Source organism: Dendrobates tinctorius, unplaced genomic scaffold (genome assembly GCF_039654945.1).
Source record: "Dendrobates tinctorius isolate UK_male_01 unplaced genomic scaffold, ASM3965494v1 ptg000127l, whole genome shotgun sequence".
Taxonomy (NCBI): Eukaryota; Metazoa; Chordata; class Amphibia; order Anura; family Dendrobatidae; genus Dendrobates; species Dendrobates tinctorius.
Window position 1 is genome coordinate 21,723,886 of NW_027361795.1, and position 72,089 is coordinate 21,795,974.

At 44.8% G+C, this 72,089-nt stretch overlaps 1 protein-coding gene across 1 annotated transcript; it reads right to left on the reverse strand.

The window, feature by feature from the left end:
- Positions 1 to 7,259: 7,259 nt before the first annotated feature.
- LOC141047480 (uromodulin-like) lies at positions 7,260 to 53,346 on the reverse strand. Its single transcript, XM_073542590.1, has 11 exons — positions 53,295 to 53,346; positions 42,187 to 42,207; positions 31,126 to 31,308; positions 29,612 to 29,719; positions 26,554 to 26,768; positions 16,074 to 16,231; positions 15,714 to 15,962; positions 14,218 to 14,377; positions 14,036 to 14,102; positions 9,463 to 9,492; positions 7,260 to 7,324 (listed from the first exon to the last, which is right to left on the reverse strand). The coding sequence occupies exons 1-11, from the start codon at positions 53,344 to 53,346 to the stop codon at positions 7,260 to 7,262; spliced, it is 1,308 nt and encodes a 435-aa protein (XP_073398691.1).
- Positions 53,347 to 72,089: the final 18,743 nt, after the last annotated feature.

Genomic DNA, 72,089 nt, shown 5'->3' on the forward strand with positions numbered 1-72,089 from the left:
ATATGCAGCACATGTCCCCATTAGGCAGGACAGGTCCCCATTAGGCAGGACAGGTCCCCATTAGGCAGGACAGGTCCCCAATATGCAGCCAGCACATGTCCCCATTAGGCAGCACAGCAGGTCCCCATTAGGCAGCAGCAGCACATACTGACCTGACACAGCAGCACCGGTGTGACCAGTCCAGGATGATGAAGATGGCAGGCCGGGCCCGGGGTGACTAGGAAGGCAGGCCGCAGACCACGCGCAGCTCACACTGGGTAGCGGCGCACGGTTCGTCCTGGTTAGTGCGCGGGGGCCGCTGGGGTTCGGCGGGGTGTGCTCAGTCCCTGCGGCTGGCCGGCTGCACGTATCAGTGCGCGGTATCCGGCGCGGAGGGCGGGACTAGGAAGCAGAGCAAGAGTCCTCCTCTGCTCCTGCTCCTTGTCGGCTGCTGCAGGAACATCAAAGTACCGGATCGCGGCTGTGAATCTCCCCGGTTCGGGGAACTGGCAGCTTTTTTAACAACCGGTTCCACCGAACCGGGGAGAACCCGCTGAATCCCACCCCTGGGTGAGCCCCCATTTAATAGGGACATCAGAGTGAAAACCAAACAGTTCAAATCAGCTTTCTTCACAGAAAGTGTGATGCAATGACATATCCACTTCTATTACCATATGGGGACAGTGGATGGACAATAAATTTGACAACTCCAATTGCCCTAAGTGTGCAACATCAAGGAATTGGTGACATTTATCTACCATCCATACCAGTGGATCAAGATCGACAAGAAAAAAATCACCCTGTTGCAGTGTTGTTTTCCAGGGGAAAGAAAAGCCAACAAATAAAGATCAAAATATTTGAGACCCAGAAGCAAGGTAAAATTATTCCTAACATTGCCAAATGGTTTACTGTCAATTGTGCGTACAAAGATGTCTCTTATTAAGATTTTTAACATTTGTAAAAGCCCCAAAATTTTGTACACAAAAGCTGTCATGTGGACCCATCCTGTGTGACATGACCCGCAGGCCAGTAACTAAAACAACAAGACATGGGGGAAGGGGAAACAGTTACAATGGTGGGCCCTGCGATAGGGATGGGGACGTGGAGACCTGCTGCACTCCCCTGAGTCAGTGTCCCTCACACCCCTAACGTTCCCTATACAGGCTCCTCACCTGTCGCAGAGCCGGAACCTGTCACCCTAGCACACCCTATACCTATCCCTTGCTAGGGAGCTGTGTGGTGCAGGCACTGGCCCCACCGCTGTACTAATACACACCAGGGAAAAATACAAACAGGGAAACACCACTTAGCTTTGCTCTGTTGCTCTTGCTCCCAGCAACAGAGTCCACCACCAGAATGCAGCTTTCCTCCTGAATAGTTGCCACCAAGCTCTGTCAGAGCTGCAAGGAAATCCCCTCTGTGACTCCTTCCACACCAGGACTCTGACTGTGCTGCAATGAACTCTCTCTAGCTCCTTCCTCCACCAAGGATGGTTGGAAATGACCACTATCACCAACAGTGATTGCAACATCTGACACTCTTTTATCGCAGAGCCAGAGCAATCACACCTGCTTTATAATCACATGCACTAAACTAAAGAAACCAGAGTGCAATGACCCTAACAGCCACCGGGGGGCAAAACTAGAACTGAAGACACCACAGTGCAATGACCCTAATGGCCACCGGGGGCAAAACTATCTTTAAGCACCACAGCTTAAGGAAAAAAAAAAGGTTACTAGTGCATTTTATCTGTCATGATCCAGCATGGATCATGACAGTACACTTCCCTTAATGAGGGTCCTCTGGACCCTCAAGACCGCTCCTCATCAGGGAACCACCTACAGCAGGGATGCCCAGGTCCAGAGTTCACCCCAGCAACTACCTGCACTTCAGGCTTATGAGAAACGAGCACTGCTGGTATTGGCAATGTATGTTCTGGAGGCACCACCCATCTCCAAAGCGCCGATCTGGGAAACGAGAGGTGTATGGGCAAGTATGTGGGTAACTCCAGCTGGTAAGTCTCCGGGCCCTGGATAGCCGACACCAGATACGGCCCTATCACCTGAGAATTCCAGAGCCCCGCAACACACTTCCACTGGATGTTTTTGGTGGCCACCCATACATGCTCGTTCACACACATGTCCGGACCTGAACATTTATTGCCACACATTCGTTTGTCACAATACGGTGAACTCTTCTGGAACTGACAACAGAGGCGTCCCCCTGTGTCACCACACTCACACCCCTGCAATTCACCAAGGGAAACACCACCCTCCAACCCCTCCTACTACGAGGTCTGTGCCTCTCAGGGTTGACTAATGGTGAGGGTTGAGCCTTGCCGCTACTCTCCTGCAGCACCTCAGCTGCTACCACTGGGGAGGAAGGGAATGTTCGTAGAGAGACGGCAGAGACAGTAGCCTCTAGGCAGCAGCCCTCACACGACTGCTCCCAGCTGACTACTTTCCTAGTCCGACAATCTAAAACCGGGTTGTGTTTTTTAGACCAAGGGGGGCCCACAACGATAGGTGCTGGATTTCCCTCCAAGACGTAGTATGACTGGGACTCATCATGATGTTCAATATACAGCACAATGTCTTCTGTGACTTGGTTTAACCCCCCCTGGCTCAGTGGGACAGAGTTAATGATCTGGACACTTATGGGTTTGTCCGGCGTCTCACCACTCAGACCATGAGTCTGGACAAACTGAGCATCCACCAGACTGACTTCTGCTCCACTGTTAACAAGCACCGGTATGCCCTGAAGTACCTCGCCAACCATCACCTCTGCTGACATAGCACCTTCTGAGGGCGAGGAGGAAATATACACTCCCAGGTCGTCTTCCTCCACACGACCAAGGGGGCATGGCTTCTCTGATAATACAGAAATTTCGACGTCAGTGCCAAGGACTAAATCATTAGTCTGCTCACTACAGGGATGTACCCCTTCACCTTGGAGAACACCAGGCAGCACCATGGGGACACCGACTCCACCCACCTGGCTGGGTACATCCGCCTGTCTAAGCAAGTCCTGCTCCCCAGCAGGAACTCCATGGCACATCCTCGCCAAAGCCGTATATGGACCCTCTAGTTGAGGCAGAGGATAGGCCTCAGACCCATAATTCCGCTGCAGGTGCTGCTGAAACACATCATTCAGCTCCTCATTAACCTCAGTGAGGGCCAGCAGCAACTGCTCACCGGTCTGCACTTGGCCCATGGCTCAACAGAGAAAAATGTTATGGTTGGTGATAATGGTCACGTGGACCAGTCCTGTGTAACATGACCCGCAGGCCGGTAACTAAAACAACAAGACATGGGGGAAGGGCAAACAGTTACAACGGTGGGCCCTGCGATAGGGAATGGGGATGTGGAGACCTCCTGCACTCCCCTGAGTCATAGTGTCCCTCACACTCCTAACGTTCCCTATACAGGCTCCTCACCTGTCACAGAGCCGGAACCTGTCACCGTAGCACACCCTATACTTATCCCTTCCTAGGGAGCTGGGTGGTGCAGGCACTGGCCTCACCGCTGTACTAATACACACCAAGGAAAAATACAAACAGGGAAACACCACTTAGCTTTGCTCTGTTGCTCTTGTTCCCGGCAACAGAGTCCACCACCAGATTGCAGCTTTCCTCCTGAATAGCTGCCACCAAGCTCTGTCAGAGCTAAAAGGAAATCCCCTCTGTGACTCCTTCCACACCAGGACTCTGACTGTGCTGCAAGGAACTCTCTCTAGCTCCTTCCTCCACCAAGGATGGTTGGAAATTACCACTATCACCAACAGTGATTGCAACATCTGACACTCTTTTATCGCAGAACCAGAGCAATCACACCTGCTTTATAATCACATGCACTAAACTAAAGAAACCAGAGTGTAATGACCCTAACGGCCACCGGAGGCAAAACTAGAACTGAAACCACCACAGTGCAATGACCCTAATGGCCACCGGGGGCAAAACTATCTTTAAGCACCACAGCTTAAGGAAAAAAAAAAAGGTTACTAGTGCATTTTATCTGTCATGATCCAGCATGGATCATGACAAAAGCGGGACCAACTCCTAACCGTGGTCTACGGACCAAACATTGGGCATGGGCAGGGCCTTGGGGGCAAATCCCAAGTGCGTTCAGCCATGCGAAATAGCTTACGCTCAGGAATATTGAGGGATGACGCTATCAGATAGCTCTACCCGTTCATTTACTTTAGGAATAAAGCTATGGGATAGCTCTACCCGTGCACTTTCTTCATGGATAGCGCTATCGAATAGCTCTATCCGAACAGTATTAACATCAGAGCTTTTTCATGCACAAGGTAGGAGTGGCAGGAGCGGTACACCAGGTATTTATGTTTGCTGTTAGTCTGCACATACGCCAGTCTGCGGCGTGGTTACACCCCATTGTGTGGTCAGTCTGATGCGTGGTTACACCCCATTGCGTGGTTCGTAATCGCAGCGCGCGTCCAGCGAGCGCAATCACTCGTTTTATTACTAAATAAATATTTGAATGAAAAAAATCTAAAGGGGTTAACGAGTGGGACAGTTTTATAGGTCGGGTCATTGCGGACGCGGCGATACCAAATATGTGTACTTTTATTGTTTAGATTTTTTTCCCATTCAAATATTTATGTAGTGACGGAATATATATTGATTTTTTATTATTTTTGATTTTTTTTGTTTAAATATTTTTACAATTATTTAAAGAAATTTTTTTTACTTTTTCCTAACTTTTAAGCAGCATCTGCATGTCATATAAGCTGTCAGCGCTGCACTCACAGGCAGACTTGCTGATCATGCACTGCGCATGATTAAAAATTTTTCTTAACTGTGGGGACCCTGATGTCACCATGACGACATCCGCTCACCATGGCAACAATCGGGACCGCACGTCACTCTGCGGGGTCTCCGATCCAAAGGCAGAGGGGCTGTCAGCCCTGCGCCGGCTCCTGCAAAGCTAATAATGATATGCACATCTCAATAATTAAATAGAAACCTGATTGTTTGGCTATTCATGCCCTATTGGCGGACTTTAATGGGTTTTTTTGCCCTTTTAAAGCCATGGATATAAATTATCATTATCTTGATTACCTGTGCTTATGCTTAGGATTTACTTATTTAACTTCTTTTGGTATCCATTTTTTATCAAGTCCAGACACAACTAAAAATAAAAGGGTTCTTATCTTGCCTACATAAATTATCTTTCCTTTTTGCTGGTACCAGCGCACGTGCAAATTCTATCTTTTTATTACTCATCTGTCTAGCACCCTAGTAGTGACAGCCACTATGTACACTAGCGGCTATGGGAGCACTAATGGATTATATAACCCTTTTTTTTTTTTTTTTGCACACAGCCGTGGATGTCTGTGCTGGAGGTTGTCTGTTTGCCGTTTGCGGCACTCTATATGTATATATGGCCATCTTCATGATTAATCTCTTCGGCCGCTTAAATAATTTAATAAATATATGTAGCGCCGCTACTATGAGGGTTTATCATTTCCGGTGGTATAATTGTGGTTTCTGATTTTTACATATGTCTCCATATGCGCACGTATAGCCATATACGCAGGTCTGGAGCTTCATTATGGGAGCAGACTTGCTTGCTGCCTGTGGTATGTTTTGTGCAAGGACGGCTGCTACCATGGCTACCACAGTCAACACTCTGACTAGGGGTACACAGTGTTAGGGCAGTTTCACATCTATAATATTAAATGCCCTAAGCAGCTTCCGGTTGTAACAACTTCCGTCCAGTTGTAACCGGTGACGTCACCGCACACCTCTTTCCATGTTAACCCTCAACACACCACTCCTCCTCAACACACACACTCCTCTCACCTTTCACAATCTCCACTCACGTCCACTCACTCTTTCACTCCACATACGACCCTTTCTCTCACTCCGTCTCTCATACTCACGCCGTCATCGCCGCTGATCCACGATCTCCGACATCTTCTTCCGCCGGCGCCATCCTGGATCCAGACGTCCTCCACGCCGGCGACATGTTCGTGCGGCGATGCCATTTTGGATCGGTGAAATCCCGCGATAGTTAAGATGCCGTCGCTGCAAGAACATGTCGCCGGCGTGGAGGCCGTCGGGATCCAAAATGGCGTCGGCGAAATCTCGCGAGATTTCGCCGACGCCATTTTGGATCCCGACGGCCTCCATGCCGGCGACATGTTCCTGCGGTGACGCTATTTTGGATCGGCGAAATCCCGCGATACTCAAGATGGCGTCGCCGCAAGAACATGTCGCCGGCGAGGACGACGTCGGGATCCAAAATGGCGTCGGCGAAAACTCGCGAGAAGAGCCCGGTGCTGCCCGAGCATAGTAACTAACTGTGGTTAGTTATAGCAAATTATAATTATCCTCCATCCCATAGTCCCGTGCCCATATACCCATCATACATATCCACGATCCCATAGGCCCTTGCCCATATACCCATCATACATATCCTTCATCCCATAGTCAAGTGCCCATATACCCATCACACATCCTCCATCCCATAGTCCAGTGCCCATTTACCCATCACACATCTTCCATCCCATAGTCAACCATTATGACATCATAATGAGTGGCAGGGCTTGCAACCTATGATGACATCAGCGTCGCCATGGCAACCATTATGATATCATAATGAGGGGCGGGGCTTGATACACACACACTTTTTCCCCAGTATGTAGATAGGGGCAAAATTGTTTGGTGAATTGGAACGCACAGGGTTAAAATTTCGCCTCACAACATAGCTTAGGACACTCTCGGGGTCCAGACGTGTGACTGTGCCAAATTTTGTGGCTGTAGATGTGACGGTGCGGATGCCTATCCCGGACATACACACATACATACACACATACACACACTTGAGCTTTATATATTAGATATTGCAAAAAAGGCCAAAACTGCAGGGACTTTTGGTTTTTCTCAACCCAATATGGTATCTTATTACCACTTTTGAGCGTAAATCAATACTGTGTAATGTCAATATCAATCAGGTAAATATTTCCAAAATGAAACTATGGAGAATACAAACTAACTTTCATATTTTTTTAATTATGACTGTACATTAGGAGTAATATAAAATAATTGGATTAGTTTATGAATGAATGCTAGAACTTTGTGTGTATATCTTTATTAGTTGATTCTTCAGCAGATCACATTTTTATTGGATTGCAGAAAAGAGAAAGAAAACAATTTAATTAAACTGACAATAAAATTTAGGATATGCTCAGCAGAAATCCTATATTTGGATGATTAGTGGTTTGATGCTGGAGAAAGCCATAGTATTGTAACTTCTTCACCATATGAATAGGTGTATCCAAAGGCACAGAAGACTGACCAGCAGCAGAGAAACAGACAGACCTGGAAATAAAGTTTTCTTGATAAAGATGTTGTCCGAAGAATAAAATGCATCATAAAGTGAACCTGTCAGCTGATACATGCTGTCCAATCCGTGGGCCGCTTGTATCAGACACTGGCTGTATGATCTTGGCAAGGTATATTTGACTCTGAAACACTGCAGACTTTCATAGCTGTCGGGGGCCAAGCTGCACTGTAGACTAGTTGGACAAGCGGGTCCCCGGCGCTTATACTCATCAGCAGACTTAGAGTGACAGGTATCTGCCTACATGCGAATTTAGGCAAAGACCTGTCACTCCAGGACATAGGGTGGGTAGAAGTTGCCGGTAACCTGCCAGTTTAGAGCGTGGCTTGGCCCCTGACATCTATTAAAATATATTTTTCTCCGAAACGCTGCAGCGTTTCAGAGTCAAACATTTCGAGAGTCAAACATGTTTGGCTGTGTTCATACAGCGCCTGATACAGCTGCCCACAGATTTGGCAGCATGTATCAGCTGACAGGTTCACTTTAATTAATAGATCCTTTGTGTAATAATAATGAAAGACATTCTGGATAGAGGCAATCCACTAATATTTTATATTAGTCCTTTACTAAAACACTAGATAAAGAGTACATACACACAGAATATTATATATTTACCTATTATTATAATTTGCAGGACCCTGGCCCAGCGGCTACATCAGTATTCAGTGGCCACCAGACAGGGGCCCTGCCATCCATCTCATATCTGTCAGAATCTCCAGTGCCCGTTCTGATTGTAGGCCCTGTGCGACATCATTGTTGCCACATGATGCATGCATTTATTTGCGCTCAGATATGAGGTGGTTCACAGGGTTCCTGTCAAGGTGCCACGGAATACTAATATGGCCTCTGGACTGGGGTTTTGCTCATCTCTAATCAGGTTTTAAATTGGGCAAAGATGATCCCTCAATAGTAAAACCACTTATCTTTTTAGATTGTTCCAGTCAGATGGATTTTTCTGTTTTATTCTGTAAATACTTTTATGCCCAAAAAAGACAAAAGTACCCTAGGAGTGATACTTTTGTTGGCTAACCAGAAAAATTATAGGTAACACTCATAAAATACTTTTCTCTCTTTTGGGTATACAATTATTTACATCAATTTCTCTGGATAATATGGTGCCCAATATAATTTTTCGTTATACATATATAATATGAAAGTGTCACTAATTCAGGCATGTCTGTGTACATGAAGAACACTTCTTAACATTATTATCAAAACCATTAATTATACTTTTTGGGAGGATCCAAATTTCGTCAAATTGTGAAATGATGCACAACATACAATTCGGGGTCTAGCATACATATAGACATCTTCTACAGTATATCCATTCACTAGTTCAAAAATAAAGAGGTGTTTAAGGGGAAAGGTAGAATAGAAAGATTTTGCAGACTTCCTTCTCAACAGAGGAATGATGAAGGTAAGCAGTAGAATATAGGGCAGCTAGCATGAATTGTTATTAAAGTCAAATAACTGGAAACACAAGAGTATGACGACGTAGGTTGTCTCCCTAAGGCATTTACCAAGAAAAGGCTGTGCTCAAGATGTACTTATGAAGCACTCCCATCAAAATTGTTGTCCTCTTAATATATTGCAGTCATTATATTATATAGCACTGTGTACGCACAATTGCTCATTTTTCCCATCTACCCAGTAAATTATTGTCTTCGCCATTAGGTCAATGACATCACGTGATTAAACATTGACTATCTAAATCCATCTAAGCTCTATGTAGAAACAGGAAGACTCTTTTCCCTGCATGGATCATAATTCACTGCAAAAGCAGGGTAAAGAAGGGAGCAGCTGGGTCAGGATTTGAAGAGGGGGATGACTCATGCAGGGAATAGAGACTTCCTGTTTCTACATAAAGCTTAGAAGGATTCTGCTAGTCAGTTTTTGATCACGTGATGTCATAGCCCTAAATGAAAAGAGAAGAATTATCTGGATAGACAAAATGAGCAATTGTAAGTACACAGTGCTGTATAATATGATGATTGCAATATATTAAGAGGATAAAAACTTTGATGGGAGGAGGAGTGTTTCTTTAAATGGGACTGGTAAAAAGATCAATGTCTGCTATTACATATATTACATTTTGTTACAGAGATGGATATCTTACCGTTTTGACTGCTGGCAGAATAATCTATATCTGTAGACAAAGGGAAATCAAGCAGAAAACAAGACTTAGAAGGCTTCACAAGTGTTTTAGGGTCTTTAGGTATCTCTTTCATACAGTATGTAAGACATTTTAGAAGTACATAAATATGACATAATTTTTTATCATATTAGAGTACAAGTTTAGGAAGTTCCCATGTTATCAAAGTCTGACCACAAGGTCACATTGGTTTGAGTCTTATGTTCAGTGCAGATGCTGGGGGTCACTCATAGTCTTATGTCACCCATATTGTCCCATGCAAAATAAATATACACCACATGGTATATGCATTTCTTTGTGTGACACCTCTGCACTGAGAAGAGTCAAGTAAACTAGGTTGATTCTTCAGTAAAAATAAAGGATAAATGTTTTGTTCTGATTTTTCTCTAATTAGTAACATAAGCTTAAAGCATCAGACAGATCATTTTTTTTATTTTACGGAAGACAAAATCTAAATTAACAAGCTTTAGTGCAAAATCCATGTAGACTGAGATTTATTAAACTTATGTAAGCGTAAGGCTGACTTCACACATCAGTATATCATCACCGGAAAAAATGATACTGGTGTCATTAGTGTTTAGGATCAGTGAGCCATCAGTGTCCCATCTGTTTTTTTCGATACTTTGCAATGTTAAACATGAACAGCACACAGAGGGCACACAGATGATACACGAATGCTATCCGTGGGCTGTACATGATTTTCACAGACCCATAGACTTGCATTGGCCCTTGTCATCAGTGATCCTGGTAAAAAACGGACATGTTTCTATGTGTTCTCTACTGACACATGGTCATGTGTGCAGCACCATGGATTATAATGGGTATGTGTGGTATTTGTGAATAAAATGCCACATGAACCTGAAACATGGACATATGAAGGGGGCTCACACAAGATAAATTTAGACCAGAAAGTCTTAAAATGCTCTACATTTATCACAGTGGGTCATGCTAGATGACAAATCTGGTACATTTTTTAGTATAAGGCCTCAATTCATTAATACTGCAGTCTTTGGAAGAACGCTAGAGTAATATGAGCTAAATTTATGAGGAAGCGAGCACCTCTTTAATGGGTTAGGCACATCTTTCAACTGCAGTGTGCCACTGCCAACATTGTAAACCAGCCAGGGCTGACATGCATTTCTGTCATTATTTAGGCCATATTTGTGGTATAAACTGTAATGAATTTGTTGGGCACATCTAGTTATGCCCCACCTCACTCAAGTACTGGTCACTGTCAAAAAAGTTGATACAGCTGGACGGGACAGTCGTAAAAATTACAAAAGTTAGTACATTTTTCCTCAACTTCAAGTTGTTAAAATTTTTTAGGATATTTGAATCAATTGTTCATAGTTTTTAATACTGAAAGAAGTCATAAGTCCATCTAGTTCAACCTATAACCTAACATGCTTTACACCAACTGCTCGATGTATATGGCTATAAGCTTACATTAGCTATTAGTAATCTTACTTTTAGGCCATATTTTAAGCCAAAAACTGAAGCACATCCTTAGTAAATTTAGTGTATTTTACAAGCACAGTAAGCAATACCCAATCTTCTAAATACTTTCTAGTGTCTAGTGAGGTAAAAAAAATGTCTAAAATCCTTAATAAATATGGTGTATAGCATCAGGGCCACCATCAGAGCATTCGTGCCCTGACTGCTGTATGGGGCCAGGTGAACAGAAGTAAAGACCGGGGTCCTGGACTGGGCCCCCTCTTGTGCTTTTGCTGACTGGGCCCCAGAGTATTTTGTGCCGGAGCCCCACTGGTGGCGTACATCTCGGTGCAGGGAGGCATGGAGATTTCATGGCCGTGACGGTCATGCAGCTTCAAGGGAGACCTTCCTCCCCCTTCCATGATGTGCTGCTGATGGCGCGTATGCGATAACATCATCGTGTATGTGCCATCATGTATGAGCGTCAGGATGCCAGTCTAGAAATAGAGCTGCAGGGGATCGTATGAGAGGTAAGTATAGAAAACTTTTTTTAATAGAGTTAATTAAATGGTCTCATGGGATAGCAAAATGCTGAAATGGGAGTGGGGGAAGAGCAAATGAAAAATTGGGAGTGGAAGGGCAAATTACGAACTGGGAGTGGGGGAAGAATATTTGATGAATTGGGAGTCAGGGTGGTAAGAGCAAATGCTGAATTGCTAGTGGAGGGACAGCAAATGTTGAACTTGGAGTGGGGGTGGGGAGAGAAAATGATGAATTGGGAGTGGAGGGCGGGGAGAACAAATGCTAAATTGGGAGTGAGGGGGAGAGCAAATATTTAAGTGGGGTGGGGAGAGAAAATGCTAAATTGGAAGTGGGAGGAAGAGCAAATGATGAACTGGGAGTGGGGAGAGCAAATTCTGAATTAGGCATGGGGTTGGGGAGAGCAAATCCTGAATTGGAGGTAGGGAGAACAAATGATAAATTGGGAGTTTGAGGACAGCAAATGATGAATTGGGAGTGGGGGGAGAGGAGAGAAAATGCTGAAATGGGGTGGAGTGGAGAAAGAAAATGATGAATTGGGAGTTGGCAGAGAGAAAATGACAAATTGGGAGCGGAGAGCAAATAATGGATTGGGAGTGGGGGGTGTGGAGAGTGAATGGCAAATTGGGAGTGGAGAGCAAATGATGGGTTTGGGGTGGGGAGAGCAAATGACAAATTGGGAGTGGAGGAGAGAACAAATGATTAATTGGGAGTGGGGGTGGGGAGAGCAAATTATGAATTCGGAATGCGAGATGGGGAGAGCAAATGCTGACGTGGGGGTGGGGAAAGAAAATAATGAATTGTGAGTTGGTGGAGAGCAAATGACAAATTGGGAGTGGGGGGAGAGCAAATAATGGATTGGGAGTGGGGGATGGGGAGAGCAAATGGCAAATTCAGAGTGGAGGGGAGAGCAAATGATGGATTGGGAGTGGAGTGTGGGGAGAACAAATGATTAATTGGGGGAAGAGGGTGGGGAGAGCAAATGATGAATTGGGAGTGGGGGGGCAAATTACTAATTGGGAGCACCGGAGAAAATGATGAATGAGGAGTGAGGGGAAGAGCAAATGATGAAGTGTGAGTGGGGAGAGCAAATGGTGAATTGGGAGAGGGGGGTGGGGAGAGCAAATGGTGATTTGGGAGAGGGGGGTGGGGAGAACAAATTATGAATTGAGAGTGGGGTAGAACAAATGAATAATTGGGAGTGCCAGCAGCACATGTCGAATTGGGAGTGGGGGGAGAACAAATGACAAATTGGGGAGGGAGAGAGAGCAAATAACCAATTGAGGGTGGGGGATGGTGGAGAGCAAATGATAAATTGAGGGTGGGGATCACAAATGAGGAACTAAAGGAGGGGGAGAGCAAATGGTAATAACTGAGGGTGGGGGAGAACAAATAATGAATTGAGCGTGGAAGACGAAAAATTATGATGAAATGAGGGGAGAGTAAATGGTGATGAACAGAGGGTAGGGGTGGGAGAGAGAGGACATGACAATGAATTGGGACAGAGGGGTGCATGTAAACATAATGAATCGGGGGAGCGGGAGGTATATAGTGGGGGGCATTGAGAATGATGTAGTATGGCTGGTAATGAATTGGAGTAAAGAGTACAGGTGTTAATTAATATATTTATTGTTTGGGGAAGTGGCTATGTATAATTAGTAGGGGTACAGTCTTGGAATACAATTTATATTTGGAATGAAAGAAAAATAAATAAAAATATACCTAAAAAGAGTATTGGGTATTTTAAGAAATATTTAATAAGTTAGAGTAAAGAGCCAAAAAAAGTCTAACTTGTTGTAGTGGCGTCTTAAAACGTATTTTGGCCAAAACAAAAGCTGATGGCTATCTATGTGATACGGTGTTTGATAGGAAAGATGGGAACTGTTAATGTGTGATTGGTGATTAAGTGGTGCAGAAGTGGACTTTTTCCCAAGAGAGCATGGAGGGACTGCATACTCCGTACCATATTCCAACTAGACTCTGTCCAGCTCTGCTCAGTACGCTTGCATTGAGCAAGTCCAGCACATCTAGTCAGCACGGGACTACATGTGTGCATGCTTGTGGTCATGTTGGCAACAGACAATCCTTACATTCAGATGGCCGAATAATATGGATGATGATCTCATTGCAATGCTCGGACTGGCCAGCTGCTCTCTGACACAAGCGGGACAGCTGCATAGAAATAAATGCACTCCCGTTTGAGTCAGGAGAGTTGATAGCCAATCAGAACATTATGATGTGACTGTCGTCCATGTTTCATGGCCGTCTAACTGCGCCCTCACAGATGGAGTAACTTCAGACTTGCAGCCTGAGGTCAGACAACCCCTTGAAATTGGTTGTATGGGATTAGAAAAACAGCTGTTTTTTTTAACTTGTGAGTGCTTTGCATTTCATCCCCGTACATGGCCTCAATGGAGCTAAGATGCAATAAGAAACCAATAGACAGTTGTATATGAGATATGAAGAAGCTTATAAAAAAGTTTCAGTATTTTTTTCTCTGGGGAAATTCTTCCTTTATTTCTCATATTCAAATTTATATAAATGTATAGAATATATCCATTACCTTGGTATATAAAAGGGCCGAGACCAAATCGCACAGATTCCTGAGAAGCCTCACGAGATAATGAACACTGCGTGAAAAAAAGCAGAAATGTTTAAAAGCAAGACTACACATTGAAAATGGAGGATACTGAGTGGCAAGGAAAATATAGGATTTATCTTAGGGACTAATGGGGGATTACTTACTGTTGAACAGTTGCTAGTTGGAGTGTAACACAATCGAGCATCACAAAATATGTAGACAGCAGAGTAGCCTTGGAAGGCAAATGCTGTAATACTGAATCTGACCTCCTTAGATTTTCCATTTTCAACCACTTGAATATACGGTCCATCTCCAACAGCACAACTGTCCAAGAAAATGTAAAAAAATAAGCTGTATATGTCTTTTAGCATTAAAGAGGTTTTCCCGGCAAAGTAAACAACTACAGGGGAGTGTAACACTGGAAAACTTGACAGCGTGTAATATACGAGCTGTTAGGATTCAGCTATTTTTTACAGCTACAGTGGTCATTGTGACTGCTCATAAGTGATTTGCTTATTTGCATACCTGTGATGACTGCCGTAATTGTCAAGCTTTGCGGAAGCCTGCACATTACAGACTTTTATGCTTTCCAATGTTTTACTTCTTCACAAATTGCATACTTCACCAGGAAAACCCTTTTAAAGATGCAGTAGGTTTTTTTTTTTTTTTAAAAAAAAAAAGAAACATTGCCACCATATTAGGCTACTTATCACATTTTATATTTTTAAAAACTTTTTATTTTCTACTTCTTAGTTTTCTTAGGGAACATAAACCTGTGATCGTCCAATCAATTATACTATATAAGCAGTATGTAGTGTAAATCTCGGTCCCCTTTGAAGAACAGTCATTATGAGCTTCAGAGAAGAACCAAGATTGCTGCCATAACAACCCATCAGTACATCGCGATGGGAACCGGTAAAGCGGAAGCAGCAGCACGCTCTCTATTTTAATGCTGCTCTCAGACATGTGTGCAACCACCACCAGAGAGCACAAGAGCTTCCTGATACTATTAAAATTGAAATTTAGTAATCTCCCAAGCATCCTCTAATGGTGGTTTCCAGAAGTCACTATGTTATTTTTTTAACTTTAAGCCATTGCAGGATATGTGGTACTCTGTTTCAGAAAAAAATGATTACCGATAAAACCATGTTAAAAAACAAAGACTTTTGGACCTCAAAATGGTATGATAATAAAAGATAGAGATTCGCTTTAAAGTCTAGGTTCACTCAAAGTATAACACTAAAGTATGACTGCATGCCACCAAAGATGGGACTTGTGTTGGAGAGCTAGTGGTCATCAATGACCTTGTCAGATTTTCTTTTAAAACAAATAGCTCTGCAAAGTGATAGATTTTTTTTTGCACTTTAACAACCTACAAAAGCACAATCTTGTTAGGTCATGTAGAAACTATCAACTCTCTGGTATGATTAATCATTACAGCAAATCTCCATATCAGCTTCCCGGACCATGGTATCACACCTGGGCTTTTTTGGCCTTCAGGCCATATTCACACACTACCATTCATACTGCCCCACAAGCTCACACTGAAAATTGTGGTAAAATGGCATATCTCCGCATAATACTGATGTATGAGTAATAGTTTCTTAATAATTTCATGCATTATATGAACAACCAATATATAGTCAAAGCAAATGCTTACCCTCCTTGAATTAGTTGCACTTTTATTGAGCCACTGCCATCACTAGTCGGGGTAGCAAAACATTGATCTACTCGAAGAACGAACGCAGGGTCAGGGAATTGTGTTATCATCCCAAAATATAGAGTTGATCCGATTGTTAGATCGTCCTGTTGTGACTCTTGTAGGGGCTGAGTGTATGATGGGTTCACATAGGCTGCAAGTGTGGTGCCGGTATTACCCTCAACACCACCTATATTCAGATCCTGGCTTCTGTTTGGGTCAATGGACATATTAGTACATAACAGATAGATCAGTGCCACTCAATGAGTTTTCATGCTATACTCTATAGCTGTTATTATATTTAGTTGTTGACATACATACATCATAACGGGTTTGAACACGTAGTATAGCGAAGACTCCATGGTAATGTTGTAAGTGCAGGAGAACTGCATGCTAATGTTTCCTGCAGTGACAACGCCATTGCTGTTCTGTCCTGGAATGTTAACGGTATTTGCAAATGTTACATGGGTCAGATTTTTCTGCAAGTAACAAAAAGAGAAGCAGTTGAAAACTAAGATTATTCATTGAATAGGGAATCTACCACATGATTATATGAAATGTGGATTTGTGTTGCTTTCCTCTGGGTACTAAGATTTCCTCCTGCATGCTAAAGACATACTGATACAGAATTTAGGTAGTGAGCCCCAATAGTTATTATGGTGGCTGGTGGCGCTTCATAAGGTAGTAAAATAAATAATTACAATAATATGGATGGTGTAGACCAAGTTAACCAATACTTTGACAAAATCTGCATTGTGTAAATGTTACCTGGATAGAAATGGTAAGCTTTCCCATATATAATGTATGTTTTAGACTTTTTTGCATATGCTTTACAGTAGAGACTGGTATAGAATAAGTTCTGGCACTAAGCAAAGTGTATCATTCATTTAATGATGTTTGTGACCTATTTAACCCCTTCATGACCCAGCCTATTTTGACCCTAATGACCTGGCCATTTTTTGCAATTCTAACCAGTGTCCCTTTATGAGGTAATAACTCGGGAACGCTTCAATGCATCCTAGCAATTCTGAGATTGTTTTTTCATGACATATTGGGCTTCATGTTAGTGGTAAATTTATGTTGATAATTTTTGCGTTTATTTGTGAAAAAAACAGAAATTTGGTGAAAATTTTGAAAATTTCACAATTTTCACATTTTGAGTTTTTATTCTGTTAAACCAGAGAGATATGTGACACAAAATAGTTAATAAATACCATTTCCCATATGCCTACTTTACATCAGCACAATTTGGGAAACAAAATTTTTTTGTTAGGAAGTTATAAGGGTTAAAAGTTGACCAGCGATTTCTCATTTTTACAACAAAATTTACAAAACCATTTTTTTAGCGACCACCTCACATTTGAAGACACTTTTGAAGGGGTCTATATGGCAGAAAATACCCCAAAGTGACACCATTCTAAAAACTTTACCCCTCAAGCTACTCAAAACTACATTCAAGAAGTTTATTAACCCTTCAGGTGCTTCACAGGAACTAAAGCAACGCGTAAGGAAAAATGGACATTTTAATTTTTCAACAAAAATTTTGTTTTAGCATCAATTTTTTCATTTTTACATGGGTAACAGGAAAAAATGGATCCTAAAATTTTTTGGGCAATGTCTCCTGAGTACACTGATACCTCATATGTGGTTATAAACCACTGTTTGGGCGCACGGCAGGGCTCAGAAGGGAAGGAGCGCTATTTGACTTTTTGAATGGAAAATATGCTGGAATATTTAGCGGTTGCCATGTCGCGTTTGGAGAGTCCCTGTGTGCCTAAACATTGGAAGCTTCCCCACAAGTGATGCCATTTTGGAAACTAGACCCTCCAAGGAAATTATCTAGATGCATAGTGAGCACTTTGAACCCCCAGGTGCTTCACAAATTGATCCGTAAAAAAAAAGGACTTTTTTTTCACAAAAATTTTCTTTTAGCCTCAGTTTTTTCATTTTCACACGGGCAACAGGATAAAATGGATTCTAAAATTTCTTGGGCAATTTCTCCTGAGTACACCAATACCTCATATATGGTCATAAACCACTGCTTGTGTGCACGGCAGGGCCCAGAAGGGAAGGAGCACCATTTGACTTTTTGAATGGAAAATTAGCTCCAATCGTTAGCGGACACCATGTCACATTTGGAGAGCCCCTGTGCACCTAAACATTGGAGCTCCCCCACAAGTAACCCGATTTTGGAAGCTAGACCCCCCCATGGAACTTATCTAGATGTGTGGTGGGAACTTTGAACCCCCAAGTGCTTCTCAGAAGTTTATAACGCAGAGCAGTGAAAATAAAAAAATCATTTTTTTCCTCAAAAATGAATTTTTAGCACGCTATTTTTTATCTTCACAAGGCTAACAGGAGAAATTCGACCACAAAAGATGTTGTGCAATTTGTCCTGAGTACACCGATACCCCATATGTGGGGAGCAACCACTGTTTGGGCGCATGGGAGAGCTCAGAAGGGAAGGAGCATGATTTTGGAATGCAGACTTTGATGGAATGTTCTGTGGGCATCATGTTGCGTTTGCAGAGCCCCTGATGTGCCTAAACAGTGGAAACCCCCCACAAGTGACCCCATTTTGGAAACTAGACCCCCCAAGGAACTTATCTAGATATGTAGTGAGCACTTTGAACCCCCAAGTGCTTCACAGAAGTTTATAAACGCAGAGCCATGAAAAAAAAGATGTTTTTTTTCTCAAAAATGATTTCTTAGCCCGCTATTTTTTATTTTCACAAGGGTAACACGATAAATTGAACCCCTAATGTAATTGACCAGTTTGTCCTGAGTACGCTGGTACCCCATATGTGGGGGGAACTACTGTTCGGGCACACGTTGTGGCTCAGAAGGGAAGTAGTGACGTTTTGAAATATCGACTTTGATGGAATGGTCTGCGGGCGTCATGTACGTTTGCAGAGCCCCTGATGTGCCTAAACAGTAGAAACTCCCCACAAGTGACCCCATTTTGGAAACTAGACCACCCAGGGAAGTTATCTAGGTGTGGTGAGCACTTTGAACCCCCAAGTACTTCACAGAAGTTTATAACGCAGAGCTGTGAAAATAAAAAATCATTTTTTCCCCTCAAGAAATGATTTTTAGCCCCCAATTTTTTTATTTTCCCAAGGGTAACAGGAGAAATTAGACCTCCAAAGTTGTTGTGCAATTTTTCCTGAGTACGCTGATACCCCATATGTGGGGGTAAACCACTGTTTGAGTACACGTCGGGGCTCGGAATGGAGGGAGCGCTGTTTGACTTTTTGAACGCAAAATTGGCTGGAATAAATCATGGTGCCACGTTGCGTTCAGAGACCCCGTGATGTGCCTAAACAGTGAAAACCCCACAGTTCTAACTCGAACTCTAACCCCAACACACCCCTAACCATAAACCAACACTAGTCATAACCCAAATCACAACCCTAATCCCAACACACCCCTAACCCTAATCCCAACTCTAACCCTAACCACAAGCCTAACCCTAATTCCAACCCCAACCCAACCCTAATTCCACCCCTAACCCTAATTCCACCCCTAACCCTAATTCTAACCCTAACCCTAATTCTAACCCTAATTCCAACCCTAACCCTATTTCTAACCCTATTTCTAACCCAATTTCTAACCCTAACCCTAACCCTATTTCTAACCCTAATTCCAACCTAACCCTAATTCCAACCCTAACCCTATTTCTAACCATAATTCCAACCCTAACCCTAATTCTAACCCTAATGGAAAAATAAAAATATTTTTTTATTTTATTATGTGTGCCTACCTATGAGGGTGATAAACGGAGGGTGTATTTACTTTATTTACTTTTTTTTCATTTTGATCAGTGTGAGAGTTTATCACAGTGATCAAAATGAATGGGCAGCCGGCAAATTCATGGGCGCCGCCATCTTGGAAAATGGAAGGTGCACTGTGCATGCGCCCGCCATTTTGCAAGATGGAGGCATCCATGATCCGGGACGGCGGGACCCCGGGAGCCACAGCAGGACATCGGAGGTACTGGGGGGGTGAGGGGGTATCGAAAGGTTGGGAGAGTGGAGGGAAGGGGAGGGGGATCAGATGATGACGGCGGCGACCGATGGCTGCCGTCCGTCGGTGGTGGGGGCCCATCGCTCCCACCAGTCGGTGTGGGGGGGTCAGGTCTCGGTGCCCAGCCATGCCCGATGCTATTGCAGCATTAGCCATGGCTGGACTGTAATATTTCACTAAATTTCATTGGTGAAATATTACAAATCGCTCTGATTGGCTGTTTCACTTTTAACAGCCAATCAGAGCGATCGTAGGCACGTGGGGGCTAAGCCACTCCCCCTGGGGTTAACTCTAAGGTGTCCTCTGTGTGTGGGTCGGGTGACCTTTCAGAGACCCTGGTCACCCGACCTGCAGGGGGGCAAACAATTCATGACGCCACATAGGCGTCATGGGTTGTATTGGCACGACTTTTCATGACGCCTATGTGGCATCAAAGGTTGAGAAGGGGTTAATTGAAAGGTGTAACAGCTCATGATGATTAATAATATTAGTGTGCGCTTGGAACACTCAAAGAATAGGGAAATCTAAATTGGGTGGTTATAGAAAAAAAAAACCTCTTATAAGTGCTCTTTATGTAGCTGGATAATAGCGACAAAATAGCAATTAGCAATAGTCAATTGTAAGACCTCAGAAGAAGTGCTTAAGGGAAAAAGAATATATATAGATGCTGGTGGCAATCTTAGTTCCAACCTGAATAATCACAAACTAAAAAAGGCATGAGTGAGGGTAAAAACCTGAAATCACTGAACAGGTTATATACTGCAGGGTAATTCTCCCTGATAGTAGCTTAAAAAAAAAAAGAAAAAAAAAATAAGTCAAAGTCAAATTGCAGCCTGTGAACGGCTATGCAGAGTAGCCGCAATAGTAAATGCACAAGTCAGAGAGCGGTACCTGTAAAGATAATGCGATGCGAAGTCCTCACTCCAGTAAGCGGTGCAGGTTAAAATAGCACTTTTTGCTCCAGCGCTTGGAAAAAGAGGGGGGGGTTTGTACACTGGGGTATAGATGAGTTACAGGGGCTGCCCCGGCCGGTGGCAGCCTCCTGTCAGTGTACCTCCAGCTGTGGAGCAGACGTGAGCGGCCTCTCGTGCTCCCGGCGTCTGTGAGCTGCTCCAGGTATACAGGACCTTCGTGATGTGAGTCAACACATGACCACATCAGTTTCACTTGCTGGTGGTTGCGACGGGGACCAATGGACTTTCCAACATGTTTCAAAGACTAACTGTCTTCTTCCTCAGGGTCCCTGTAACTCATCTATACCCCAGTGTATAAACCCCACCCTCTTTTTCCAAGCGCTGGAGCAAAAAGCGCTATTTTAACCTGCACCGCTTACTGGAGTGAGGACTTCGCATCGCATTATCTTTACAGGTACCGCTCTCTGACTTGTGCATTTACTATTGCGGCTACTCTGCACAGCCGTTCACAGGCTGCAATTTGACTTTTTTTTTTTTTCTTTTTTTTTTAAGCTACTATCAGGGAGAATTACCCTGCAGTATATAACCTGTTCAGTGATTTCAGGTTTTTACCCTCACTCATGCCTTTTTAGTTTGTGATTGTTCAGGTTGGAACTAAGATTGCCACCAGCATCTATATATATTCTTTTTCCCTTAAGCACTTCTTCTGAGGTCTTACAATTGACTATTACTAATTGCTATTTTCTCGCTATTATCCAGCTACATAAAGAGCACTTATAAGAGGTTTTTTTTTTTTTTTTCTATAACCACCCAATTTAGATTTCCCTCTTCTTTGAGTGTTCCAAGCGCACACTAATATTATTAGTTATTTTACCTTATTTCTTTGACACCCTTGTGACAGGTGTCTTAGTGTTTGCTGCTGGAATTACACTCATACACAAGCGCCACTGAATCTCCATTTGTATTAGCTCATGATGATTGTTTGCATTGCAAAGTTCTGACCATTGAATTTGTGCATAACATGAGTACACAACTGGACTGCCCAACTGGCAATACTGGCATTTGAAATAATGGTCCAGTACTTGCAATTGATTGTCCACTCTCCTCTTATTACCACCTGCACCACCTATATCCACTTCCTGGATGGTCACCTTCATATTTTGATTAGCAATAAAAGGACTGAAGGAATCTAGAAGCAGCAGCAAGAGGTAGACTATAAAAGTTGCTTTCTCATCATCTTAAATTAGTAGATTTGCAATGTGCTTAAAAAATACCCAACTTTGAAATGTAACAACAGGAGGGAAGGATCCAGCGAGAAAATAGCAGTCTAGAAAATAACTTTTAAACCATTATTTGAAAACATGGATGGCACAAAGTTGTCAGGCAAAAAAAAATATTGTTGTCAGATCAACGCGTTTCCGATCTTGACAAAGACTGCAAAGTCGAAACGCGTTGATCCAATAATGTGTTTTTTTGCCTGCCAACTTTGTACCATCCATGTTTTTAAATAATGGATTAAAAGTTATTTTTTAGACTGCTATTTTCTTGCTGGATCTTTCCCTCCTGTTACATATGTTTACTTCAATGGAACCATGCTGAGTGCCAGCTGTCTAATGAGCTGACTTCACGGTCCTTCTTTTTTTTTCCCCAACTTTGAAATGTGTTTGTTATTTAAAAAATCTTTTCAATCCTCAAAAGCAAGGGAGATTTTTAGTTTTATTGTTTATTGCTCATTGTCAAAGTTACCACTTCTGCAGTGAATCACCAGCTTGCAAACAATGCTACAAAGCTGGCTGATAGCTGGTCCTGGATAATTTCAGTACCACTGTGCTCCTCCGAAGATACAGGGGCCTGAACTTGCACTTGCTGCTGGTCATAACTTAGTTAGGAGCACACCAGCCCCGAAGAGGTAGGGGAACTGTGCGCTCTGGTCAAATGTCACCATACTTCTGCAGTCAGATGTTTCTCTTAAGGTGAGTATTTCTCCATTTGTTCTTTATAAACCATCCATGTCTAAAAAAACAACAACTTTATATCTCTGTTGGCTGACCCCTTTAACTGGGACTTGGGAAAAGGCACAAGAGAGTTTGTGCAGAGCAAATTTCTAATTGGCTGTTTCTTCAGTTTGGACTGCTGACCCGTAAAGCATCTGTTTAGCCCCCGCTCTGCATCTCTTTCATTGACTGTTAGCTAAATCGGTCTGCGGCACACAGTATTTTCATTACACGGTGCTAACTTTCAACTCTGCAATATAGATCATAACTACAGAAGTTACTGATCAGTAACTACAGACTACATGACCGTGAGCTTGTATGCTTTCAATTGTCAGGACTGAATTTCAGTCCAATTCTGGCCCTGCATTATTAGAGACCAGGATAAGGTACACTAAATTCTACAGGTATATGGAACAGCATGTGGGGCTGTTGCACCGCATATAGGACTATGTGGGGTCCATTGTACTGTGTGGAGAAGTTTTTGGGGATTACTGTTGAGGAATCATATTATGATGAGGTCACCATACTTTGTCAGGGGATTTGAGGAGGGGTACAGTAGGGTCATCATACCGTGCATGCAGGGGGTACTGTGGAGGAATTTACTTTGGGGCGTCTTACTGTGTTTGGGAGGAACTTTTGTTGGCATCATACTTTATTATCTGCATTATTCAATTTTTTTATCCTTTGTTATTACTTATTTAATTTAGGCCATTGGGCTATATGTTTTTTACTGCACTAATATAACATTATATTATTCCAATATGATAAGATCTATAAATTACAATTTACTTTTGTTTCCTTATGAAAAGATTCATTGTTATATTTGATGATAAGGAAAAACTTCCTCAATTGTAGAAATTTTTTAAATAAATATCAAGGTCGGCCTGCGACTTTGTCCAAGCTTTTAATTTTGTCCATTGTGTATTTGAGTTTGACATCTCTGCTCTTACTTGGATGCTGTGGGGGTTATTAGGCTCAATTTAGTTTGTTAATATATTTTTTATAGTGGTTAAAACTCATTTTTCCTTATATTTGACAGACATTGGATGGGTTACTGTTTCATGCAAATTTATGTGTACTGTAGTGCAGCGGTGTTCGCACAGTATGACAGATAGGTTGGGACCCCAGAAAGGTCAACATAAAACATCTTTATTCCGGAAAACTCACAAAAACAGGTAAGCAATATCCTTCCGTTCGCAGCTGGGTTCTCAAAAAAGTCTGTGTCTAAATCAACGGCACCACCGTATCTCTTGGGTGCATCAGCTGCTGTGAAGTCCCTAGCTCTGTGTTACCTTCACACAGGCCTGGGTTGCACAGAGCTTCTAGCTCTGCAGCTTGCAAAACAAAAAACTGACATACCCAAGACAAAACTGAGAGTTTAAATGGGAATCGTGGACATAGAGCCATTCCCAAAACCCGGAGTGGAGGGAGGGATTCGCCCTACTCCCAAACCTGCAAATCCCTCCAAAATTGTCAGGTTTTCCTAAAATTTGACTTGGTCAACTACTTTGACCAAATCCATACTCTTCTTTTACTCTGCCTTGTAATCACAGATGTTTTGCTGTAATCTCAATGAGTTCCAGCAGGTTTAGTATGTCTCTATGCGCATCCTGAGGGACACATACCGACACTTGTATATGATCCCCCTCACAGTACTAACATGTTTAACCACTTCATGACCGGAGCTTTTTTCAATTTTTCGCTTTCGTTTTTCGCTCCCCTTCTTTCCAGAGTAATAACTTATTTATTTTTCCATCAATATGGCCATGTGAGGGATTATTTTTTGCGGGACGAGTTGTACTTTTGGTTTTACCATGTTGTGTACTTGAAAATGGGAGAAAAATTCCAAGTGTGGTGACATTGCAAAAAAAAGTGCAATCCCACACTAGTTTTTTGTTTGGCTTTTTTGCTAGGTTCCCTAAATGATAAAACTGACCTACCATTATGATTCTCCAGGTCATTACGAGTTCATAGACACCAAACATGTCTATGTTCTCTTTTATCTACTGTAAGTGGTGAAAAAAAATTCCAAAGTTTGCTACCAGAAGCAGTAGTTAAATGCCTGCTGTCAGCGTTTGACAGTGGGATTTAACTAGTTAATAGGCGCGAGCGGATCCCGATTCCACTCTCACCTATTGCGGGCACATGTCAGCTGATTATAACAGCTGATTTGTCGTGGCTTTGAGGTGGGCTCACCGCCGGAGCCCACCTCAAAGTAGGGGAGTCTAACCGCAGACTTACTATCCCGTCAGCGGTCATAAAGGGGTTAAAGTTATCCTGCTTGATGTGATTTATGCTGTACCATACCACATGCAGCCTGGCTACATCATGATTGCATCTATGTATATTTTTCTTTGAAATGCTTTGGCATTTCAGAGAAAATACAGTTTGATGAGCCAGCTGAGGACCATAGCCGGAGATGAGAGAGGTCTAGCGCCACCCTGGCCAGCTTTTCCCAGTGCCACCATAGGTAATTGACAGGCCTCTTGCTATGGTTTGGGTAGCATGACTCAGGTGACAGGTTCCCTTAAAGAAGAGATGGCCTGACCATTGTACAGAATAGCTATTTTTACAACTTGTTTTACCCCTATTTCCCCATAGTTTCTAACCATTGCTTTGACAACTCTTATTTCATTTTTTTTTAGTGGGCTACTCAGTAATGTTTCATTTTGTTTATACATGTATCCTCTGAAAAGTGTTATTAAGTGGGAACTGGACTTTTAACAAATTAAACATAACTTAATGGAGCAGGCAAATGTAAGACAGTTTGTGATATATCTGATCTGAAAATCTGAATCATTATCTATTTATAAGACACATCTTCCTGTCCCATTCTGAACTTGTCATCCACTTTGAGAAAACCACTCACATCCACCAAGACTGGCTGCTAGATCATTGTGGTTTCATATGACACAGCCTAGTGAAAACTATGGAGAGGAGAGGAGGAGGAAAGAGGAGCAGAGTGAGGAAAGGAGCTGAGGGAGACACAGAGAGATCATGCTGACCTTTCTAACAAGTCTTTATCGGACACCTATACAGCATGTAGATTGGAAAATTGGTCAAAATGGAGGATACAAGTCATATAATAGCCAGAAAAAGTGTTATTCCACTTGTACACACAGAAGACAATTTTTTCTGAAAAGTTACTTGAAAGTATGGTTACTACAGAGCTCCTTAACAGAATAACAAGCTAAATTACTTAGGTGTCATTAGCGATGAGATAAAAAAATAGACATAATGGACTTGATAAATATACTGCAAACAATGACAGATGGTTTTCACACTTCTTTTTTCCAGTTTTCAATTTGCAGGTCAGAAGGTAATTATACATAATCCCATCAGGGTTTTTTTCTTTAAAAAGCATGATCATCAAACCCAAGTTCATCTAGAATCACAGAATCATGGAGAATTACAGTTGGAAGGGACCTCCAGGATCATCGTGTCCAACCCCAATATTATAAATTACATTATAATTTGACGTTATAGACATCTTTTTCAGGAATTAAAGGGGTCGTACAGTACTTTTATATGCTATTGTTGGGGATCGAAAACTCATCACCCATACCACTCAGTAGAAATCTACACAAACCATCACCAATCTCATATTAGTTGTTCCACAGATAGGCCATCGATATATAAGAAAATGATCCTGTCTGGGATACAATTGTAGATGAATAAATGTTGTAATTTCCAGATTACTTCCTAAGTAAAATATAAATTCTCGACATCTTGCTCAGAATGTGTAATGTTTACAACTATCTCACCAGACACTAGCACACTTCATAAGATAAGGATTCCATTCTAAAACATGCATTTCAATTACATTCATATATCAATATATACTTGTGTATATGATTCTTGACTCACCGTCATCGTATTCCCACAGACCCCCTCCTTGGTTTGTACAGTATATGAGTACACGCGCTGCCCATTCAGTGTGTTCAACACAGCCCCTGTGCAGTTGTACTGGGACAGAGTTAGGGCAGATGGGTTATAGTGTAGGGTCTCCAACAAGTTCTTTCCCACTGACACTGTCATGTTTGCTCCTTTACAGTCTATCATAGAGCTCACATTATATACACCTGCAAAGATGAAATGTCACGGGTCAACTCACTCCCATCAATGTATACCTGATCTTTTGACTTTTTTGTAAGTTGTGCAACGAATTAGCTCTTAAACCAACTTTCATGTCTATCTTGAAATGTCCTCCCACCTCTCCTCCTGCTCCCTCTTTGACCGGTTACAATCTGGCTTCCGACTGCATCACTCAACTGAAACTGCCCTAACTAAAGTCACCAACGACCTACTAACCACCAAGAACAAAAAACACTATGTCTTCCTTCTCCTGGACCTGCCTTCTGCCTTAGACACTGTGGACCATTCCTACCTGCTACAGATTCTCTCATCTCTTAGCATCACAGACTTGGCCCTATCCTGGATCTCGTCATATCTAACAGACTGAACATTCAGTATCTCCCTCTTCCACACCACTGATGCGCCCCAGGGGCCATGGGGTACTCGGTACCGGGCCGGTCGTCCTTAAAGGGATGTGTCACAGTGGCAGTGACCCGGTCCGTGGCCCCAGGCGGTCATGTAAAAGGGGTTGAATTGAATGGGGATAAAGTTTATGTAATGATTCATGACGCCACCTGTGGTATTCTCGTCAGAGTGACCAGCGTTGCAGTGTTGCTTCTCTGGGACAGATGTTATGATGGAGCTGAGTTGTTATCGCTCTCCACAGGTAGAGCTGTAGTCCCAGGGCAGTAGAGATGAGTTAGTAGATGGTGAGGTAGTGTAGAGAGGAAGATGTAGCAGAGCTGGGTGAGAGGGCAAGGAAAGGAGACAAGTGACTCAGTTGAATGCAGTTCCAATGGCTTTACTCACAGTTCTGTCTGCAGTACAGGTGCCCGCTTCAATGCTGCGTTTTCCAGGTGAAGGGTCCAGACAACTCCCAGATAAGATGAAGTACACCCTTCCATCTTTTCCTGTCAGTATGTACCTGTCTTGGCCGTCTCCAAACAATATGCTGCTTTAACTCCTTCCTTCCTTTCCAGCACTTCACAGTTATCATTCTGGGCTAGCAGCTGCGAATCCTGTCAGACAACGCCTCACCATTTCTGTGATCCTTTATAGCCGCATTTCCAGTCAGACTAACTGTGGTAGGGGCGATAGTCCATAAAGTAACCAAAGCTATTGGCTTGCTAGTAGCGCCCTGAGGTACGCGGACTAGGCTAGGGGCCGTTCCCTTTGCGACCAGTTTCTCCCTTCACCTGACCTGTAGTCAGCGTGGATAAGGGACCCACGGGAAGTACGCTCTGGCCGTGTGCCAGAGGAACCTTCTTCCCTAGGGAGCTTCCTTTATAATCCAATCTGTCCAGCAGCCTCTATTCTGTAGAGTTGCTGCTGACACATCCTCATGCTTCCCTCCCTCAGAGGTATCTGATCTCACTTTCTATCATGCTCCCCCTCTAAGCTAAGCTCCGCCCACCTCCCAGCACTCTTCGTGTTCCAAGCAGGGGCCATAAAGGGTGCTCTGCTACACTACTGGTGTGTGTGGGATGTGGGTGTTGGAGACTGGTTAGGCGTATCCACCTTATCTGGTTGTGGGATACCACACCTCTGGGTCAGGAGCAGTACCTCTGTGGCGACTGGACCCTCAGGGGAGCCACACCGCCTCCTCACCTCGCTCCCTGTCTGACGGAGTTCCTCAAGGCTCTGTTCTAGGACCCCTACTCTTCTCCATCTACACCATCGGCCTGGGACAGCTCATAGAATCCCACGGGTTGCAGTATCATCTCTATGCCAATGACATGCAGATCTACCTATCTGGACCTGACCTCACCTCCTTACTGACCAAAATCCCACAATGTCTGTCTGCTATTTCAGCTTTCTTCTCTGCTCACTTTCTAAAACTGAACATGGACAAAATAGAATTCATCATCTTTCCCCCATCTCACTCTACTCCTCCACCAGAACTATCCATCAATGTCAATGACTGCTCACTTTCCCCAGTCCCGCATGCTTGGTGCCTTGGGGTGATCCTTGACTCTGCCCTCTCTTTCAAGCCACATATCCAAGCCCTTGCCCCCTCCTGCCATCTCAAACTGAAAATATTTCCCGGATCCGTGCATTCCTTGACCATCAAACCACAAAAACACTAGTGCATGCCCTTATCTCCCTCCTCGACTACTGCAACCTCCTACTCTCTGGCCTCCCCTCTAGCACTCTGGCACCACTCCAATCCATCCTACACTTTGCTGCCTGACTAATCCACCTGTCTCCCTGTTATTCCCCAGCTTCTCCCCTATACCAAGCCCTTCATTGGCTTCCTATAATCCAGAGGCGCCAGTTCAAAACCCTAACTATGACATACAAAGCCATACACAACCTGTCTCCTCCATACATCTGTGACATGGTCTCCCGCTACTTACCTAAACACAACCTTCGATCCTCTCAAGATCTCCTTCTCTTATCCCCTCTTATCTCTTCTTACCACAACCGCATACAAGACTTCTCCAGTGCTTCCCCCATACTCTGGAACTCGCTACCCCAACACATCAGACTCTCTCCTACCATGGAAACCTTTGAAAAGAACCTGAAGACCCACCCCATCTGACAAGCCTACAACCTGCAGTGATCTTCAGTCTACTGAACTTCTGCACGACCAGTTCTACCCTCTCCTATTGTATCCTCACCCATACCCTGTAGACTGTGAGCCCTTGCGGGCAGGGTCATCTCTCCTTCTGTACTTGTGTGTGCCTTGTTTTGCTTATGTTTATTGTACTTGTCTATATTTGCCCCTCATCACATGTAAAGTGCCATGGAATAAATGGCGCTATAAAAATGTATAATAATAATAATAATAATAATAATAATAATAATAATAATAAAGTTGTGCAACAAATTAGCTCATAAACCAACTTACTGAGGCCCAGATTTTGATAGTAGGTTGTATTAGCTACACAGGCTGCATAGTTATTTACATAGGTGCATTCTTCATCTGCAAAACAGGCTGGGGTGCAATATGGCTCCTCTGTCAGGAAAACAAGAATATCTCAGATTAAAGTAAATATACAATTATATATCTCACACCCATACTGTAAAACATCTTTGACAAGTGTAGACTGGTCAGAGGAGCTTCCCAGGATGACACAGGCACTCCAGCTGAACAAATTATGGCAAGTGGCATAACTACAGAGTGGTCACTACAAAGGTCATGGATCTCGACTTCCGAAGGAGATCCTAATAAGTCAGGGCTGAGCCAAAGTGACTGCAGGCTCCTCAGCTAGTCCTACCATGCTAGTTTCTGAGAGACTAGTCTCTGAGAGACTAGTCTCTACCACATCCTGCCTCATCTTAGTTAGGGTAATAGCGCTTAGTGTTAATAGGCCTTTGCAGCATCAAGATTCTACCTTGCATGGATCCCAACCTTCCTCATTTGCAGACATGCAACATGTATGTTGCTAAATACTTGGAGAAAGTTCCCATAAACGAAACACATGTGCAGGTACACTATGGCAGGTAGTAAGAAGAGGTGTGGTGTTTAAGGGGTTATCCCAGTTTTTACTGCTAATAGGAGGGTTTTGGGTTGGTTCCCCAGGTCACAGTCTTCTCTGTAGTCACTGCAGTGCAGAAGCTATAATGGAACTGGAGTGTAATCAGACGGTCATAGTTTTGGGCAGGAAATACCTTGGAAACTACAATTCAAGGAGCAAGACAATAGGCAATAATATAAAAATTCTAATAAATGTACTGGTTATAGAAGGCTAAGGCGGAAGACTAAACTGCAATGGATAATCAGCAAAGGGTTTGTATTAATTGGTCGCAAACCAACCAGACATTTAGGCAGGTGACAGTAACAAAGTTGATGAGGCGAGACGGATATTAAAACATACATTTTACTAAGTCAGTTATGATGTACGATTAAAAATTATATTGTGGTACCATGTTAGCCAGAAAAAAAAACTACGTAAATACTTTTATGCCCAAAAATGACAAAGTATTCTGGGAGTGATACCTTTATTGGCTAACCAGAATTATGTTTGCAGGCTTTGTGCTTCAAAAGCTTACACACATAATTCCTCTGGTTAGCCAATAAAGGTATCATTCCTAGAATAAGTATCTACATCAACTAAGTCAATTAAAGTGAATGAGCAGTAAGATAATAAGGAGTGCAATCATCTATAAACCATTACTACTTAGTCAAACTGATCATTAGTCTGTAACAATAGATGTCACAATGATACCAGTGATTCAGATATCAGATGGGTGGGCCCCCACTGGAGGTCTGCAAGCATGAAACTAGCAGTTACCTGGTCTTATCAATATTACAAAAAGGCAATGTCCACAGTATATAATGGAACAAAGTATACTATTCCCGAACAGTGCGTATAGTGAATAAAAGAATGCATTTTTATTGAAAAGAAAGAAATCTCTCACCTATACAGCAGGCCAGATCGGGATGCCAGGAGAGGTTTGAGAGGCAGCATCTAGAGGAGTTCATTGGACATGTATGGGGATCAGGAAGGCAAAACGAGGAAGATGTGGTACACGCGCAGCCTGAACTTGCAGTACAGTTTCCACTGCATGTGGAACATAATGGAGGATCTCCATTTATACCACCTATAAAAATAACAGCAGTTTAGAAAAATAGTAAATTTGTTCAGGTGTTAAATCTAAACCCATCTGAAAATCCACTTTTCTACCATTTGAAAGCAATAAAATTCTCTTCACTCTCTTGCTGTGCATTCGCCCCTTTAGATTTCCCCCTTTTATTTTATCTGAACACATCTTCTTCCCAGCTTATAAATAGCCCCTGTTGTTTCAACAAATTTTACATAAATATATATAACACAAGAATAAAAATCTTATGATATATTTTATCAGATAAATTTCCTTCTTTCTCCACTTTTGGGCCACTTCTCCTCCCCCCTTCCCCTGCATCCTGAACTCCTCATCCACTCTGGGATAAAAACCCAGCTCATATCTATTTAAGCAAAAGCAAGACAGACAACCAGTGCAATGAGGCTACTCAGCACCTGTCTTCATCCTGTTCATTTAGACACTGTTCACATGTTCAGGTTTTAAATACATTAGATAGGGACTGCTTCAATAGGGGTTACCTTGACGCGGTGGAGCAGCTTGGTATACATTTTTTTGCAAAAAAAGTATCGACTAAATACCCTGTATTTGTTATCATCTTTTTATCAGCACTTGCTGACTACTGGTATATGTTTTACTGCAGGATATTTCTGCACAATTGTCAGTCTGTGCTCTCTGTTTGTGTTTGAGTCAGTGGGTGGTATGAACAGTGTCCTACCTGTTGTTCATATGTGTGCATGTCACATGTGTTTTTAATCCAGTTTTTTCCATGCCTATGCATGATTTGAGAGACCAGACCCCTCTCTTGTGTGACATGCACATAAAGAGCTGGCTTACACCACGTGCCCACACCAGGAAGCGCCTGTCTTCATCCTGTTCATTTAGACACTGTTCACATGTTCAGGTTTTAAATACATTAGATAGGGACTGCTTCAATAGAGGTTACCTTGACGCGGTGGAGCAACTTGGTATACATTTTTTTGCAAAAAATGTATCGACTAAATACCCTGTATTTGTTATCATCTTTTTATCAGCACTTGCTGACTACTGGTATATGTTTTACTGCAGGATATTTCTGCACAATTATCAATTAAAAGGGGTCTACAGGCTTGGGATACAAGTATTCAGTCTCTCTATGTGACCGCAGACTTGTGAATCCTCACTTTGTGCAGTGTGCACGCTGTCAGTATTTCCCAGTACCTTCGCGGATAGCGAGCAGGCGCCTCACCACAAGTATGAGATTTGCATACCTACAGCTGCATTCTGATTAGATGTGTGAGGTCTTACTCAATACAAGTGAAATGAGTGATGCTGGACACATGTAGTCAGAAGCCTCACAAATTGCATACTTGCAGTCACACCACTGCCCGCTCCTGGTGCTGTACCAAAGAATTCTGACAGCGCACACACTGCGCACTGTGAGGATTTGTAAGGGGATGGAAGAATGTTACTGTTTTCCCTTTCCTTCTCAGCTGATCCCGGTACCGCATGTTTTAATGTAATGTAAATTCTGCGTATGTTTTTTGATATAATGTGGTATTGCTACATGAGTAAATGTATTATGACTCATATGAAGGGTATTGCTACACCTAATTGTGTATTACCTTAGAAGTTAAATCTATAGTGTATATATATATATATATATACAGTATATATGTTGTCATTATCCAGGACGGGGTTTCGCTTTGGCCCGTCCTGATTAGACTGGGGGTTAATTGTTCCGCCTCTCTCTGGCAGAGGGCGGCTATTTAATGCTCACTGGACCTAGGTCCGGTGTCAGTTATACTCCTGCCCTCGGCTGAGTTAATTGACCTTGTGCGTACGTGTGCCTTGTGCCTGATATCTTGCTTGCTTGTTTGGTTTTGATCCAGTTCTGTCCCTGTTACGAGTTCTGCCTGTCCCTCTTGTACTGCGCAACCTCTCGTGTATGACTCTCTGATTGTGACCCGACTTCTCTCTGCTCGTCCCCTTGGTACCACGTCGCCCTCTTGTGTATGACCTTTGGCTTTGTCTGACCACCCATCTGTTTGTCTCTCCTGTGCCTCGTTTGCCCGTACTGTGCGTAACCTTCGTTTTGCCTGACTCTGAGTTGTTGTATGGTGTCCTGTCATCTCTGAAAGCAGGATGCTAAGCCCCTCCCCCTTGCAGTCACATGACCATAGGTCCTGTGCCAGCTTGCTAACTTCAGTGTCCTCAGGTCCTGTGCATCTTTACTTTCCGGCGCTGACAGGATCCTGACACCGATAGTTTGAAGCAAGCATTGTCACCTCTGCTGCCCTGCTCCACAGGTATCTTTTAGCACTGTTTCTGTACTCAGGACACGCACACTGGCTCAGTGAGCGAGTGTAGTGCAGTGTTCCTGACATTATAACTGACCATTACCATTTTTTTTTCTCTGCTCCCCTTCTCCTGTGTATGTGTTGGATCCTATGCACGCTCTTTCTGAGCAGGTAAAGCAGCTGACTCAGATGTCTCAGAAATTCCTTGGAGAACAATGAGTCCTGGCTCAGTCTCAGCAGCTGATCGCTGACACTGTGCAGGGGGTAGTCTCATCGGGGGCTCGGGATGTTACATTAGTATCCCCTGAGTCTCCGGTTAACTTACCGGATACCTTTTCTCGAGTTAAAAAGAAGTTCAGAGTTTTCAAGGAGGGCTGTAAGTTTTTTTTTTTTTCATTGAGACCACACTTTTTGGGGGATAAAGGTCAGAGAGTGGGGGTCATTATGTCTCTGTTAAGGGGAGCCCCCCAAGCTTGGGCTTTCTCCCTTTCGACCATGGCCCTTGAGCGTATGAATGTGGATGCATTTTTTGAGGCCCTGGGGCATATTTATGATGAGCCTGATCAGATGCTTATGGCTGAGGACATGATGATGAGTGTGTGCTAGGGGAAGCACTCAGCCGAGTGGTTTTGTTCAGAGTTCAGGCGCTGGGCTGCTGAGGTCTGCTGGAATGATGCCGCTCTTCAGGGTTTGTTCCGTAGAGGCCCGTCTGAACATCTGAAAGACGCCTTGGCTCTCCACCCTCCACCTGATTCCTTGGAGGAGGCTATGACACAGGCCGTCCGAATGGATCGCAGGCTACGGGCGAGGGGAGTGATGCAAATTGAGACACCGTTATTCTCCCAAAGAAGGGGAGCCTGTCCTACATTGGAAACCATGGAGATGGGAACCATCGACCTCAAAGGGAACGAAAGGAGACAACGGCGCCTGGGAAAATGTTGTTTTCACTGTGGCGATGCTGGACATTGGAAAAAGGATTGCCTCTCCCGTCCACTGACCAACAAGCGACTGAGCCCGGGTGATTGTCGTGTAGGTCACCCAGGCTCTCAGGTACCCTTTTCTGCCTTTTCAAAAATGTTGTTGCAAGTGGAACTTTGTTGTGGGAGTGTCTCTACATCCACTTCTGCCTTTGTGGATTGCGGATCATCATTGAACTTTATTGACTCTGACTTGGTGGCCAGGAGTAAGTTAGGGACAGTTAGGTTGGAGACTCCTATTCACATTGTTGCCATTGACAAAACACCACTGGTTAAGAATAATGTTATGTTTCGTACTGAAGAGTTTCTCCTTAAAGTGAGTTCCTTACACCAGGAACACATTTCATGTTTTGTGATGGACAACCTGCCTGCAGGACTGTTGCTGTGGTTCCCCTGGTTACAATTGCATAATCCTGTGATTAATTGGGAATCTCGGGACATTGTTAAATGAGGTCCCTATTGTTCTGAAAAATGTCTTGTTACGGTGTCTGTGTCGTCCGTGGGTCTGGAAGGTATTCCGGAGTGCCTGAAAGACTATACGGACGTTTTCTCCGAAAAATAGGCTGAGGTTTTACCACCACACCGCCCATTTGATTGTACTGTTGACCTGTTTCCAGGTGCTAAATTGCCCAAAGCCCGCTTGTATAATCTTTCGGGTCCGGAACGGGCCGCGATGAAAGAATATATTTCCGAGAGTCTCCGTAAGGGACACATTCGTCCTTCTGTTTCTCCCGTGGCGGCGGGGTTCTTTTTGTAAAGAAAAAAGACGGTGGTTTACGCCCATGCCTGGATTTTCGTGAGTTAAATAAGATAACTGTGAGGAATACGTATCCCCTTCCACTTATTCCTGATTTATACAACCAGTTGTCCGGAGCTAAGTGGTTTTCAAAGTTAGATCTACGGGGAGCGTATAACCTTATCCAAGTCTGGGACGGAGATGAGTGGAAAACCGTCTTTCTCACTACTGAATGGTTGTTTGAAAATTTGGTCATGCCTTTCGGCCTTAACAATGCTCCAGCGGTTTTCCAAACTTTCATTAATCATGTGTTCTCTGATTTCATTGGACGTTTTATGGTGGTATATTTGGATGACATATTGATCTACTCTCCTGATAAACAGGCTCACATTGGTCATGTTCGGGCAGTTCTCCAAAGGCTCCGGGAGAACTGTCTCTTTGCTAAATTAGAAAAGTGCTTATTTTTCGTCCAAGAACTGTCTTTTCTGGGGTTCATTGTGTCTGCTGAAGGGTATCGCATGGATCCTAATAAGGTGCAGGCCATTGTCGAGTGGGTTCAACCTTGTGATTTGAAGGCTCTGCAGCGTTTCCTAGGATTCGCCAATTACTACCGTAAATTTATAAGGGGGTTCTCACAGGTGGTTAAACCCCTCACAGTCATGACTCAAAAGGGGGCCGATATCAAGAATTGGTCAACCGCAGCGGTAGCGGCATTTCAGTTTTTTAAAAAATGTTTCATGTCGCCCTGGTTCTTATTCAACCGGACCCGTCTGAACCATTTATTGTTGAGGTAGACGCCTCAGAGGTGGGGGTGGGGGCGGTATTGTCCCAGGGACCCGCCACTTTGACCAATTTGAGACCTTGTGCCTTTTTCTCGAAGAAGTTCTCCCCTGCGGAGATAAACTATGATGTGGGGAATCGAGAACTTCTGGCTGTAAAGTTGGCCTTTGAAGAATGGAGGCATTTTTTGGAGGGGGCTGTCCATCCTATAACCGTAATTACGGACCACAAAAACCTAGCTTACATTGAGTCAGCCAAAAGGTTGACTCCCAGACAGGCTAGATCGTCACTTTTTTTCCTCGATTCAACTTCTCGATCACTTTTCGGCCAGGATCTAAAAATGTCAGAGCGAATGCCTTGTCACGCAGTCTAGATCCGGTGTCCCCCCGGAACCTCCATCCTCCATTCTTCAGCCTGGAGTGGTGGTGGCAGATATTTCTAATATGTTGGAACGGGAGATTCGGGAAGCTCAGTCTCTTGCACCTCGAACTAAGCCGGTGGAAAAACTTTTCGTGCCAGCTCAGTTTCGCCTCAAGGTCCTCTGGGAGTTCCATGACTCAGTTCTGGGTGGACATCCAGGGATCTCGGCTACCTGGAAGGCCATTGCTAGAGTATTCTGGTGGTCTGCTTTAGCCTCTGATGTTGGGGAATATGTGTCTGCTTGTGATGTTTGTGCCCGTGCAAAAACCCCCCATAACCGGCCGGCCGGGGAATTGGTACCACTGCCAATTCCTGAGAGACCATGGACTCATTTGTCCATGGATTTCATCACCAACCTTCCCCCTTCCAAGGGTAATACCGTCGTTTGGGTTGTGGTGGACAGGTTTAGTAAGCAGGCATATTTTGTACCTATGGCAGCTCTACCTAATGCGGAAACATTGTCCAGATTGTTCGTTGAGCATGTGGTGCGGTTGCATGGAGTACCCTTGAATGTGGTGTCTGATAGAGGAGTGCAATTTGTTTCCAGATTTTGGAGGGCTTTTTGTAAAAGGTTGGGTATTGGTCTGTCCTTTTCATCCGCTTATCATCCTGAGACTAATGGGCAGACCGAACAGACCAATCAGTCTCTGGAGCAAATTCTGCGTTGCTTGACCTCAGCCCGACAGGATGATTGGTGTTCAATGTTACCGTTGGCCGAGTTTGCATTTAACAACCGCATTAACCAGTCTACTGGTACATCTCCCTTTTTCTGCAATTATGGGTTTCATCCTCATTTTGGAGAATTTTCCTGTTTGAATTCTGGGTGTCCTGGGGCGGATGAGATGATCCAGCGGTTGGGGGAGGTATGGCGGGAGGTCCAGAGTAACATTACGAAGGCCCAGGACAAATTTAAATTTTTTGCGGGCAAAAAACGATCCGCGGGACCAGTGTTTCAGATTGGGGATAAGGTATGGTTGTCCACCAAGAATATAAGGCTCAAGGTCCCCTCTACGAAGCTTGGACCCAAGTTTATAGGTCCCTATGAAATTACCGAAACAGTTAACCCGGTGGCTTTTCGGTTGCGTCTCCCGCCATCTCTGCGGATCCCAAATGTTTTCCATAGGGCCCTTTTGAAACCTGTGAGGTCCGGTGGGGAGGAATCATCAGCTTCCCCACCACCGGTTTTGGTAGATGGGCAGTCAGAGTACGAGGTGGAACGAATTGTCGACTCCAGGTTGATCCGTCGTGCTCTTCAATATCTGGTACATTGGAAAGGCTACGGTCCTGAAGAACGGTCGTGGGTTCCTGCTCGATCGGTCCATGCAGATCGGTTGGTCTGGGCCTTTCACGCCAAGTACCCTGAGAGACCTGGGGGTCCGGTGGCCCCCCATTGAGAGGGGGGTACTGTCATGATCCAGGACGGGGTTTCGCTTTGGCCCATCCTGATCAGACTGGGGGTTAATTGCTCCGCCTCTCTCTAGCAGATGGTGGCTATTTAATGCTCACTGGACCTAGGTCCGGTGTCAGTTATACTCCTGCCCTCAGCTGAGTTAGTTGACCTTGTGCGTACGAGTGCCTTGTGCCTGATATCTTGCTTGCTTGTTTGGTTTTGATCCAGTTCTGTCCCTGTTACGAGTTCTGCCTGTCCCTCTTGTACTGCGCTACCTCTCGTGTATGACTCTCTGCTTGTGACCCGACTTCTCTCTGCTTGTCCCCTTGGTACCACGTTGCCCTCTTGTGTTTGACCTTTGGCTTTGTCTGACTACCCGTCTGTTTGTCCCTCCTGTGCCTCGTTTGCCCGTACTGTGTGTGACCTCCGTTTTGCCTGACTCTGAGTTGTTGTATGGTGTCCTGTCATCTCTGAAGCAGGACGCTAAGCCCCTCCCCCTTGCAGTCACATGACCATAGGTCCTGTGCCAGCTTGCTAACTTCAGTGTCCTCAGGTCCTGTGCATCTATACTTTCCGCCGCTGACAGGATCCTGACACCGATAGTTTGAAGAACGCATTGTCACCTCTGCTGCCCTGCTCCACAGGTACCTTTTAGCACTGTTTCTGTACTCAGGACACGCACACTGGCTCAGTGAGCGAGTGTAGTGCGGTGATCCTGACATATATGTTCTGCTATGTCTTTATGTATACTGTCTTATATCTTGTTGCTATGTAAATAGGTTGTGCACTGTGGCTTATAGGGAGAGCATAGTACCTTCATTTGGCCACAAGATGGTGGGCATTTCAGTACACACAGTTCTTAGATTAATACAAGTCAGGGCATGTTTAAAGTAGGAGGGGCTGCTGGGTAGTAAGAGGGAAGCTTGTAGGAAGTTAGGTCAGATGGGGCCCGGGTGCCCTAGCGTCCACATTGGCTATAGGCCTGGACAGCTCGGCAGTCTCGTAACGTTTAAGTGCTGCAACCCACGTTACCCACGGCATGTGTGTATCATAGCAGTGGGCCAGTGCAAGAATGGAAGTATATGGTGACTTGTCGCATGAGCAGATGCTTTTAGGGCAGGAATTGGTTGGACTAATGAGATGAAGGAATTTGGAGCTTCAACAAGATCAGTACAGATGGCCTGGAGGCTTTACCAGAGGCAACCAAATTTGATGACTGATGATTTCGAGTCTAGGGCGAAACAGGGAGGAGGAATTGTCATCATGGTGAGGTCAGGCCAGGAAAAAACTGGGGAGCAGTCTAGGACAGTTCTGTCCAGGCACAGAAGCAACATCCAGAAAGGGAGAGATGAGGAAACAAGTAAATGTCTTGATGTACCAACTGTGGATGTAACATGTGAAATACTCAGTAAAGAAAGTTTTAAAGTTAACTTGGACTGTGTCTCCATTGCTGGGGGTCGCTTGAAAGAGGGACCGTTATCGCCTGGGAAGTGCCCAGAGGAAGCTGAATCTGGAGATGCAGGTATGCAGAAGAGAAGAGTACAGTTTTCTGTAGGGGAAGGACTGGTAATGGATATAACAGTTATTCAGGTCACGACTAGGGATGAGCGAGTATTCTCGTTAGGATTTGGTACTTGGCGAATAATGCGGTACTCGCAGTACTCGAATCCTAGCAAGTAAATTTCACTACGCGCCTCACAATATTCGGACCTCCCACCCGGCATGTAATGCCGCCGCCTTCTTTGTTGTGGCATTACTGTGATTGGCTGGCCGCGCAGCATCATAGTCATAGCCATAGCAATTGTAAAATAGCTTGTATATACTGTACAAATACTAAATGACAATACCCGATTATGAAGATGGGAATAACTGATATTTTGATATTTTTACTGCATGCTAAATTGTTGTGAGTTCATTTTCCCCTTCATCATTGAGGTCTGATGAACTCCCTCTTCTGGTGAAGGAAGGTAGTGAGGCTGATTACCAAGCACCTGAGCAGGATGATGATGACTGGGTGATTGGAATTGCTGACTGGATATAAGGCAGCCGACCCCCTTCTGCCTTGCTGGTGATTTCCCTGAGGGATTCTAGGAGACCAGTCTGATTCCTGCTCCTCAAAAGCTAAGTTTTCTGCTCTGCTTTTTGCATTTGTGTTTTGGTTTTGTTTTGCCTTGTTTTTCTGGATTTCTGCCATTCACTGCTGGGGTGAGCTGAATTCCTTTTTGCTCTGTCTTCAGAAAATACCTGAGTACTGATATAGTCTTTTTGAAGCCTAGCATCTTCAGGGCTTTTTTCCCTATCAGTCTGTTGGCTCTTGTTTTGATAGGGTTTTGGTGGATTGCAGACAGCAGCTTTTCTATCCTGTCCTATTTAGTTAGCTTTGGCCCCATCATTTGCTCAGCCTATCTTTCTATCTGTGTGAGTGTTTTTTCATCTTGCTTCACCGCCATTATATGTTGGGGCTGCCTATTGCTTTGGGGTCTGCTCTGGGGCAGTTTAGATTTCCCTTTCTGTCTTTAGGCTATTTAGTTCTCCGGCTGTGATTGAGGGGTCTAGGGCACCGTAGGAACCCCCCACGGCTACTGCTAGTTGTTGTTGATAGGTTCAGGGGTCTGCAATCCGATAGCTGCCAACTTCTCTGGTTTTCTGGACTTAGCTAGTATTTCTGTTTTTGCCTCCTACGGTGACTCATTCATAACACTAAATGATATGAGAAAAAAGCACTTAGAACAGTAGCAGAATTGCTGTGGAAAGCTAATCAATAAAGTATATGTGCCCCATAAATGGTGGTAATACAAATACAATTTAGACGGTATAGACACGGAAAGATAAAAAAATTGTGAAACTGTATGCGACGATGGAATAAATCAAATACTTAAGTTATTAACTCGGCCATTATTCAAACAGGCTTGGTTATTAAGGGGTTAATAAAGAAAGTCTAATTATTTCTTGTCTCAATAACTGTCATTTAAGTGACCTTGCCTAGAAACCTTTTAACTACAGGAAGGTTAAACTTCAGTTCACGACTGGATTGAGAGTAAAAAATGGAACAACAAAATAAGCAATAACCTTCTATTTGGATGCAGTTTTCAGTCACCTTTTATGATTTTCAATTTGTCAATATAAGGAATATTAAGTTTCATGCATAAGTTCAAGACTGGGAAAGTCATATTTTTTCATCAAATACCCTTTCAGATTCTTGTTTTGATAGATCCAAGAAAGCACCGATTACGCACACTGACCATGATATGTAAAGCTACTGGCTTACTTGCTTTTCCTAAGTGGTTGTCCGGGGAAAACAAGATAAGTGATAATTTTTCCCAATCCGGAGTTGCTGCGAGTTTGACGCTGTGTACATCCGCAGCGTCAAACCCGCAGTTGCCAGCTGTTACAGCATAGTGGATAGGACTTCAAGAAATCCGATGTCTTCTATGTGTCCACATATGCTCGCGGATCATAAAAGCCTCGTTTTGGCCTTGTTCTGGCTAGAGACTTGAATTGAGAGCTTTTGATGTAGCTTCTAACTTCCAGTCCATCAAAAGCTACTGTCACAAGATGACACCGCGAGACCTGGGCAGCGCTGAAAAACATTGAAGACACTGGAGGGTGAGTATTTGACCAGGAAGCAGTGGGCTTACATTTATAACACCACTCGAGTGGTTTGGCTGTTGTACTCCTGGAATTTTTTGTAGGTATTTTAGTTTCTTCGGGATTGCCTTGTACAGTATGGTCTAATATAGATACTGTAGTGTCAGCATGATAATTCTGAAAATCTCAAGAACTATGGAGGCACTGGAAAAGGAACATTCAGTTCAAACTCCACTGGAACATTCAGCTGAAATTCCACTGGTTTTCGCTGTATGCAAATGTAACTTCAAAGATTTAAATCTTCAACTTTAGACTCTCCTAACAGCATACATGGCTGTGTAGTCTTTAAAATACTCTACAGGAGACTGAACAGTTGTATGGCCCCAAAGGATTGCTCCAGTACTGAGAAGTACTGTTCTGAACGGACATGCTAATAAGACTGAAATGCAGGGATTGACCAATGCACGGCAAGGGAATAAGTCTTGTTCATTGCTTTTCTTCCTCCTCTCCATAATTCACAGCTCTGCCCTCTTCTGCATTAGGCCTTTGGCCAGTGGAGAGCAGAGCTGTCAATCATGGAGAGGTGGGTGGGCAGTGATGAAGGCAGTAGAGCTAGCCGATCTGTTTTCCAAGGCTCTGGATTAAAGATTTCCTGAAGAATATTTGTAGAAACATTTTACATTCTAAATATTACGTGCTCTAAAGTAATCAGGACATAATTAAACTTACCGTAACATGAAGGGCTGGAACCTGTCAAGAAAAAAAGAGAAAGCGAAAGATATATAAAAATAATAGTTGCAATTAATGAGTTTCTAATATTGAGCTGCAAGTAACAACCTTCTGCAGAGTATTGTTGTTCCAGTTGGTCTTAAATGATAATAATAATAATTTTATTTATATAGCATTAACATATTCCGCAGCACTTTACAATTAACTGGTAGTTAGAAGTTCCTGGATGGACACAAAAAGTATATAGTATTAGGTCACATTCATACTCTAGAGCTGCTTGCACCAAGCCCGTATGGGAACATACAATGTCCCTGTGACTTTTTACTCCCTAGCCATCGGGTCTCTGTATAGTGCAATGTAGTGCAATATAGAGAATTAAACAGGGTGCCTAGTAACTCTACTCTATTGTTTTTGCCAGAAATCTAGAATAAAACACCTTGAAATGTCACAATTTTTTTTAGTTGCCAAACATTTTCTGACTCTTTTTTTCATTTTCTTTCTGACTTTTTACTTCACTCTTTTTGAATAATGGGCAAAGCTGGGATGGAATGGGACATCATCAAGCACCTTTGACTTATTCATGATCATTTATACCACTTGAGTGAGGTAGATTATGGCATACATTATGTTAGTAAAGGACTGGAGTAAGCTTTTTGATGGTGATGCATGACAGTTGAAATATGTGGTAAATTCATTAAGAGGGCCCTATGTGTCTTGGATATAAGTGGGAGATTGTACAGACCAATTGTACAAATTGCGTTCATAAGCTATTATTGCTCCCTGCCATATTGTGTAGTATTTTGACGCTAAATAAAAATAGATTTGCAGCTTTTGGGATGGGAAACAAAATGAAATAGTTTTAATGGCATGTCCTGGAGTCCAGATAAATCAAACTTGAGACCTGCAGCGATTGCAATTTATGACTTTATGAAGATACATTAATAATAATCTTTATTTATATAGCGCCAACATATTCTGCAGCACTTCACAGTTTAACAGTTTCAAAACACGAGTCATAAGTAACAACGTTAACAATACAATAATTAAAACAAAATTAGACGACCCTGCTTGTGAGAGCTTACAATCTACAATGAGGTGGGGGAGATACTAAGTACAGGTGTATATGTGGCGCCCCTGAGGCTCAGTCGCCACAGAGGTACTGCACCTTCTCCTAAGGTGTAGTGCCCCACCATCCGGGTAAGGTGGGAACTCCTTTCCACACTCCAACACTCACACCCCACACAACAGGGTAGTTCTGCATAACCAGATTGTGGCTCCTTGCTCAGAGGGTAGCAGAGCACCTTTGGTGGTTCCCTGCTTGGAACACTGGACGTGCTGAGAGGTGGGTGGAGTTAAGATACATAAAAGAGTGGGACAGTGTAGGATGACAGAGTCAGTCTGACAGAAGGTCAGTCGGGTAGGAAGTCACTCAGACAGGAGGATCCCTGGAAGAAGGGATGGAGGAAGGAGTGCTGCAGCTGCCTCAGTGATCTGAGCCAGCTGGCACGGGAAAGGAAAAGAAGGAGAAAGACGTAGAACTGAAACCTAAGCTTCCATAAGAAAGAAAGACAAGTACGAGGACCTGGGTTAGAAGAGGAACCCTGCCTATAGGTTCTCAGCGCAAGGCCGAGGCCCGGTCCCCGAGGTTGTGTGGACACTTATGGTTCTGCAGCAGACACCGGTGGAGTAGTTGGCTGTAAATGCACTACTCCCATATAAGACTTGGGGCACAACAGCAATTGGATAGAGAGCCGGGACTCAGGAGAAGGGAATCCCCAAAGCAGGCTACAGCTGTCTGCCATACAAGTAGAGTTCTTGGGAACATCAGTCAGGAGGAACTCCAGTGTAACTTAGTACTAGGAGATCTTCACACTTTAAGGCGCTATAGAGGAGTCGTTCAGAAAGGTACATGTTGGCGGAGTGTTGGAGGGGAGAATCCTAACTTGCCCGGAGGTTGATTGAGTGTCTGACCCGGAGGACACGGCCCGGAGGCAGGCACCTGTGTGTGTACAATGGACTGTGAGTAAAGCTTTGGAACTACAAGCCCCGGTGTCCTCCATTCATTTGTGCGCTAACACATTCAGCACGGCTACAGCTGGGTACCATTCTCCACACCGCCTACACCTCTCCTCTTCCATTGCATCCACGCTGCCCTGGGGCTTCAGCTTCACCTGTGGGGAGCTACACCATCTAGGCTGCAACACACCACCAGCCCCAGAGGATCTGCATGCAGCGTCGGCCTAACATCCTACTTGCCGAACACCACAGGTGGCTTCACAAACTGTTCATTTAAACCATTACATTCCCCCATTACTTGGGCGCCCAGGGCCACGGTCCGGGTCACCGCTGCTGTGACACATCCCACTGACACCGGCCCGGTACCGAGTACCCTACAGCCCTGGGAGGGTGACCCATATATTTACAAAGATGTATTTACAATGATGGTCCAGCCATCTTGAGGGGGATGGGGGATAGATAGAGATAGTGAATGGGCTACACACACACAAAATGACTTTGATTAGTGAACGTGATATTCCACTTTGAACAAATGTGTTTTGAGGGAGTGCCTGAAACTATGCAAATTGTGGATAGTCCTAATTTCTTGGGGTAGAGCAGGGGTCCCTAACCACCGGTCCTGCTGATCTTGGCATGGCACAGGTTGCAAATGGCCATTTTGTTTGTCTCAGAACTCTCTTTAAAAAAGTCCCAGACTGGGAAACACCTAACTCTTTGATGGGGAAATGCAAGAGTGTCAGTGCTCTTAGGTACAGTTTCTCCCTCTAGTAACCCTACTGCCTCTTCCTGTCTGTTTTGTTGCTGCTAATCTCTCCCCTTCAGCACTGTTCGCCTCATTCTGCATGTCAGCTTCCTAGTTCGGTTCGGTGACTTCATCATCCTTCACCTCGTCTTCTACCACTGCACTTTGGTAATTGTGACTTAACAACAGCAAGAGTTAGTGTCTGTGTCTCGTCATCATCTTCCTCCTTATCCAAAATTTGCCATTCCCTACCATCATGTACTTGTGACCATGACTGTGCTAAGGTTTGTGTATCACTAAACCGTATATCCTTCTGTCCCTCTTGGAGCATGCAGGTTGAGAGGTAACTATCAAGAAATTATGTTGTAAAGAGATCCTTGGAGTGTCCTAGTGTGGGATTACTAGTCTCCTTTGACAACATGTGTGAGGATTAAAGGGAATCTGTCACCTTTTTTTTGGACTATGAGCTGCCGCCACTGACATCAGGGGCTTATCTACAGCATTCTGTGATGCTGTAGATAAGCACCCGATGTAACCTGAAAGATAAGAAAAACACGTTAGATTATACTCACAGGAGAGGACAGCACAGTCCGATGGGTGTCGCTGTCCGGCGCCTCCCATCTTCATACGATGCCGTCCTCTTCTTCCCTTTCTGTAGTGGCTCCAGCGCAGGCGCACTGCTCTGCCCTGTTGAGTCCTGCAGTGCGCAGGCGTCGGGAAAGGTCTGGCGCCTGCGCACTGCAGTATTCTGCTCTGCCCTCAACAGGGCAGAGCAGTGCGCCTGCGCTGGAGCCACTACAGGAAGGGAAGAAGAGGACAGCATCTTATGAAGATGGGAGGCGCCGGACCGGACCGCGACATCCATCCGACCAGATCGCCCCCTCCGGTGAGTATAATCTAACGTGTTTTTCTTATCTTTCAGGTTACATCGGGGGCTTATCTACACGATTACAGAATACTGTAGCTAAGCCCCTGATGTCAATGCCGGCAGCTGATAGTCCAAAAATATGGTGACAGATTCCCTTTAAGTGATCCAGACATTAGGCTGGTGACACTGGACTGTGTGGATGACTGAGCTGCGCTGCAAAGCCCGCTGTTAGCAATATCTGTTATCCAACCAACCATCTGTTCATACTGCTCTGGCTTCAGAAGTGGTGTATCGTGCTTCCTTGCAAAGTGGGCAGGAATCTATGTGTCATGGATGGGCTTGTTTCTTGTGCTCCAGCTTCAGACATAGTCTCACCTACTTCATGTCCATGGCATCTGCATGCACCAGCATCAGCACTTCCACTTCCCGTCCCTTATCGCACAACTTACGCATTTTATAATTGCTAGGTGACTGGGAAGCAAGTTTATTTTTAATAAAAGTGAAAAATTGGTCACCTGTCGCAATCAAAGTCTTTTTCTGGGAGTTTACTTATTTAACCCTACAACACTTTTAAAAGTTTTTCTTATCAGTTTTAGAGATTGCAGAAATGTTTACAGACCATGTAACACTTTATGGCTAAGAAATGGAATCCTACAAAATTTAAAAAAACTTAATTTTAGAGATCACAGAAATGTTCACAGACTACAATACACTGTATGAGAAATATAGATCATAGAACACAAATATAACATAGATCCTCACCCATCATGGTCGCAGCGTGTCAAGGGGCTGGCATCTATCTTTGATTAGCCAGTTTACTTGGTGCCTTTAAAGGTGTATATGTATATGTGGTGCCCCTGAGGCTCAGTCACCACAGTGGTACTGCACCTCCTCCTGAGGTGTGGTATCCCACCATCCAGGTAAGGTGGAGACTCCTGACCACGCTCCAACACCTGCATCCCACACTACAGGTGGCTCCCTGCTTGGAGTATAGCAGAGCACCCATTGGTGGCTCCCTGCTTGGAACACGAAACGTGCAGGGAGGTGGGTGGAGTTAGGGTGGTTTCACATTAGCGCTTTTTAAGCGCACGCACGGCCGGGGGTAGCTCCGCCCCCAAGCCGGCTCTCTGCCCGGCGTGCCCGCCCCTTGCTTGTAGCGCCGCCTCCTAGCGCACAGCGGCGCCTGCGATCGGCGCACCCTATCTTTAGCATAGGGTGCGCAGATCGTGCGCAGGCCGTGCGCTAGTTGCGCTTTGACCTGCGCTGCGCACTTTTGACGGTGCTCCGTGCGCGCCAAAATCCGAAAAGTTTGATTTTGGTGCGCACGGCGCACCGTCAAAAGTGCGCAGTGCAGGTCAAAGCGCAACTAGCGCACGGCCTGCGCATGATCTGCGCACCCTATGCTAAAGATAGGGTGCGCCAATCGCAGGCGCCGCTGTGCGCTAGGAGGCGGCGCTACAAGCAAGGGGCGGGCACGCCGGGCAGAGAGCCGGCTCGGGGGCGGAGCTACCCCCGGCCGTGCGTGCGCTTAAAAAGCGCTAATGTGAAACCACCCTTAGATGACATTACAAAGAGTGGGAAGAGTTTAGGATTAGTCAGTCAGTCAGTTGGTTAGAGAGTTGGAGAGAAGATCCCCGGAGAGAGGGATAGATGGATGGAAGTGCTGCAGCAGATCCCATTGACCTGGGTCTGTTGGCACGGGAAAGGGAGAGAGAGAGCAACGTAGACTGGAAGCCTGACTCTCCATAGAGAGGAAGATCAGTGCGGAACATGAGGAGTAAAAGAGAACAGAGGACATGGGTTTAGAAGAGAACCCTTCCTAGAAGTTCTAAGCGCAAGGCCGGGGCCCGGTCCCCTAGGTTGTATAGATACTAATGGTCCTGCAGCAGACACCGGAGGAATAGAAGTAGTGACCACTTTATTTCCACACAAGACTTGGGGGCACAACAGCAACATAATAGTGAGCCGGGACTTAGTAGCAAGGGGTCCCCGAAGCAGGCTACAGCTGTCTGCCGTACAAGTAGAGTTCATAAGAACATCGGACAGGAGGAACTCCAGTGTAACTCAGTACTAGGAGTACTTCACCTAAAGGCGCTATAAGAGGAGACGTTCAGAAAGGTACATGATGGCGGAGTGTTGGAAAGGAGCATTCCATCTGGCCTGGAGGTTGACTGAGTCCCTGACCCAGAGGACACGGCATGGAGGCAGGCACCTGTTTGTACAACAGACTGTGAGTAAAGCTTTGGAACTACATGCCCTGGTGTCCTCCATTTATTCCTGCGCCATGCTGCCCAGCACAGCTACATCCCTTGCATCTGACACTGCACCATCTATGTGTCACTCCATTTACTCTGCCCTGGGACTACAGCCCTGCCTGTGGAGGGCTACACCATCATTGCTGCACCACACCATCTGTCCCAGAGGATCTGTCTGCAGCGTCGGCTTATATCTTCATTGCCGAACACCACAGGTGGCGTCACGAATCACTTATAAACTTTCAACACCACAAGTACACTGAAACAACCCCTTTTACAATGGGCGCCCAGGGCCACGGGCCGGGTCACAACTGCCGTGACATCTCCTATTGAAGCTCATGGGGCCCGATACCGAGTACCCCACAGCCCGGGGAGGGCGACCCATATACACATTTTACTATATGGGCTACTTTTTCAAAGAACTTGGTTTCTCTGGTCGGACTTTCTAGTCATCAGTGTGTTTCATGGTACTCTTTTTACCTGTGTCCTTCAGTTTTCCAGATACTTAATGACATATGAGTTTATATATATATGCATCTTTTATATATACCTTTTACTGCTGTACTATAATAAATAAACTTTTTCTTTTTATATGACTTTTTTACTCCACTTTTTCTAATTTGTTGCACATAAACACTGTATGGCTGAGAAATGGAACCCTACAAAATTATATCTGAAAAATGGAACACTACAAAATTTTTGAAAGATTTTTGAAAGCTTTTTGTCAGTTTTAAAGATCACAGAAATGTTCACAGACCACATAACATTGCATGCCTGAGAAATGGAACCCTACAAATTTCTTAAAAGCTTTTTCTCAATTTTAGTGATCACAGAAATGTTCACAGACCATGTAATACTGTATGGCTGAAAAATGGAACCCTACAAAATTTTTAAAATCTTTTGCTCAGTTTTAGAGATCATAGAAATGTACTTCTCACCACGGAATAGTGTATGGCAGATAAATGTAGCCCAGGAAAATGTTTCAACTATTTTTGAATGTGCTAAATAACATAAAAAAGACCTCAAAGCATGTAATGCATGATGGATCAAAATATTTTCAATTTTTTCAGTGACCACAAAAAAAAGCTGTAACAATATATTTGGCTACAGACTACAGAGCCCAAATCCCTATATACTGATTGTATTCAGCCACTTTCCCTGCTCCTGCGACTCTCTCTCCTTCACTAGGCTAAATTCAGATTGTATGTGATACAATCCGCAAAGCAATGGTTAATCCTTAGAAAAGCTGTTAGTATGATGGCTCAGCTTCAGGACCAGGACCAACAATACAGGCTTCTGATTCATTATACTGTGCTTACAAGCCTGTACAAGCACTTTCTCCCTCCAATTCAAAGTGTTACAGAACCGTGCAATAGCGACAGTGTACCGAGACAGGCGATTCCTGTTCTTTTATAAACACGGATGATGGCCAGGCAGTCACTGTAATGCTGTCATGATCCAGCCTGGATCTGACAGTTTAAATGGATAAGTGAACTTTTTTCCCTTTGGCTAGGTGCCAAAGTGATGTGATTGCCCCCGGTGGCCATTAGAATTATTGCACGTGGTGTCGTTCATTCTAAGTTGCCCCGGTGGTGGTGAGTGGTAGTGCACTTTAGTTTCTTTGGTTTAGTGCATGTAATTATAAATCAGGTGTGAGGCTCTTTAAAAGAGTTCAGGTGGGTTTGATGACGGTTGGTGATATTGTGTTCGTCATTGGGGAAGCAAGCCTGGGTGAGGAAGGAGCTGAACATGAGTCCTGCGCAGCCCAGCCAGAGGGGACGAGTGGCAGCTATGTGGTCTGCAAGAATGGCTGGCATGGCGTGGTGGAGTCACAGTTTATGGTGTCAGCAGGAAGTGCTTGCATGGCTTGGTGGAATGGCGACTATGGAGAGAGTTGCACTCAGCATGCGGGACTTGGTTGCTGAGAGCTGGACTCAAGCATGCTTGACTATTTGGGCAGGAGCTGAACTCATCTTTGGGACTCTGAAACTGGACTTCTGCAACTGGTGGTGGACTCTGCTCCAAGGCTGCACTATGGTGAAGGATCCAGTTATGGTGATGGATCCGGGTTGAGGAGAAGATGCACACAGGTGGTGGGCTTTGTTGCTTGGAGCGTACGCAACAGAGCAAAGCTAAGTGGTGTTTCCCCTGTATTGTCATTTTCCCTCATGTGTGTTTAGTGCAGTGGTGGGATCAGTTTCCGCACCGACCAATTCCCTAGTGAGGGTTTAGGTTCAGGGCGAGCTAGGGCTTTTAGGTTCCTGTGCGTCGCCTGATGCGGAACCGGCTTAGGGAATGTTAGGAGTGCAGGGACACTGGCTCAGGGGAGTTCAGAAGGTCTCCACTTCCCTATTCCCTATTGCAGGGCCCACCATTGTTAATGTTACCCAGGTTCCCCCTTTATTATTTAAATTCGCCTTACTGGAGTCGGGGTTTCCAGACTACTGTATGTATAACGTGTAAAACCTAAATTCACCAGTTGGAGGCGGTGTATCCAGCTGCACGTTTTATTATTTAAATTCGCCCCACTGGAGGCGGTGTATCCAGGGTCACGCATGTCATGGGTTCGCCTTGCGGTACTCGCTGCGTCCAGACACACGTGACCGTGACAAATGCTACAATCAAGATGGCAATGTCATTACAATGACTCACAAGCAATCCCTGCATGCTTATTGGCTGCTTAACAGGCTCCAAAGATGCAGGGTGGGGATTTGAGTTTTATGTAGAGCACCGCCCATTACTCGCCAAGTAACTAGCATAACCGAGCACCGTGCTAATCAAGTGACAACCGAGTATCACCGAGCATGTTCGCTGATCCCTAGTTAACAGTTTAAACATTATACATTTCCCACCATTTCAGTAGATATTTAAATGTATATTTAATAACCTTTCTAAATAATAATTTTATTTCTATGGCACCAACATATTCCGCAGCACTTTACATTTCAGAGGGGACTTGTACAGACGATAGACGTTACAACATAGCAATAACCACATAGATCATAACAGATACCCAGAGGAATGAGGACCCTGCTCGCAAGCTTACAGTCTATGAGGAAAAGGTACCTCATGAACAAGCTTAACCATAAGACGAAATATAATAGGCTTTCATTTATTTATGTACAATTTCTCTGAGATTAGATACTGAAAAACATACATAAGTAAGATTAAATGTGAATTATTAAAAAATGTACGTGCTTGATACAGAGTTTGGGTGAGTAATCACAGAAATGCACTAGAGGCAGATGCAGCTTTGTCATGAAGAGTAACAACTTTAGGCTATGTTCACATCTATGTCAGATGCCACGTTATGAACCATTTGTTCCTTGTTTAACCAACAAACAGAGACAACTTATCATAATTGAATAGTTTGTTGGGCGCCACTGATCTGTGACGGTTCCAGCACATTGTTGTGGCTTCCACTATATACAGTAGCCTGAGCACAGTTGTAAACAGAGCCATATTCTAGAATGCTATGGTATTAGTTTACTAAAAAAAAGACTACTTAAATAAAGTAAAAAAAAAAAATCTATTTTCAAGCTTTTAAAATGTCAATAATTCACCAACCCTATTATCAAGTAAATCATCTAATGCATTTGTGTGACAACAGGTTTTTTTTTTTAAGAAAGAAGATAATGTACAAAGTTTTTATTTGTTATTGTTAGTATGCTGCTGTTTGCCTATTATACAATAGTTACATTGGAGGCATTTGTTGGAGGATGTGTCAGGATGTATTCTCCTTGGCCATATTGCAGAAGCAGTGTGAATGCACTCAGAATAATCTCAGACAAATGACAAGCAAGCAAATAAGTATAAAATAAACCTCATTCAATGTACGCTATTAGGCCACAGTTGTTCAAATTAAGTTTTGTCTGTGAAAAAAATGACCTCACAAACAGCAACTGCAGCATGTTATTCAGTTGGGCTCAGTGTCGTACTGGGGTGCTAAGGGCCCACCAGAAACATTGACAGTGGGGGCCCACTTTTCACCTGCATACAAATATTACACTACCCTCGTTCACAAATTTAACTAGATCTCTATATAATAAACTTTATAGTTTGGTTAATGGATGTTGATATGCTGCTTTTATATGTACAGAGTGAATCAATTGAATTATGCAAAATAATGCCCATATAGTGGGGTTGGGGGCCCAGATTTGCACAGGGGCCCACCGGGGCATTCCCCTGTTACCCTACGGGCCAGTCCGAGCCTGGTTGGGCTGTTTGGATGACAGGTTTTTTTTCACAAGGACGGATTTCCTGCATTAGTCTCTGTATTTTGGAAAAAACTCATCTATTCAGGTTTATGGGTGCGCTAAATAATCGGACCCATAAATCGTTTGAATCATATTTAGTGTAATAAATGTGAAGTTCTGATGCATAGAAATGCATGCCATAAAAAATGCATAAGGACAGCATACAGTCCTTTTGAAAAATCATTGTATTTTCTTTATGAAAATCGGATTATTTTGTATATGGTTTTGTGAACTTATCAATAGAGATAACTATCTATCTATGTATCTATCACATACAGTATCTAGCTATCTATTATCTATCTATCCAAATCATAAAAAGTTGAGGTAGTACACCATATATCAAGCATAAAGTACTATATATTAGCTCATGTGGTGACGTTTTGGTCCAGACATGTGGACCTTTCTCTGGTCTTTTGTGCTTTTTACTCTTTTTTCTATATATCTAGCCATCTATTACATATCTATTTATCTATCAATCAATCTATCTTCCTATCTATTGATCTATGCTATCACATATCTATCTCACTATCTATCGATCTGTTATCTATCTAGCTACCTATGTATTCCTCCTACATACTGTACAATCCGCACTCACACACATTTATATAAGACCTGCATTGGCAGTGTAAAATCAAGATTTAGATAGTAGCATTGCTGTAGGATGGGCAGGTAGCAATGCCGTTTCTACTTATCTCAGTTTTTGACATTTCTTATGTGAAAAATATAAAGTCATTTATAAAATTATGCAGACAGAAGGACCCTGATTTAAGTCATTGCATTTACATTAGTTCTTTATTCAATAGGATTATTTTTAAGTGTATTGAAGCCAAATATTGTAATGCAAGACTAGGTCAAACAAAAATGCACATGAAAAATATTTCAAATACTGAAAAAATTACATTTTTTAATTCAGATTTATTAGACATGTGATAATTATTCTTTGAAAAGCTCCAGCTATCTATGCTACTTACCTGTGATGCCGAAATTAGCCAGCAGCAGCACGGAGCCTAGCAGCGAGAGCATTGTGCCGTGTTTCCCATAACCAGGTGCCGATGAATGACAGAAAGCACTTCTCTTATACCTGACTTACCTGAATAGCAGGACTGGGCGAGTCTCTAAGGGATAACAATGTTTTGACGTAAATTACTTAAGTTTTAGTAAAGGTAATGACCCAGATTTGAAAATTTTTTGGGGGAAACCCATTTCTCAATTTCGTATTGTTTTTGAATACAATAGACATATGCTTAACATATAATAAGCACTGCATTATATTACAAATATTTTCATATATTTATTATATTTTATAAGCATATTAGATGTGACTGTAGAACTATGTGATTGTATAAAAGTCTATGCGTCTATGTATAAATCACGAAAAATAGGGCAACTGGATCATACTTTTAAAAAATGTGTAGTTTTCGTCTACAGTGTATAAGAGGACGCTCATACAATTCTGTATAAAACAGCGCAATATCAAAACCCTGCGGTATTTTAATATAGAAGCGAAATGCAAGGAAAAGGTACTTAGTCAAAGATTATCCATAAAACACCATCCTATAAAGTAGCTCTCCATAATTTGCTCATGTATGTAGTCTACATAAACCTCTGTGAATTTATAGTTTTCATATGATTTAATAAACACCTATATAATATCATATGCATCTCACAAAAAAATAGCTGCCATGGATACAATTATACCAAACTTTGAGCGATGAAACGGACCCACAGGATGAAAACGCGCAAGCGTGCAACCAGGTATTGTGTGTATATAGGGAACGGTAAAAAGCCAAAGACAACATTTGTTTTAACCCTTTTTTTACTTTTTTACTTTGTCCCACTATAAGACTTTGATTTTTGCAGGTGGATCGCTTGTATTGGCTAGAGATAATAATAATTTTTATTTCTATAGCGCCGACATATTTCGCAGCACTTTACATTTCAGAGGGGACTTGTACAGACAATAGACATTATAGCATAACAATAGTCACATAGATCATAACAGACACCAAGAGAAAAGAGGGCCCTGCTCGCAAGCTTACAGTCTATGAGATGCAGAAGCATCCCTATGCTATGCAAACTGTCAGCGCGGCGCTGACAAAGTTGCTTGATCATGCTCTGAGAATAATCAAGCAACTTTGCTAGCTCTGGTGACTCGGATGTTGTCATGATGACATTGGGACACCATGGCAACAATCGGGACCCCACGATGATGTCAACATCTGAGTTAATTAGAAACACACTGTGGCATCCGTGCCTGTAGCGCCATGAAATGCCTGCATGTGTGATATAATTTATCTGCATTACCAGTTATGGAGAGGGCTAAGTTTACTGCTGTTCTAATTGCATCCACACATTGTACCCGATCACTTACTGGCAGATTGTACGCCTTTGCCTGAACCAGGAAGTGTGCACGATCCCTCAGAGGGGAGTGGTTGTAGTTTTGAGGAAGATGTAGCAAGATGGAGGTCCACAGGTAGAGGAGAGGAGGGTGTAGAGGAGAGGAGGGTGCTCTCTCTGCCAGGACAAGCTGAATGAGGCAGGGTAACAGTCCCTAGAGCACAGAGACTTTCAGGGTCGATGCTAAACTGAAAGACTGCTCAGTGTTCATATAACGAGTTGCCATGTGCTTTTGCCCAGGAGTTCAGCAGCGCATAGAATCAGGGACACTGCTACAAGAGGGGATGTTTTCCACAGGATTCGAGCTGCCTGCTCACTGGAAGGGATTACGGATAGTGTTGAGTGATACCATCCGATACTGAGAAGTATCGGATCGGATTGGATCGGCCCGATACCCAAAAAGTATCGGGTATTGCCAATTCCGATACCGGAAGTCCCATACAAGTCAATGGGACAGAAATATCGGAATTAAAAAAAACCCTTTCTTTCCTTGTACATCCATTTCGGGAGGGGGGAAGAGTGTGGGCGGTGCGAGGGCGGACACTGTGCGTGTCTGTGTGTGCGGGCGGGGTCTGTGCCGGCTGTCAGGGGTCTGTACAGGCCTGCCGGGGGCCTGTGCCGGCTGTCGGGGGTCTGTACGGGCCTTCCGGGGGCCTGTGCCGGCTGTCGGGGGTCTGTACGGGCCTGCCGGTCGCCTGTACCGGCTGTCGGGAATCTGTACAGGCCTGCCGGGGGCCTGTGCCGGCTGCCGGGGGTCTGTACGGGCCTGCCGGAGGCCTGTGTCGGCTGTCGGTGGTCTGTGCGGGCCTGCTGGGGGTCTTGTGTGTGCAGGCCTCGCCCGATGGGACTACAAGTCCCATCGGGCGATGCCTGCTACAATGACAGTGATTGACACATTAGCCAATGATGGGACGGTAGTAGTCCTATCATCCGGCTAATGTGTTGAATGTAAAAAAAACAAAAAAAACATACATACTACCTACATACTACATACTACATACATACTACATATACTGTATACTACATTCATACAACATACATACATACTACATACATACTTCATATATACTACATTCATACAACATACATACTATATACACACTTCATATATACTACATTCATACAACATACATACATACTACATATATACTACATTCATGCAACATGCATACTACATACTTCATATATACTACATTCATACAACATACATACATACTACATACTACATACATACTTTATATATACTACATTCATACAACATACATACATACTACATACTTCATATATACTACATTCATACAACATACATACTACATATATACTACATTCATACAACATACATACATACATACTACATACATACTACATTTATACTACATTCATACATACATAGTACATACTACATGCATACAACATACATACAACATGCTACAGACATACAACATACATACAACATACATGCAACATACAAACTACATACATACTACATTCATACAACATACATACATACATACTACATACATACTTCATATATACTACATTCATACAACATACTGTGGTGTAGTTACCACTATGTCAGCTAGGGGGCGCTGTGTGGGTGTCCCAGGACGGGTGTACAGGCACATTCAGTGTGGTAACAGGAGCAGGGTCCTAAATGACCATTATGGGTCTCAAGGTGGGTGGCCTTGGGATGCAGGCTCCAGGGTGTATTGATCAGCAGAGGTACTGCTGATCTTTCTGTTACACTGTGTCAGGGAAGCCTGTGTGTGTCTATACAACCTTTAGTGATGTCATAGCCATGTGATCACCTGTGGGTGTGGTTACAGGGCTATGTAATTGAGGTGTTTGGCACATGTGAGAGAGTGTGAGAGTGAGTCTGTCTGAGTGTGGACAGACTTCCATGTGTCCAGGTGGGACACTACAGAGAGTGGCCTGTGTGCTATGGAAGGAGAAGCCTTCCTGGGTCTGCGGCTGCAGATAGAGCGCTGCTCGGGACATTGCCCTGGCCTATGTATATTAGTTGTATATGGGGAGGACTACACCTCCCAGCATGTGCTGAGACTCTCGGTCCGAGTCTAAAGCCACGGACGTTTATGATCTTTTGTGCCTAAGCTAGAGGCTATTTTGGTGATACGCTGATTTATGGTTTATGGAGCAAATAAACCTCATGAACTTTGGGAAGAACCTGCCTCATGATTGACTCCCGCTGCACCTGAGCGAGTCACATCCCTACAATTGGTGACAGACTGCGGGCAGCGATTCCCAGAAGCACGTGTGGCAGTGCTGGCGATTCTGAGCCAGGAGAGCAGACGGTCTGACAACCGTGAGTAATACTGACCGAGGTCAGAGAAAGTGACTGTATTAAAATTTGTGGGATACCTCTGGAGGAGAAGAGGCGTCCAGGAACCTGTGTGGCCGACACAGGTAACAGACAGGAGTCTGTGTTGCACTGACCAGGGTCAGTGAGAGACTGTGTTCCTGGAGGGGTCAGTGAGCAAGGTCCTGGAGGGTCAGTGTTGGGAGGTTCTGGGAGAGGAATCGGATCCCTGGAACACGTGATATGACCTTGGACCTGGTGAGGCGTGTGTTGGGCAGTCTCAGGCGGAGACGGATGTCCTGAAGAGCACCCGCTGAGCCCCTGGACCTGGTGAGGCTGGTGTGTTGGGAGACCCTGGGAGGAGGGTCGGCTCCCTGAATAGCACCCGGTGTGCCCTGTGTGTTGGACGGTCTCAGGTGGAGACGGTACGTCCTGAGTGGCACACGAACAGGACATGTGAGAGACTGTGCATGTGTTTTTTTTCTTTTTTTTTTCTTTTCCTCTGCAAAACCTGAAGGTGCTTGCTGTGGCTCAGTGGGGTCACGAAGGTCTCGCAGCACAAGGACCTGGTGTTTTCTTTAAGGGATCTGCCCTGGGAGCATTGGTAGCAGACGCTGTCTGTCTACACCATCCTGCTGCAGCTTTATTGCATATGACTAAGCGGATACAGTAGTTGTGGCTTTACACAACTATTAAGGGTGAGTACCCTGTATTATTGCTGCATAACCCATTATACCTGCACTGGTAAGGCCCTATGGGTGCACTTTTGTGGCTTTTTTATCTTTGAGGGTGACAAGCGGCTTCCAGTAACCCGGCGGGGTTACGAAGGTGACAAGCGGCTTCCGGTGGATCGGCGGGTCCACGAAGATGGCGCAGCAGGAGCTGCAGTGACACCAGCCGCTGTGTATGTGTGTGAACAGCAGCCGGAGGTGCCGGTGATCAGTGACAGCAGGAGCTGTGGTGGTGCCAGCAAAGACTTGTGTGGTATCGTTAAAAGACAAACTGTACTGTGTGAACTGTGGCCTAAGAGGTTCTGCAGGACAGACATGGGGAAATCCCAAAAGGGCGGTGACCCAAAAGGGGGCGGTGACCCAAAAGGGGGCAGTGACCCAAAAAGGGGTGGAAATCCAAAAGGGGGCGGTGACCCAAATTGGAGTGGTAACCCAAAAAGGGTGGAGTCCCAAAAGGGGCGGTGACCCAAATTGGAGTGGTAACCCAAAAAGGGGTGGAGTTCCAAAAGGGGGCGGTGACCAAAATTGGGGTGACAACCCAAAGCGGGGTGGTGGTCTAGAAAGGGGCCAAGTGTGAAGAAGTGACAGCACTGGGTGTCTCAGTAGGTATGTCTGGAGTACCGCAGTGTATGTGCAGGTCTTTTTCAGAATGTGGAATATCCTTTCCGGGGAGTAATGATGGGCCACAGATGTGTACAGTGATGCTGCACCGGGAAGGAGCCTTTGGTCGGCTGGAATCAGAGAGTCAGTTGACTCTGACAGGAACTCCTCTCGTTTTCTCTCTGACCGGGAAAAACATCAGGGTTCGCTGTAAACACGGGGTCACGGTGAACTACGCAGTAGACAGAGTAGTGTTTGAGGGGACCAAAGGTGGTGAGTGCCAAGGTAGAGGAATACCACGGGACTTAGTCTATGCCTGGGAGAGGGGCCGGGACTTTCTTTTGTTTGATGACGTTTGGTCTGACGATGGAGATGCTTCAACTGTGGGGCAAGCAGACACTGAGACAGTGACGGCTCCTGACATGGACAGGTCAGAGGTAGAACTGACCAGAGGAAGAAGTACATCTGCCCAACTGACGGACCTGACGTCTCGTGATAAGACAGATGGTGGGCTGGGAGATGAGATGACTGGACTAGACACATTGGTGCTGGACGGTAACTGGAGGGTTCACTCGACTGGGGTGACTGACCCAGTGGTACCCTTTAACGATATAATTAAAGAGGTAGTAGTGAGACACGTGATGGACAAAAGAGAGCAGGATCGTGGGATACAGCTGATAAAGGAGACTGTAGCAGAACATGTCGAACGGGAAAGAGTCCTAAGGCAAGCAGCTGAGCACAGAGTGGATGAGCTGGAGAAGGAAGTCTCTGAGCTCAGAGGTCACCTGTCAGCGTGTAAAACCATGAACAAGACCCTGTTGGAAGATATGGAGGTGCTCAGAGAGGCCCAAGAGAAGCATCAACAGGAGATTCTCAGGAGAGAGGATGAGCGTCGCTACCTGGCAGAGGAGAAAGATAAAGTTCTGCAAGAACTCAGTGGAGTAGTAAAAGGTCTTCTGCAGGATAAGTGGAGGGGCGAAGACGTACAGCGGCCTTGCCCGACTGATAGCAAGGCAGAACTGCCAAAGCCCATCTTGGAAAAGGGTCCTGAAGACTGTAAATCTCAGGAAGATGGTGAGCCAAGAGCTGCACAAGACAGTCACCCGGTCTTGGCAGATACCTTGAGGGAAGTGTCCGTGGGGAACCCAGAGCCATCTGTCCAGGATGAGAGCAAGTCCATGACCTTCAAGTGTGTGATGGAGGTACCCGAAGACATGCGAGAAGCGTGTGCCAGCGAAGGTGTGCATGAGACCTTTAAAAAGGCAGTAAAGGCCTATAGTGTGAGCTGGGCACCAGAAACAGACCAGTTGGTGATACTGGCAGAAACGGAAGACACAGAGAGAAGGGTGGCTGTCCTGAAGGAGATGCACCTACAATGCCTCCGCACGAAACAGATGCTTGTGAAGCGTAATTGGAAAGCCGCTCGACGTCTGGAGCTTGCAAGGGAAGCACAAAGTCGGCTGGGCTTTGTGGAAGACATAATTCCGGTGCCCAGAAATCTGGTGGGGAAAGTCGTTGGCAGACTTGGAAAGGTGATGCAGGAGATGGTGAATCGATCCTGTGTGAAGAGAGTGAGGATCCCACCTGCTGGTGAAATCCAAGTCGTTATTGAAGATGACATGGTTCCTGTCATTGTGGTTGGTTCGGTGGAAAGCATTGGGGAGCTTCGCATGCTCCTGGAATATCGGGTAGCGTACCTGAAGGAGATTGAGCAGCTAAGACAGGATCGACTGCAGATGAATGAGCAGATAGAGAACGTCAGGTGGCGTCCCCCTCCAACCCAAGGTGTAAGGACCCGAAGGGATCCTCCAAGGAATGAAAGGACAGGTAGTCGAAGGCAAGAACGTCGAGAGTCCGCAAGTGGCCGTTCTAATCTTAGTAACATAGTCACGAGACTCGGTGGTGGACATAGCGACAGAGGGTCAGACTCAGACCAGCCAGTTGGCCCAGCTGGACGTGGGACTCATGACCGTGCGAACTGGGAGAGCCAGCCAGTGAGAGAAAGGTCGCGTGATGAAGCACACTGCAGACAGGTAGAGACTAAAGAGTGTCTGGTCACACTGACGGACGTTGACGGGAAGGCCAAAGCCCAAGGCCGAGATACTGACCGCTGGGGGCAGGGGAGGCCTAACGTAAATATGCAGTATGACTACCGAAACAGACGGAGATGGTCCTCCCGACTGGTAGGGCAAGGTGACATGGGTGCCAGGTCTCAAGATCCCTGGGTGATGTCATGTGTTCAACCCCACAAGTTTGAACAGAGGGGGGAGTATGTGGTGTAGTTACCACTATGTCAGCTAGGGGGCGCTGTGTGGGTGTCCCAGGATGGGAGTACAGGCACATTCAGTGTGGTAACAGGAGCAGGGTCCTAAATGACCATTATGGGTCTCAAGGTGGGTGGCCTTGGGATGCAGGCTCCAGGGTGTATTGATCAGCAGAGGTACTGCTGATCTTTCTGTTACACTGTGTCAGGGAAGCCTGTGTGTGTCTATACAACCTTTAGTGATGTCATAGCCATGTGATCACCTGTGGGTGTGGTTACAGGGTTATGTAATTGAGGTGTTTGGCACATGTGAGAGAGTGTGAGAGTGAGTCTGTCTGAGTGTGGACAGACTTCCATGTGTCCAGGTGGGACACTACAGAGAGTGGCCTGTGTGCTATGGAAGGAGAAGCCTTCCTGGGTCTGCGGCTGCAGATAGAGCGCTGCTCGGGACATTGCCCTGGCCTATGTATATTAGTTGTATATGGGGAGGACTACACCTCCCAGCATGTGCTGAGACTCTCGGTCCGAGTCTAAAGCCACGGACGTTTATGATCTTTTGTGCCTAAGCTAGAGGCTATTTTGGTGATACGCTGATTTATGGTTTATGGAGCAAATAAACCTCATGAACTTTGGGAAGAACCTGCCTCATGATTGTCTCCCGCTGCACCTGAGCGAGTCACATCCCTACAATACATACATACATACTACATACAATACATTCATACATTCATACAATACATACATATAGACATACAGTACATATAACATAGAGTACATACTCACCATAACTTGTCACTTTGTTCCCTGAAGCCAATGTCATCTGTGAAAAAATATGAAGAAAACAAACAAGCAATATACTCCCTGATCCGCAGAAATCCACGAGTGTCTCACGACGATCTCCCGTAGAGAACAGCAGCATCAGCTGATGCGACCGCTCTCTAGGGGGCTCCTCCGCCACTGTAAAAAAATAGTCCCTAGTCTCACTTTATGGCAAATGCTGCGTGGGAACTTTCTCACACAGCAATGCCAAAAGTGAGACTAGGGACTATTTTTTTTACAGTGGTGGAGGAATACAGTGCGGAAGGATACCTACCTCCCGTCATTGTATTCCTGTTGTATGTATGTAGTATGTAGTATGTATGTTGTATGTCTGTAGCATGTTGTATGTATGTTGCATGTATGTAGTATGTACTATGTATGTATGAATGTAGTACATATGTAGTATGTATGTATGTTGTATGAATGTAGTATATATGAAGTATGTATGTAGTATGTATGAATGTTGTATGAATGTAGTATATATGAAGTATGTATGTAGTATGTATGTTGTATGAATGTAGTATATATGAAGTATGTATGTAGTATGTATGTTGTATGAATATAGTATATATGAAGTATGCATGTAGTATGTATGTATGTTGTATGAATGTAGTATATATGAAGTATGTATGTAGTATGTAGTATGTATGTTGTATGAATGTAGTATATATGAAGTATGTATGTAGTATGTAGCATGTATGTTGTATGAAAGTAGTATATATGTAGTATGTATGTATGTTGTATGAATGTAGTATATATGTAGTATGTATGTATGCAGTATGCATGTTGTATGAATGTAGTATGTATGTAGTATGTATGTATGTTGTATGAATGTAGTATATATGAAGTATGTATGTATGTTGTATGAATGTAGTATATATGTAGTATGTATGTATGTTGTATGAATGTAGTATATATGTAGTATGTATTGTGGCAGGGCTAAGGGTTGTGTAATCGATGGGAGATATGTGCCTCATAAATGGCTTGTCTCTATAATGTAAGGCATAAGTAAAGCATACCAGATATTATTATTGTTGTTGTTTGAAGGACCTGTGGTGAGGTCACAGTCAGGTGACCAGTCAGCTGCTGGGTTTGTGGATGTGGCTACAGCCTTATAATGTGGCCTGCTCCTGAACCAGGGAGTTGTGTGTGGGGAGGACTAAGCCTCCCATGTGTGCTGAGACTCCTGGTCTGAGTCTACAACCCCAGACATTTGTGTTCTTTTGCCTGAGCTAAATATTCCTTTTGGTGTTACACTGCCTTGTGCGTTTATGACGTGAATAAACCACATGAACTTTGGAAGAACCTGTCTCATATTTGTCTCCCGCTGCACCTAAGCGAGTCACATCCCTACAATTGGTGGTACATGTGCGGGCAGCGGTCCCAGCAGAGACTTGAGACAGTTGCTGCATGTCCTGGGTGAAGTTTGCAGCGGGGCAACAAGCACTGCCTGGAATAATGGAGGACCTGCTGAAACACCTGGTCCAGTCCCAGGCACTGCAGCAGGAAACCAACAAGCTGTTGTTACAGCAGATCCAGCAAAGCCAGCAGGAGCAACAGCAGCAGTTCCAGCAGAGCCAGCAGGAACAACGGCAGCAGATGCAGCTTCTGGCGACTGCCATCAAGGAGGGCAGGACAAGCGCCCCAACCCCAGGTCGGGCTGATGCCACCGACGTCGAGAAGGCGGTAAGACGCGCATTACAAAAAATGACCCCTGAGGATGATGTTGAGGCCTTCCTGACGGTGTTTGAGAGGGTGGCTGAGAGGGAAAAGCTTCAGCCAGAGCGGTGGGCGGAGGTACTGGCCCCATACCTAACGGGGGAGCCCCAGAAGGCGTACTTTGATTTGCCGGTACAAAATGCCAGAGAGTATCCCAAATTAAAAGCGGAAATTCTCGCACGCTTGGGGGTAACAATGACTACCAGGGCACAGCGAGTTCATCGCTGGGCCTATCACCGGGACAAACCGCCGTGCTCCCAAATGTTTGACCTGTTGCACCTGGTCCAGAAATGGCTGCAGCCAGAGTCGGCTTCCCCTGCACAGATGGTAGAGCGAGTTGTGATGGATCGGTTTGTGCATTTTCTGCCGAGACCTCTACAGACTTGGGTTGCGCAGGGTGATCCCCAAAATGCTGATGGACTGGTTGGGCTGGTCGAGAGATATCAGGGGATGGAAGGTTCCTTGGGGAAGCAGCCCATTCCGTATTGGGGGTCCCAGCAGGGGGTGGAGTCCCAAAAAGGGGTGGTGCGTCCAAGGTCAAAAGGGACGGGGGAGGCGGTGCCCAAGGTCCCCTCGGGTGATATTATTTGCTGGAAGTGTCACAGGCCAGGACATATAGCGGCCCGTTGTTCCCAGACCACCGAGCAGATGGACTGCAGCATGGGACGCCGTAGTTCATACTACGCATATCCAGCTTGCAGTGTGAACTCGCTACCTAGCCAGGGGCCACAAGCGTGTCCCGTGAAGTTGAACGGTTGAGCAGTAATGGCTGTTATGATTGAGTCACCGTAGGAGGCAAAATTAGAAATACTAGCTAAGTCCAGAAAACCAGAGAAGTTGGCAGCTATCGGATTGCAGACCCCTGAACCTATCAACACAACTAGCAGTAGCCGTGGGGGGCTCCTACGATGCCCTAGGCCCCTCGATCACAGCCAGAGGACTACATAGCCTAAAGACAGAAAGGCAAATGTAAACTTCCCCAGAGAAGACCCCAAAGCAAAAGGCAGCCCCCCACATATAATGACGGTGAAGCAAGAAGAAAGAACAAAACACACACAGAAAGATAGACTGAGCAAAGATGGGGCCCACGCTAGCTTAGATAGGAAAGGACAGGAAGGCTGCTGTCTGCAATCCGTGAAAAACCCTATGAAAATAAGAGCCAACCAACTGACAGTAAAAAAGGCCCTGAAGACGCTAGGCTTCAAAAAAGCTATGTCAGTACTCAGGAATATTCTGAAGACAGAGCAACAGGCAAAAGGAGATTCAGCTCACCCCAGCAGGGAATGGCAGAATCCAGAAAAGCAAGGAAAACAAAACACTAATGCAAAAAGGCAAAGCAGAAATCTTAGCTTTAGATGAGCAGGAATCAGACTGGTTTCCTAGAAGTCCACAGAGAAATCACCCGCAGGCCAGAAGGGCATCGGCAGCCTTATATCCAGTCATTAACTCCACTCAGCCAGTCATCATCATCAGCCCCAGGTGTTTGACAATCAGGCTCACTACCTTTCTTCACCAGAAGAGGGAGTTCCTCGGGCCTCAGTAGTGAAGGGGAAAATGAACTCACAACAGTACCTCCCCCTTGAGGAGGGGTCACCGAACCCTCAACCACGCCACCAGGGCGATCAGGGTGAGCCCGATGAAAGGCACGCACCAATCTTTTGGCATGAATATCAGAGGCAGAGACCCAAGAATTATCCTCCTGACCATAACCCTTCCACTTAACCAAATACTGGAGTCTCCGTCTAGCCAGACGGGAATCCAGTACTTTCTCTACCTCATATTCCATGTTACCTTCAACCAATACAGGGTCTGGAGGTGCAACCCCCGGAACAACAGGTTCAACAAACCTCTTCAACAAAGATTTATGGAACACATTATGGATTTTAAATGTGACAGGAAGAGCCAAACGAAAAGAGACCGGATTAATAATCTCCAAAATCTTGTAAGGTCCAATAAATCTAGGCTTAAACTTAGGAGAAGCCACTTTCATAGCAATATTTTTTTATGATAACCACACCATATCACCAACCTTAAATTGGGGACCAATGGTCCTATGTCGGTTGGAAAACCGCTGGGCCTTTTCCTGGGAGAGAGATAACTTATCCACCCCACTTGGTCCCAGATCTGGTGCATTCTCTCCACCACAGTGTCAACCCCTGGGCAGGTAGAGGGCTCCGCCTGCCCTGAAGAAAATCGAGGATAAAACCCAAAGTTACAAAAAAAAGGAGACATCAAAGTGGCAGAACTAGCTCTATTATTTAAAGCAAATTCGGCCAAGGGCAAAAATGAAACCCAATCATCCTGATCAGCAGAAATAAAACATCTCAAATATGACTCCAAGGTCTGGTTTGTTCTCTCTGTCTGCCCATTGGTCTGAGGGTGAAAAGCAGAGGAGAAGGACAACTGAATTCCCAGCTGGAACAGAAAGTTCTCCAAAATCTATACACAAACTGGACTCCTCTGTCAGATACAATGTTCTCAGGAATCCCGTGCAAGCGAACCACCTGTTGTAAAAACAGGGGCACCAATTCAGAGGAAGACGGCAACTTAGGGAGTGGTACAAGATGAACCATCTTAGAGAACCTATCACAAATCACCCAAATAACAGTCATCCTTTGAGAGACAGGCATATCAGAGATGAAATCCATTGAAATATGGGTCCATGGCCTCTTGGGGACAGGCAAAGGCATCAACAACCCACTAGAGCGAGAACACGATTTAGACCGGGATCACGTCCCACAGGACTGCACAAAATTCCTGACATCACGAGACAAGGAGGGCCACCAAAAAGACCGACTCACCAGATCTCTAGTACCGAAAATACCTGGATGACCAGCCAAAGCAGAGCAATGAACTTCAGACATCACTCTCTTCTTCCACTGGTCAGGAACATACAACTTTCCACTGGGACAACGCTCAGGTTTGTCCTCCTGAAACTCTTCCAGAGCACGTCTCAAATCGGGCGAGATGGCAGAAAGAACTACCCCTTCGCCTAAGATGGTAGCAGGCTTGGTCACCAGAGGAGAATCAGCAAAGAAGCTCCTAGAGAGGGCGTCAGCCTTGACATTCTTAGTTCCAGGAAGAAAAGAAACCACAAAATCAAAATGTGTAAAAAACAAGGCCCACCTAGCCTGTCTAGGGTTCAAGCACTTAGCCGACTCTAGGTAAATCAAATTCTTGTGGTCAGTGAGGACCACGACTTGATGCTTAGCTCCCTCCAACCAATGTCTCCACTCCTCAAATGCCCATTTCATGGCTAACAGTTCCCGATTCCCCACATCATAGTTACGTTCAGATGGAGAGAACTTTCGGGAAAAGAAAGCACAGGGATTCATTTTAGATGTTACAGGATCCTTTTGGGACAAAACAGCTCCTGCACCAATCTCAGAAGCATCCACCTCTACCTGGAACGGAAGTGAGACATCAGGTTGCCGCAAAACCGGGGCGGAGGTGAATCTTCGCTTCAGCTCCTGAAAGGAAGAAACAGCCTCCGGAGACCAATTTAACACATCAGCACCCTTCTTAGTCAAATCAGTCAATGGCCTGGCAATACTAGAAAATTTTGCGATAAATTTCCGATAAAAATTAGCAAAACCCAAAAACTTCTGGAGGGCCTTCAAAGAAGTGGGCTGAACCCAATCGTAAATGGCCTGTACCTTGGCCGGGTCCATTTCAATAGTTGACGGGGACAAAATAAATCCCAAAAAAGAAATCCTCTGTACTCCAAATAGGCATTTAGATCCTTTGACATACAGGGAATTCTCCCTCAAGATCCGGAACACAGTCCGAATATGTTCCACATGAGAATCCCAATCCTTGGAGAAGATCAAAATATCATCCAGATAGATAATCAAAAATTTATCGACAAAATCTCGGAAAATATCGTTCATGAAGCACTGGAAGACAGAAGGGGCATTAGTGAGCCCAAAAGGCATCACCAGGTACTCAAAATGTCCCTCCGGAGTATTAAACACTGTCTTCCATTCATCCCCATGCTTAATGCGAATAAGATTATACGCCCCCCTAAGGTCAAGCTTGGTAAACCAGCAAGCACCTTTAACTCTGGAGAATAGATCAGAAATCAGGGGTAACAGATACTGATATTTAACAGTAATTTTTTTGAGAGCACGATAATCAATACAAGGTCTTAATGATCCATCCTTTTTGGCTACAAAAAAAAACCCGGCACCTAAGGGTGACGAGGATGGTCTAATATGACTCTTCTCCAACGCCTCCTTAATATAGGATCGCATAGCCTCGTGCTCGGGTACAGATAAATTGAAGAGCCGACCCTTGGGAAATTTACACCCCGGGCTCAGTTCAATAGCACAGTCATAACTCCTATGAGGAGCCAGAGACGCAGACTCATTCTCACTAAATACATCATAAAAGTCCGCCAAATAATCAGGAACATCATGCGACTGAGGAGAGGTGGAAAACACCGGAGCCTCACTAAAGGCACACCGACAACCCCAACTCACCACAGACACAGATTTCCAATCCAAAACTGGATTATGAATTTGTAACCAGGGAAACCCCAGAACAATAGTATCATGCAGATTATGTAACACCAAAAACCTGCAATTTTCTTGATGGTCTGGGGCGACCCGCATTACCACCTGGGTCCAAAACTGAGGTTTATTTTTAGCCAAAGGAGTAGCATCAATCCCCCTCAATGGGATAGGCATCTGCAGAGGTGTCATCGGAAATCCACAACGTTTAGCAAAATCCAAGTCCATTAGGTTTAGAGCTGCTCCCGAATCCACAAAAGCCTTGGCGGAAAATGTGGACAGGGAGCAGATCAGAGTAATAGCCAGAAGAAACTTAGGTTGAACACCACCAACAGAAAACGTGTGTGCAAAGCGTTTCTCGCGTTTAGGACAGACAGAAATAATATGCGAGGCATCTCCACAGAAAAAACACAACTTATTACGCCTTCTGAACTCCTGACGCTGCTCTCTGGAAAAAACTCTATCACATTGCATAGGTTCAGACATCTGTTCAACAGGTGGCAACACCTCTCGTGCAGCTCTGCGTTCTCGTAAACGCCGATCAACCTGAATGGCTAAAGACATAGAATCGTCAAGACCAGAGGGAACAGGAAATCCCACCATAGTATCTTTTATGGCTTCTGACAACCCCTTCCGAAAGAGAGCAGCCAAGGCATTATCATTCCAGGTAGTAAGTACTGCCCACTTTTGGAATTTTTGACAGTACAATTCTGCAGAATCACGACCCTGGTTCAATGCCAGCAGGGTCTTTTCAGCCTGATCAATGGCATTAGGTTCATCATACAACAACCCCAAGGCCTGAAAAAATGCGTTCACATTAGTCAGAATAGGATCATCTGGTTTCAAAGAAAACGCCCAATCCTGGGGATCGCCACGCAGCAAAGAGATGACAATTTTAACCTGCTGCGCGGAGCTCCCTGACGAGTTAGGCTTCAAGGCAAAAAATAATTTACAATTATTTTTGAAATTCAAAAATTTAGACCGATCCCCAAAAAATACATCAGGTGTAGGAATCTTTGGTTCAGCAGCATGTGAATGAGCAAGGTAGGCGGAAATTCCCCGCACTTCCGCCGCGAGCAGCTCCACACGATCAGACAATTGCTTTATCTCCATTGAGAGAAAAAAAAAATTCCCCCTACGGCCTCAGAGATATAGAGGAAAAAATATGCACACTTTTTTTTTTTTTTTTTACAATTCTTTCCTGCTATTGAGTACCCTAGAATCTGCGGTATGGCGGGTGATTCTGTTATGATTGAGTCACCGTAGGAGGCAAAATTAGAAATGCTAGCTAAGTCCAGAAAACCAGAGAAGTTGGCAGCTATCGGATTGCAGACCCCTGAACCTATCAACACAACTAGCAGTAGCCGTGGGGGGCTCCTACGATGCCCTAGGCCCCTCGATCACAGCCGGAGGACTACATAGCCTAAAGACAGAAAGGGAAATCTAAACTGCCCCAGAGAAGACCCCAAAGCAAAAGGCAGCCCCCCACATGTAATGACGGTGAAGCAAGAAGAAAGAACAAAACACAGACAGAAAGATAGCCTGAGCAAAGATGGGGCCCACGCTAGCTTAGATAGGAAAGGACAGGAAGGCTGTTGTCTGCAATCCGTGAAAAACCCTATGAAAATAAGAGCCAACCAACTGACAGTAAAAAAGGCCCTGAAGATGCTAGGCTTCAAAAAAGCTATGTCAGTACTCAGGAATATTCTGAAGACAGAGCAACAGGCAAAAGGAGATTCAGCTCACCCCAGCAGGGAATGGCAGAATCCAGAAAAGCAAGGAAAACAAAACACTAATGCAAAAAGGCAAAGCAGAAATCTTAGCTTTAGATGAGCAGGAATCAGACTGGTTTCCTAGAAGTCCACAGAGAAATCACCCGCAGGCCAGAAGGGCGTCGGCAGCCTTATATCCAGTCATTAACTCCACTCAGCCAGTCATCATCATCAGCCCCAGGTGTTTGACAATCAGGCTCACTACCTTTCTTCACCAGAAGAGGGAGTTCCTCGGGCCTCAGTAGTGAAGGGGAAAATGAACTCACAACAAATGGCGCTTCTGGACTCCGGGAGCTTGGTGACCCTTGTGAGGGCCAGTTTTCCTCTCAACATACTCCCGGGTAAAAAGATTGGTGTTCGGTGCATACATGGCGATGTATAGGACTACCGTATGGCTAGGGTGAATATTGAAACAGCGCATGGCACCGAGTCGCATGAAGTTGGCGTTGTTCGAGACTTGTTGCATCCTATAATTATTGGCCGGGATTTCTGTCTGTTTTGGGACCTGTGGGGGATGGGTTCTGAGTGTGCTAGCAAGAGCAGGGAACCAATCCACTCCATGGAGGTATCGCCACCACCTGAGGCAGACGGGTTTGTTTTATGTGTTCTTGTTGGGGATGAAGAGGAAGGGTCCCCTGTACCTGACATCCCAGAGTTAGGGGTGGCCGGGGAGAATTTTGGGACTGCCCAACATAGGGACCCCACGCTAAGGGAAGCCTTTAACAATGTAACCATCATTAATGGGGTTGCACAAGAGCCGGGAGCAGACACAAGGTTCCCCTATTTTATGTTGAGTGGGGAATTGTTGTACCGGGCCACGAAAATAAGGGAGGAAGGGGTAGAGCAGTTAATAGTACCAGGCCCCTATAGACAGAAAGTGTTGGACATGGCCCATTCACACATCTTGGGGAGACACCTGGGGGTGGAAAAAATGCAGGAACGGATTGTACAGAGGTTCTATTGGCCTGGGTGTCACCAGGAAATAGCAAACTATTGCAGATCCTGCCCGACATGTCAGTTAACTGCCCCCACATCTCATTTTCGGAACCCTCTTGTGCCACTGCCCATTATTGAGGTGCCATTTGAGAGAATTGCTATGGACTTGGTCGGTCCCTTAGTTAAATCAGCTCGGGGCCATCAGTATATATTAGTCATCCTGGACTATGCCACACGCTATCCTGAGGCCATTCCCCTGAGAAACTCCTCCGCGAAGAGTATAGCCCGCGAGCTGGTCCATGTGTTTTCCCGGACGGGTTTGCTGAAGGAGATCCTGACCGACCAGGGGACACCTTTTATGAGCAAGGTGATGAGAGAATTGTGCAGAGTCTTGCAAATTTCCCAGTTAAGGACTTCAGTGTACCATCCGCAGTCAGATGGCCTTGTTGAGAGGTTTAACAAGACACTGAAGAGCCTGGGATTGTCTCTTACCGTATTTACTGTTTTCTATCCTTGAAGTTCCCCAGGCCTCCACGGGGTTCTCGCCCTTCAAGCTTCTGTACGGCCGGCATCCGCGAGGTCTCCTAGATATAGCCAAGGAAACCTGGGAAGCCGAAGTCACGCCCTACAGAAGCATCATTGAGCATGTGGCACTGATGCAGCAGAGGGTTGTGAAGGTGATGCCCATTGTTAAAGAACATCTCCGCCAGGCACAAGAGGCTCAGGCCAGGGTCTACAACCGGTCAGCCAGAGTGAGGCAGTTCAATCCGGGAGACCGAGTTCTCGTGCTAATCCCGACGGTGGAGAGTAAGTTCTTGGCCAAGTGGCAAGGGCCATATGAGGTGGTGGAGAAGCTGGGATACGTAAACTACAAGATCCACCAACCCGGAAGACGGAAGCCATACCAGGTTTACCATGTCAACCTCATCAAGCCGTGGCAAGATAGAGAGCCAGTGGTAACTCCGTGCTTGCTGGGCAACCTAGAAGGGGAGGTTGGAGCGGTTACCATAGCGGAGATGCTATCGAAGGCCCAGAAACAGCAGTGCTGGGAGTTACTCCAGAAAAACAGGGACCTGTTCTCAGAGGTGCCGGGGTGCACGAAGGTGGTGGAGCACGAAGTTCTGTCCGAGCCACATGTGCGGGTGAACATGAAACCATATCGTATTCCTGAGGCCCGGCAAGAGGTAATCTCCAAGGAGGTGCAGCGTATGATGCAGCTCGGGGTCACTGAGGAATCCAAGAGTGGCTGGTCGAGCCCGATTGTCCTGGTCCCAAAACCTGATGGTGAATGGAGGTTCTACAACAATTACCGGAAGCTGAATGAGGTCTCCAAGTTCGACGCTTATCCCATGCCACGCGTTGATGAGCTCATCGAGAGACTTGGACCGGCCAGGTACATAACCACTTTGGATCTGACAAAGGGATATTGGCAGATTCCCATGGCACAGGAAGCCAAGGAGAAGACGGCATTCTCCACACCAGACGGGTGCTTCCAGTATGTCCGGATGCCGTTTGGCCTACAGGGAGCTCCGGCAACCTTCCAGAGGGCGATGGATAGAATCCTTGCGCCTCATAAGCTATATGCTGCCGCATATCTAGATGATATCGTCATCTTTACCCCGGACTGGGAGACTCACCTGGAAAAGGTCCAAGCAGTGTTTGGCGCTCTAAGAGAGGCGGGGTTTACAATAAACCCGAAGA

Excerpts from the sequence above, each read along its gene's own strand:
- LOC141047480 (XM_073542590.1), bottom strand. The coding sequence starts at position 53,346 with ATGCTCTCGCTGCTAGGCTCCGTGCTGCTGCTGGCTAATTTCGGCATC. Across the intron at positions 15,963-16,073 it reads GTGTTCAAACCCGTTATGAT|AAGCCAGGATCTGAATATAG; the intron begins GTATGTATGTCA and ends TGACCCAAACAG. Across the intron at positions 14,103-14,217 it reads CAACTAGCAACTGTTCAACA|TGTTCATTATCTCGTGAGGC; the intron begins GTAAGTAATCCC and ends TTTTTCACGCAG.